General features: G+C 42.1%; 2 long non-coding RNA genes across 3 annotated transcripts; one reads left to right on the forward strand and one right to left on the reverse strand.

Annotated features, from left to right (window-relative positions):
• Positions 1-14,585: 14,585 nt before the first annotated feature.
• LOC119846099 lies at positions 14,586-19,782 on the forward strand. 2 transcript variants are annotated; one of them, XR_005289762.2, is made up of 3 exons: positions 14,586-14,691; positions 15,872-16,014; positions 17,652-19,651. It is a non-coding gene; the product is annotated as an uncharacterized LOC119846099 (long non-coding RNA). The 2 variants fall into 2 exon arrangements; XR_005289763.1 differs by lacking the exon at positions 14,586-14,691 and adding an exon at positions 15,211-15,320 and having other exon boundaries at positions 17,652-19,782.
• Positions 15,805-43,997, reverse strand: LOC122456796. Its single transcript, XR_006275868.1, has 3 exons — positions 43,925-43,997; positions 39,614-39,698; positions 15,805-15,988 (listed from the first exon to the last, which is right to left on the reverse strand). It is a non-coding gene; the product is annotated as an uncharacterized LOC122456796 (long non-coding RNA).
• Between the last annotated feature and the right edge of the window lie 28,092 nt (positions 43,998-72,089).

Below are 72,089 nucleotides of genomic sequence, written 5' to 3' on the forward strand. Positions count from 1 at the left end.
TAAACCACATCCCAATGAATCAAATGCAAAATTCCTATTGACTTCAACAGGAACAGAATTGCTCCAGAGTCATAAGAAATCACCCTGAGCTAATTAGTATGATTGATATTTGCATTTTTGTAAGGCCTATCCTTGCCCTTGGTGCTCTAGGTTATATTTACAAATGTTCATTAAGTACCAGGCATTGTAAGTGTCTGCAGTATAATACGTATCTCTGCAACAAAGTTATTAGGTGCACTACTCCAGATTCTGCTATCCACCACACCAATGTAAACACATGATATTTCCACTGAAGACAATTTATATAAGGCAGAGTTGTTGCTTTAGGCCCAAAAGATTCTGTAGTTAGATGTAAGAGCTTGTAGAATTTATTTTATTTTATTGTTTCATATCAAAAAACATTACTTTTAAAAGGATCATTATGATTTAATATTCCCTTATGGGCTCTTGTGATGAAACAGAAAACATAACCATAGATCTGGACAGATGTCATTTGTGGGAAATATTTTAATATCTTTATATTTATTAAAATGAATGTGTGGAATTCTGTGTTTCTGTTTGTGGGTAATAAATAAAAAGGGTGGATGGTGATTTAAAATCTGTACCAACCCTGGAATTTGTGGTAGTCATCCCCTGTGTATACCCTCTATGAAAAACCCAGCAAAGCCATGAAGCTGGGCAGGATACAATAAAAGGAATGTGGGAGAGATTCTCAGCTGGTATAGATCAGGGTAGTGCCATTAAAGCCAATGGAGTTAGACTAATTTACACAGCTGAGCTTCTAGACCCGTATTTATTTGATCAATGACAGAGGTAATTTCCACTAAAACACATAATATGAATCATCTGTTTTTAAAAATCAAATTAATGTATGCTGAAGCCTCTTAGATAACAGTATTTTTGTCATGCATTCAGAGTATTGATTGATTATTCATGCTGAGATATGGGAAGCGATCCTATAACTGTTCCCAGAGCCAGATGACTTCAGGAAGTCTAGTAAAATTCAACTCTTGTGACATTAATTCACGATCTATGCAAATATCATTTTCATCAAAAGTCTTAAATGCATTCAACACTATTTTATAGTTTTAGAAAATTTATTATTTTTCTATTGTACAGTCGATGGTTTTCTTTTGTATGAGTAACCATAGCAATAAAATGACCACTTTTTTAATTCCAAAGATCCTTAAGAGCAAAATAGTATACTTAGCAGTCAGGACACAGTACTCTAGGAGATGTAAGTAAATCAAGTAAAATTTTAATGCTGCAGTTTGCTGCCTATTAGTTTGCTGCTTTCTGATAGTTTATCCCATTCCTGGTTTAAGTTTCTTGTCTGGGATTTCCCTGGCTCTGATTCACCAAGCCCCATTCAGAAATCAATTGACTCTTTTAGAATCTGATATTCTTTTGTTCTGCACTGAGTTTTCCCACAGTTTCAAAGGTGATCCTGGTTATTGCATCATCTTTTAGTGTTTTTCCGCTTCAGAAGTTACTCATTAAATTTTTTCTGGTTCCCCTAGAGCACATCAGTGATGGAGGAGTGACATTCTCCAGGACCTTGCTCTTTCTGGGGAATCTAGCCCACCACTTACTTATGCAGTTCAAGAGTCAGTCTCACTGCTTGTATACAATGAGTTTGCAGTATGTTGGTGTATCTGTGTTGATAGGAGATAACGATATAGTCACATTTAGAAAATCTGAATCTGATAGGCCTTCCTGAATCTACTTGACACTTTCAGTCTTCTTCTCCAGAATTAAGGCCCTTCTTGTTGCACTCACAAACACTAATTTTGAGAGCAAACCACTTCTACTCTCCCTTCTGCGCAATTGCAATCAGAGTCTATAGCAATAGTGCTTCCCCCCTTTAGGATTTCACAGCAGACAAACATCTCAGTTGATAGCTATTGGCTCCTCTATAGCACTCCCAACACCGTTAATTTCCACCCTAACCCCTGCACCATATACATTTTTATGACTATGTTTACCTTAGAGTGACTCCCCTGCTCATTTTCTGCCTCTAGGCTCAGCTTCTTCACCTTCCCTCTCCATCTAGTTAAGTTTAGCAACAATTTTTCTCAGTCTGTTCCAGCACAGGGACATAGGACTTCGCATTCTAGAGTTCTGTTTCCTGCATATGTACATTAAAGTGAGTCAGTGCTCATTTTTCTACCCCTCTGTCGTAATCAGCTCCTTTTTTGGCCCTCAACGCTATTGAGGAATGAGTGCTCCTACCAAATCATTCCCGGACTTGGGCCCAATTCAGGAAAGCATTTAAGCATCTGATTTAAGCACATGCTTAAGTCCCATAGTTGTCAGTGGGAATTAAGCAAATGCCTTAATGCTGTCCAAAATGGAGATAGGGTCCTCAACCACATCCTGAAACAGAATCACTCCTTTATTCCAGATGTGGTAAACACCAATTCTATTCAAATGAACATAATGAATTAAAATGAACTATTTGGTAAACTGATTATTTTCCTGGGAGATAAATAGTGTTAACTGAACTCAGTACAACATCAAAGTAATAAAGCCCTTTGCAGTCAAATGTTTGGATTGTGTGTATGTGTGTATATATATATACACACACACTGCAGAGATCCCTCAAGCTCCAGTGAAGTCAATGGGAACTAGAGGTGCTCAGCACTACAAAAGATTGGGTCCTTAGGCAAAGGCAGTTGGAATGTGCAACAGATGCAATCATATATATAACTGCACTTATTATATTAGTATATAAGTGTTGTGTCTGAGGATCTCAAAACACTTTACCAATTTGAAACCTCATATCACGCCTGTGGGGGTAGGAAGATATGTCAGGTGAAATCAATTCAGCTATCATTGGGCTACCTCTGGAGTGGAAAACAGCTGTTTAACTGCACACAGCACCACTAAGCCATTTATGGCAGGGAGTGAATAAATGCTACTGTATACACAGGTGAAACTGCTGGATTATGTGCAAAAAGAAAAGGAGTACTTGTGGCACCTTAAAGACTAACAAATTTATTTGAGCATAAGCTTTCGTGAGCTACAGCTCACTTCATTATGTTGTTAGCCCAGAACATGGCCTGACAAATTCGAACACCCCTAACACTTGGGAAAAATGGCATGAGATCTTTAACAGTCACAGGTGACAAGACCCAGAATCTTACTTCTTTTTTTATTAAGCCTGTGACTTAAAGACAACACATCCTGCATTGTGGATGTCTTAACAGTATGCAGCCCCATTAGCTCCATAGACAGACTGAACATTGTCTCAGTATCCGATGAAGTGGGCTGTAGCCCACGAAAGCTTATGCTCTAATAAATGTGTTAGTCTCTAAGGTACAACAAGTACTCCTGTTCTTTTTTCAGTATACAGACTGAACCACCAGTAAAACTTCCTGCAGCACCTAGGTATTCCGTTAACAGTTTCCTTTCCAATTAGTAATCCAGTTTGGCTGGTGAAAACTGACAGGATTACAGTCTGGTCTTGTATGGCTGCAGGCTATTAATATTTTCCCTGTCACTAATGTACAGCATCCCCCATTTAGACAGTTCTTACAATTTTATCAGGCAATCTTTCAGGAACTTAGAAATGAAGGGGAAATTAGTCACATGTCTAAGGAGAAGCCAAATTTATTATGAAATAAATGTCAAAGACATAGGTGGCTCTGACTTAATTTCCAGGCTACATCGGAGCTTGGGTCTAGTTTCAGACGGAGTTTGTACTTTCTAATGCTCTTGGAAAAAATAGACAGCAAGTTCCAGATATCTTCATATTTTCCAGCACTGGAAATTATTGACTTGCAAAGCCTTGGAACACAAACATTGTCTCAACTCAATTTAAACTACACTTCTGTTTTAATACAGCAATTATTAAATCAGCACCAGTTTAACCACTGGTTAGTTCAAAATAAATTAATATAATTTCATTCTCTCTCAGAAAGTGTTTGCCTTCACAGTTACTTTTACATACCCAAAATAATAGTTCATATAGGGGGATATTAAGAGAAAAAAGAGAGAACATCCCCTGTATTATGTGCCCTGAAATACAAGTCGCATTTCTGCAGCTCTGAGTTCCAGCTCCTGCCAGGTGCTGAGCTTACTAGCTGACACTAAAGCTGATGGATATTGAGGACATTCAGAAACTTACAGGAAGAAACTATACACTTGTGTGTTCTGTAGCCGAAAAGTGGCTAGATCCTGCATGCTGCAGAGATCCTTCAATCTTCAGTGAAATCAACGGGTGCTCAGCACTACAAAAGATTGTGTCCATAGGCAAAGGCAGTGGGAATGTACAACAGATGTAATCACAGCTAGCCTGTTCGTTAATACTAGAAGATCCTGGTCCAAATTAATTTAGTAGTAAGTGGGATAGATAAAATTTTTCAAATTAATGGAAATGCTCAGTGGTGGCTTACAGCCAGATTTTTCAGGAGAGACTCCACAAAGTGCGTAACTTGGGAATCTACTCTAAATGCCTGATTATACCCAGAGTTCAGGTAGACATACAAGTGATGTAAAATGCTGGTAGAAATAACAGTGCAAAACTTGCATATATATTTGCACCACCAAACTGCAGACATATGAGAGACCTGGTTATCTGAATGACTGCAACTCAGATAACAAGCAAGCATTTGCAGAGGTATAGTTTACGTAACAAAGTACACAGTTCTACAGCAAGATATCAAACAATGTCCCTTTTAATCTATCCATCTGTCGGTCCCTTTTAATAGCCGCCATTACAGTAGTATCTGATAACCTCAAAGTCTTTACTCCTCACAGCACCCCTGGGGATAAGGATGTGCTATTATCCCCACTTAACCAATGGGGATCTGAGACACTGTTGCTTTTCCTTCATTACATTTTTCATGGGTATCTTGCAGCAGTCCTCAATGTTGTAGCTATGGCTAAAGCAAATCCATATGAAAGCAATGGGATTAATGGAGTTTCTAACTCCAGTGATGTTCCAGGTAGCTGAGACCTGAGGACTCCTAAAGAATTGAGGGAAATTTGAGTTAAGGCTGGACAACCGGAAGAAAAGAGAAAAGACTGAGATAGGAACTTTGGAAATCTAAATGCAATAGATCAGAGCACATCTCTGGAACTTGATTTGAACATCCTGACACTATGACAGGTTGGGTGGAGGAGAATACTTCAGCATGGCTAAGGTCAAGGTTGTGTGTCAACTCCACTAGGCAGAGTTGCAGAAAGCATACAGCTTTCTTCAGCAGACACATTCCAGTCAGCTCTGTTTCATGCAGTTTCTGGTATAACAGAGTGGTGATTATATTGGAATTTCAAAAATGCCTTGTAGGGCTCTCAAAACTCAGGGAGGAGTATCTCCTAGGGTTGGAATACTAAGCTGGCTGGGATACTTAATGGTTTCCCAAGACAGTCAGGGCCATATACTGACTTAAGTCTTAGACAAGTGCCAGAAGAAAAAATCACGACAGAGCTCGATAGGGGTGAACCCACCTATATCACCCATAAATAGAGTTGATTTAGTGGGACAGCCCTTAGATTCATGTTTGAAGGTGCCAGACATTGAGCAATAAGTGTGATTTTGACCTCCACTGAATTGCATTTTTGAGAGGAATACTTTGGCAGTTTGTGGGTGTATGAGCTGTGGTTTTCTAGTGGTGACAAGCACATTACATATCACTATGTGCACTATAATTGCGGTTATCAATTTTTGCATCTGCTTTTTAAAAATAAAGTTCTTTTGAAAGCTATTGTTGTCCAAACATTTTACTGAACATTCTTAAAAAATTTAAAGATACAAAGAATTCCTACAATCAGTCTAATAAAGTGTACTAATCTGTACCTAGTGTATAGTTTGATCCAATTGTTAAATCCCTGACCTATAGCCACAGTTCTGAATTTTTAATGAAAAGCTTCAGTCTTTGTGGGAAAAAAGACTCAAGACTTCTGCTGTCATTTATATGCCTCTAATCATGTGCCTTTAGATATGGACTTTATCCCTTCACAGCTCTGTGTTATTAAGTAATTTCTATATATTATGACAGTTGTCCCATGTTGTGTCCATTCACTTACATTCTCCTATAAGCTCCCAAAGAAGTCCAGGTTTAAATTTAAAAAAAAGCACAGTTTAAGGAAGAAAATTCTAACACTGGTTATTGCAATGTAGAGAAGCCTTTAACTACTAAGGTCCCAACTTTCAAAAGAGACCAGATTCTCAAGAGATCTCAGTCCCCAGGTAGGCACAAAATTGAAGTGATCAGCACCTAACAGTCCCTACTGAGAACGAGAGCTGATGGTTGCTGAACATTTGGAAATCTGCAGTTAGGAACTGGCCTTTTAGAAAATCTGGCCACTGATTTAGGAGTCTAAATGGAAGCTATTGGGTGCCAAAGACAGCTGATTTTAAAATATGTTATTTGTTGTGTTTTGTTTTCTGAAAGGAAAAAACAACAACAACAACCTACAACATTTTCATCTGTTAACTTTTTGTGGCCTTTTTCAGGTCTGACAAACCCCCAAGTGGAAATATTTTATAGTCTTTGGATCTCAAGAACCAAAACATTTTTAACGTGAGTACAAAAAACAATCTCAAAAAAGTTTCCATTCTAAAAACATTTTGTCAGAAAAAAGTAGACTAAAATTTTCCATCCAGCTCTACAACCAAGCTTTTTTAAAAGTCCAGTTCCAAGTAGCTTGTTTGCTCTTAAATGATCGCTTTGGGCATAGTGTGGGCATCTGGTGGGTGAGTTTATGCTTCAGTAACTTTATTCCTCACCTATCCTTGTGCCCATCTAAAAGTGTGCAACTCTAAGGATATGTCCAGGCTATGTGAAGGTATAGTAGCATCTGTGCTAGATTTAATCTAGCTAGCAGAGGTAACAATAATGAAAGTGTTGCAGCGTATGCCAGCAACCAAAATATATACCTAAGACTCCTGGTGGGCTTGTAATCGGGGAACCAGCCCATGTTTCCATGTCTTCATCACTATTGTTATTAAATTTAGCACAGGTATGCCTACCCATGCTACAATCACACCTTCATTGGCAGCGTAGACATACCAGTAGGTACAGGTGTGAACAGACTCCCATTGAGGTCAATGCCAAAGTTCTTGTTGTCTTCAGTGGAAACAGGACCTGACTCACATTATCTTCCTAACACAACCCAACTTCACCTCAGCAGAACGTTGGCCTTGTTTTTTGTTAATTATATGTTTTCAGTGTTTTTGTTTGTTTCTTTTTGTTGAGGCTCATGGAGCCCTTTGGGCATAGGTACATATATATTAAAGTTACTATGACGTATAAGGCTTATGCTTTCTAACTTGAAAAAAAACACACACCTGGTTTTACTGTCAGACCTTTAACACTCTCTTCCTACCCCACTGTACAAAAATGGATTGGTTATCACTTCGAAAATATATTGCTTTTCTTGAGGCATATGAGTGGCTGATTTCACAGATTCTTGAAAGCAGATACCTCTGCTTTGCCCCCGATGCCAGCCTTCATCAACCACTTGTTAGGTTTTCAAACAACAATCACACTTTCTCCCATGCCCCTCCCTGCAAGAGTCATAGACTCATAGAACTGGAAGGGACCTCAAGAGGCCGTCTAGTCCAGTCCCCTGAACTCATGGCAGGACTAATTATTGGAACCATTCCTGAAAGGTGTCTGTCTAACCTGCTCTTAAAAGTCTCTAATGATGGAGATTCCACAACTGCCCTAGGCAATTTATTCCAGTGCTTAATCACGCTGACACTCTGAAAGTTTTTCCCAATGTCCAATCTAAACCACACTTGCTGCAATTTAAGCCCATTGCTTCTTATCCTATCTTCAGGGGTTAAGAAAAACAATGTTTTTCCTCCTCCTTGTAACAACCTTTTACATACTTGAATATGGTTATCAGGTCCCCTCTCAGTCTTCTCTTTTCAAGATTAAACAAACCCAATTTTTTCAATCTTCCTTCATAGGTCATGTTTTCTAGACCTTTAATCATTTTTATTGCTCTTCTCTGGAATCTCTCCAATTTGTCCACATCCTTCCTGAAATGTGGTGCCCAGAACTGGATCCAATAATCCAGTTGAGGCCTAATCAGAGAGGAGAAGAGCAGAAGAATTACTTCTTGTGTCTTGCTTACAACACGCCTGCTAATACATCCATATACATCCTTATTCTTTCCCTATTTTAGCCTCTTCTGATCCTATCTCATTTTCACTGGTATTCACTATGTTAGACATCCAACCACTGCCAACCTCCTTTGTGAAAACTGAAACAAAGTCATTAAGCACCTCTGCTATTTCCACATTTTCTCTTATTATTCCCCCCCGCCACCTCCGCCCATTGAGTAACAGGCCTACCCTGTTCTTGGTCTTCCTCTTGCTTCTAATGTATTTGTAGAATGTTTTCTTGTTACCCTTTATGTCTTTAGCTAGTTTGATCTCGTTTTGTGCCTTGGCCTTTCTAATTTTGTCCCTACATACTTGTGTTATTTGTTTATATTCATCCTTTGTAATTTGACCTAGTGTCCACCTTTGTAGGACTCTTTTTTAATTTTTAGATCATTGAAGATCTCCTGGTTAAGCCAGGGTGGTCTCTTGCCATACTTCCTATCTTTCCTATGCAGTGGGATAGTTTCCTCTTGTGCCCTTAATAATGTCTCTTTGAAAAACTGACAACTGTCTTCTATTTTTTCCCCTTAGACTTGCTTCCCATGGGCTCTTATCTACCAGTTCCCTGAGTTTGCTGATGACTACATTCTTGAAATCCATTGTCTATGTTTTGCTGTTCTCCTTCTTACCATTTCTTAGAATCATGAACTCTTATCATGTCATGATCACTTTCACCTAAGCTTCCTTCCACTTTCAAATTCTCAACCAGTTCCTCCCTCTTTGTCAAAATCAAATCTAGAACCGCCTCTCCCCTGGTAGCTGTCTCTACCTTCTGAAATAATTGTCTCCAATACATTCCAAGAACTTGTTGTATAATCTGTGCCCTGCTGTGTTATTTTCCCAACAGCTGTCTGGGTAGCTGAAGTCTCCCATCACCACCATGTCCTGCGCTTTGGATGATGATGTTAGCTGTTTAAAAAAAGCCTCATCCACCTCTTCTTCCTGGTTGGGTGGTCTGTAGTAGACCCCTACCATGACATCACCCTTGTTTTTACCCCTATTATCCTTACACAGAGACTTTCAACAAGTCTCTCAATCTCAGTCTAAGTGTGTACATTTTTAATATATAAGGCACCACCTCCTCCCCTTTTTCCCTGCCAGTCCTTTCTGAGCAAGCTGTACCCTTCTATACCAATATTCCAGTCATGTGTATTATTCCAACAAGTCTCCGTGATGCCAACTATGTCATAGTTGTGTTTATTGACTAGCATTTCGAGTTCTTCCTGCATATTCCCCACACTTCTTGCATTAGTATACAGACATCTAAGATACTGATTTGATTCTCTCCCCCACACCCCAGTTCTGTCTTCTCTCTCCTTTATCCCTGCTGTAACAGCCCATGCTACCCCCAAATTCTGACCCTTCTCACAGGTCTCCATGTTCTTGACTTGACTGTGGGCTTTGGTCACCTGCCCCCTTCAAATCTAGTTTAAAGCCCTCCTCACTAGGTTAGCCAGTCTGTATCCAAATATGCTCTTCCCCTTCCTCAATAGGTGGACCCCATCTCTGCTTAGTAGTCCTTCTTCCTGGAACAGCATCCCGTGGTCAAGGAAGCTGAAGCCTTCCTGGCGACCCCATCTTTGCAGCCAGGCATTCACCTCGAAGATGCATCTTTCTCTGCCTGGGCCCCTACCCTTGACTGGAAGGATCAAAGAGACCACCTGCACTCCTTCACCCATTCTCCCAGAGCCGTGTAGTCACTTCTGATCTGCTGAGATCTTCTGATCTGCAGTATCATTAGTGCCCACATGGATGAGTAGCATGGGGTAGTAGGGGAGCATGGGGATGATCCTCAACAATCCCTCTGTAACGTCTCAAATATAAGACCATGGCAGGCAGCATACCTCCTGGGATGTCATGTCAGAGCAACAGATGGGTGCCTCTGTCCCCCTTAGAAGAGAGTCACCAACCACCAATATCCTACATTTCCTCCTGGGAATGGGGGCTGTGATCCTCCCAGCCTTGGGGGTACATGGCTTCTGCTCTTCCTCTGGGGGCGATTCCTGATTGCTCATTGCCAGAGCAGCATATCAGTTTTCCATTACCATGGTGGGTGGGTTGGGAGTAGGGGTGGAGCACTTCCTGCTGCCAGAAGTAACCAGCAGCCAGTGTCCTCCTTGTGACAGAGCCATGTCCTCCTCCCCCGTAGTGTGACAGTAATCCTCTGGGGCTGGATAGCTTCCTCAGCCTTGGATGTCTCCATGTGAATACTCTTGAGGATGCTCAGATGCTCCTCAGTCTAGCCACTTCCTCCTGTAGCTCTCCCACCTGCTTCCTGAGAGATTCCACCAGCAGGCACCTTTTGCTAGTTTGGTTTTCTTAGAGTGGGAAGTGCAGGCCACAGTCTCTTCAAATCCATGTCAGGATCTGGGTAGAGGCATCCATGGTCAGGTTGTCTGTCTGGATACAGGCACAGGTGGAGGAGTCAGAAGCAACGTTGGCACTGGTGATGTGGCCCTTCCTAACCATAGCGGCTCTATTCCAACTCCCTCCTACAAACTCCCTTTCAAACTTGGCTGTTTGTGGCCCCATATTTGTGGTCCCCTGTTTACTAGCTCCCCTTGGTCGTTTAACCTCTGGCTTTTAAGGCCTTCTCTCCTAGGTCAGCCCTACCCCCTTGTTAATCACACAGCGGGAGGGTGATCACAAGGTTGATTGAGGCTGATCAAAGTTGATCAAGGATGATCAAGGGAACAAAGTTTCAAACAGTCCCAGACACATAATCCCAACTGATCCAGTAACTTAAATAACTGAAAATAACTGAATTAACCTGAAAGAGAAAGAAAAACACAAAGAGCCAAACAAACTCACTCACCCCAATGTTAGTACTCGCAACTTGTTCATTCAGTGGGGGATCTCCTTCTCCACGTCTCAAAACTCCCGTTTCCTACCTCCATGGGAGGAGCCTGTCATAAACATCTGTGGAGCCACCTCATTGCCCTCCTTAAAAGTCTCCTTTGCAATGATATCTGCAAAATCTCTACAATGTTTAGGCCAGCTGATGTGCTATGAGCACTGTATTTCCTGCTGAGCATTCTCACCTCCGACTCGCTGTCTCATTGTTTCTTTGCAGTCCTCCTGTTTGTTGTATCCATCTATTGTTTATTATCTCATTGTTTAGCCTGAATCTCCTTGGGACCATGATGGACTATATATAGACCCTAGCACAGTGAAGTCTTAGGCTATTAGGTGGTAGCACCTAGGTGCTAATGCAATACAAATAAGTAATATATTTTCTTGTATTTCGACAGTCCTAGAAAGATTAGAGTCATATTCTACCTGCCGTCTGCACAGAGAACTCTCATCGTTCAAAGTTCTCTGTGAGGATCAAGTATATAACTCTTAGGTAACACCCTACTTTTCTAACACAGGGCTAGAATATGATATTTTTACTTATACCTTACTCCACAAGGAGTCCCTATTAATTGTGAGTAAGGATATCAGCCTGGCCCACAGTAGGTTATTTTACATCTCCAGATATGAAATAAATAAAACTATGAACCCTGTCACCATTAGCTGGACAGATTCTAGGGTAGAGACCTCAGGTATGCTCCTTGGATCATGCTAGCTCCAAGTTCAAATAACTAATCACACTTGGCAGTGAAATTATAACACACTTGTTATCAGTACCAATGCCAATTTCAAATTCACTTTGTTAAAAGACATTTGCACATTGCATACAGACACAGCATCTTGTGAATTAGATGCAGCACCGCTAATGTTTCTAGTTCATGTTAGTCTTCTAGGACAGTTAAGTTTAAGGTCAAGGCATAAAAATTTTACTGCATGTAAATATATACAAATAATAAATAGTAAGTAAAATGAAGACACAGCTAGGTCCAGGGTCCAATGTTTGGGCTAAGCATGTCAGACTGTCACCCCTAGTTATGTGGAAGGATTCTGAGTTTTCTACATGAGTAATGTCCCTGGATCTTGTTCAGATGGTCCATTGCACCATTCTCCCATTAACATCTGATGAAACTGGAGTCTCATTCCACCTGTTTGACGAGAGAAAAGTTTTCTCTCCCCATCACATTCTCCATTTCCACGTGGAAGGTTTTCTTCCAAACTATATTGGCTAGAATATTGTATATTATTTTAATGACTGCAAAAATGGATGGGTTAACTAAATACTCCCCACTCTCCCTTGCCAGGGAAACTTCCCTGCTGTCTATGAGCAAGTGGATTCGTAATGCCTGGAACAAATGTTTATAAGGATAGAAGACTTTACAGTTATTTGGTAGGCTGGGTACATACAAACGCCATCTATTTGGTTTGAGAAATCAAACCAGAAATAGTGTGTGAGATTATATGGAAAACAGAGTGATGTTTAATGCCTGTTTCCCAGAGTTGAAGCAAAAATACAAAATGGATGACTGCAAGAGAAGAGCTGCTTTATTTGATTTTTTCTTTTTGATTGCACATTTTTTAATGAACATTTTCACGATAGTTTACATTATGTCAGGACTGTTTACCTCCAGGCAGGCAAAATGTATCACTTTATTTATTTTACTAAGTTTTTAAAAAGGTTATATTTGTACAGCTTCATTTAAAATAAACCCAAAAGTGCTAGATGGGATCTAATGATTATCATGGCTCATTAACCAAAGGTCAAAACACTTACCGAGCCAGCAAATTCTCACTTTGTCAAAAATCTGTTGGCAAGTGTCTCATGATTAATTAGACTTCCAGGATAGTCATGTTCTTTCCAGACACATTTGTCTTTTTGATTTATTGAAAGTGAGTTTACGTGGTCCGGTTCCTCCAGCAAAGCCTTTAGCCTGTCTATGGGGCATAGGATATGTCTACACTGCAATTAAAATCCTGAGGCTGGCTGGTGCCAGCTGATTTGGCCTGGCCGGGGCTCAGGCTAAGGAGCTGTTTAATTGCTGTGTAGACATTCTGGCTCAGGCTGCAGACCAGGCTCTAGGACCCTCCCACCTAGCAGGGTCCTAAAGCCTGAGCTCCAGCACGAGCCCAAACATCTACACCATAATTAAACAGCCCCTTAGCCTAAGCCCTGAGAACCTGAGTCAGCTGGCACAGGTTTTTAATTGCAGTGCAGACAGACCCTTAGGGCAGTGATACTTAGACTGTGGCTGGCGAGCCGCTAGTGGCTCTTTAATGTGTCTCCTGCAGCTCTTTGCAGCACCTGATATTGAAACAAGGTTGTGATTAAATTTTTAACCTGGCTAAGTTATTAAGCAGTCAGGATGCTTTTACTATGTTATTAACCAATTAAGTTATCAACTTGCACTAAGTTATTAACTTATTTGCTGTGAGAGTAATTATATATATATATATATATATATATATATATACACACTTAATCTATATATACATACACTAAATATTTCTCCTGTCATACTGTTTAAATATGAATAGTAAATGAAACAACGAATTCACAGGACTGTGGCTCTTTTGGGTAATGTTGATAGTTAATTTGGCCCCTGAAGCACCAAAGTCTGACTGCCTTAGGGTATGTCTATACTTCAATCAAAGATGTGATTGCAGTATGACTAGATGTGCCCAAGCTAGCTTAGATCTAGCCAGCTTGAACAGCAGTAAAACCATGGTAGCGTGGACTACAATTGGTCAAATCTAAATGGATTTTCACCAGATGATTGAAAGGCACATGTATAATATAGAGATAATCTCTCAAATAAATTTCAAGTTTCTACCACAAACTGTTGCAGCATTTGTGCCATTCAAAAAACAGTTAAATAAAAAAACTTTCCTTGAAGATAAGAAATTTATTTTACATTTTTTTGTACTAAAACAGCTGAAACATTTCTGATTAAACTTTCTCCCTCACCCCACGTCCCTCCCCAAGAATCCCCCCACCAAGGGACAGATCTCATATGTGGTAAATTTCAGCATGAAAGATGAAGATTTGAGAAAGCTATAAATGGCTTTTAAAAAAGCTTTTTAGAATGGAATCCTTTGGCCATCTTTAACTGAGTGTAAGTACGTGCTCCACCCACAATATTTGTTCAAGTGCCCAGTCCTGCATATATTCACTACCAAGCATTATGCTTATTGCTGTGAATAGTCCTGTGAATTTCAACTTGTTGACTCATATGAGTAAAATTAAACCTTGTCTCCACTAGAAGAGTTGCATTGCTTTAACTAAATAGGTTTAAAAATCTATCTGGTTAAACCAGTGAAAATACCTCCTGTAGACTTACTTAAACCAGTTTAACTCTTCTGTTTAGCTTGCATTAGTAAATAACAGATTTCAACTAAACTGACTTATGCATCTACCTTAAGCCTTTAATTAGATCAGTTTTAAAATCTACTTAAATCAGTGCAACTCTTCTAATGTAAACCAGTGTTTAATTACATTCAGAAGTGTTGGCAGAATTGGGCTATGATGCAATCAGAAGTGTGTAGACATACCTGAGAGACAAGGGGGGTGAGGTAATATCTTTTATTGGGCCAACTTCTGTTGGTGAGAGAGATAAGCTGACATACCTGAGGTTTGGTCTAACTAGCTCGAATAACAAAAGCAGTGAAATTGCAGCAGCCTGGGTGGCAGCAGGGACTTAACAAGCCCCCCTGGGACACTGGTACCAGTTTTTGTTATAACTTCAATACTGATGATTTTTGTTCTGTTGATACTATGGATGCATGCGTATTTAAATGGAGTGGAATTTCCCATTCCTTGCAAGGTTCATGTTGAACATGTTTCAATAAGGTTGGGTATGGAGGCTGGCCAGGTTCCTAATCAATAGGAGCTGCAGGTGATCAGCACATTATTTGGGAGTCTGAATATGGAGCTAGGTGCCTAACTTTAGGCAGGCAGATTTAAAGTTTTGACCAAGTGAATTCCACCCCTAACCCCACTAAAAAGGAAATCATTTCCCCTACCCCCTCACAGTCTCTGAACTGAGTAAGAATCTTTTACTCAAAACTGGGGCATCTGGAATCAGTAATTTCATATCAAGCAGCGAGCCCAGGGTGGATAGCTGTTGACAGCTGGTAATGCCAGCAGATTTTTCTTCTCTGTGCAAGAATGATCAGCAATCCCTCCCCAAATGAGGGTTAATTGGCCAGCTATTATATCACAAGCTGAAATCTAGTTTTACATTTTATATGAGACCAATTTTAGATGTTCCATTACTGATCCATCTACACGGTGTGAGAAGACTGCTTTACTTGCAGTGAGATGATGGGAAATCCATTAAAGACTACATTTGTGAGAGATAATGTTTTTTCCCTTAATCTTTTCAATGATACTTATTTGCCTCCCAGGTCTGATAGCTTTTCCTGCTTTCAGTTTCTTATACATCCTGATTATATTTAATCAGCTACTACAGTGATTTGCATTTTTGATTAATTGCTGATAGAATTGTTTAAGTTCTATATAGTAGGTGGGACAGAATAAGGTATAAAAGAGAGTATTCATTTAAGAAAGTGACTTTACTGGCTTTGTAAGAGCCATAGGTGGGGTTCTTAGTATGTGCCAAGTTTAACTATAATTTTTCTTGCTTTTAGTATGGATCTGTCAAGACAGAGTAAAAATAAACCCTGCATTAAGGAGTTTTTGAAAACTCCTGTGTTTTACACCTTTTATAACATTTCCATCTAAAGCCAGACATTCCATTGGGCTCTGCCAGGATGTAATTCGCTTAAAAATAAAAGGCCAGTTTAAGTGATGGTTTCATTTTAGAGAAATTGTCTTTTTTATATACTGTAGTTGGAATGATTTTAATTTTCACACTAAACCCACTCTAGTCTTAATTACAGGAAAAGACTAGAAGATTTATAAACAAAAGCTGCATCTGCTTTTTAGCAGTTTGTCATGTCTTTTAAACAGCTCTAGGCTTTCTTCTTCACAACATCTGTAAAGTCCTTCTTGAAAGCCTGTTGGAGAAGCAAGGGAATCAAAGGTATTCTTTAGAGCCATTGTTTATTCACTGACTGTCCAGTGCAACCGTGTGCAATATTTATATAGATACACCATACTGATTATATACCCATCCAAGAAAATGTGATTGTTGACAAAAAGTTTATGTCATGATCAGTTTATCGCACTTTGAGGGATGTTTTTTGTCTTAGCATCAATGAGAAATTGGTAGCTCATGAAGTTTAACATATCCCATAATAACAATATGTTTTGCATGTGTGTGACTTTAAGCAGGAATGCATTTCTTTTTGGTTTTTAATACTGACTAAGCGAAGAGAAGACTTCATTCAGCTTGATGGCATTTTTTCATCTGTAAGCAATCAGATAACTTCGGAACATTTCATTAATTAATACCAAAATTTCAGAGGTTGTTCTAGACACCATTGAAGGTCATAACTCTATTGATTCTGGTGAAAATCTGGAAAACTAGAGTTACAGGGAAATCAGTCCCACTGCCTGGTGCCCACTGCTATTACCTACACATATCGTGGGCAACAGCTCAATGTCTCTCTCATTGGGTGCAAAGATAAGCCTATAGAAGCAACACAGTGTGCAACCCTCCAACTTAAACAAAAACCCACTAAACGCAAAAAATTTGGGGGTCCTGCTTGCCTACTGTAGCATGTCTTGCCCCTTCTTCAAGCATCTTGTGCTGGTCACTGCCCGCAATGGGATACTGGACTACGTGGACCATTGGTCTGATCCAGCATTGCAATTTCTATGTAGAATTCTTCTGTCCTAATTGAGTGAGCAACAGGATTTCAGTTAGCTTTAAAATCATTCCACCTGCCAAAGGCTAACTGATTGGTTTCAAGGCAGTGGAGTACACGGTGGTTGGGGAGGTGAAGTTACCCCCTTCAGCCCAGGGCCAGGGCAAGATGCTGAAATTGCTGCCACAGCTCTGCCATACCAGCCTATCCAGGAACAGAGACCCTTCCCACACTGCATAAGCACATTCCCCACACATATATTCTTTATATAGTGCAGGGGCACCTTGAACTGGTGCATTCAGTGGGGTGCATTTCACTCTTAATGAGGAACATTAGTAGCTCTACAATGTGGATGGCATAGATCAGAGATTGGCAACCTTTGGCACGCAGCCCATCAGGAAAATCCGCTGGAGGACTGGGACATTTTGTTTACTTGCAGCATCCTCAGATTCGGATGATTGCGGCTCCCACTGGCTGTGGTTCGCCATTCCAGGCCAATGGGGACTGTGCGAAGTGGCGTGGGCCAAAGCATGTGCTGGCCACCACTTCCCACAGCCCTCATTGGCCTGGAACGGTGAACTGTGGTCAGTGGGAGCTGTGATCAGCCGAACCTGCAGATGCTGCAGGTAAACAAACCGGCCTGGCCCGGCAGCGGATTTCCCTGATGGGCTGTGTGCCAAAGTTTGCCAATCCCTGGCATAGACAGACTTTAGCCATACTTCAATGTCAGAGTCATCCCATTACAGATAGCCTGCCCAATCCTTATTCTCCTTCACCTGGGTTTAAATGAGGCTTTGTACAGGGCCCCTGCATTGGGTGAATGGTATTCAAAGTGCACAACAAAGCTAAGCCTGAAGGATGAATAGATGATTGTCTCAGTTCTAATATTATCCTTTTCTTTTGTTCATAGTAGGGCAGAAGAGGACTCCACCCCCTGAAGGATTCTACAGCCACGCCTTGTAGTAAGAAGCATGGTTCTTGGAGCCAAAATGCTAACATTTACAAGCTGGGCTTTGAAGCTGAGGCTTTATTAAGTTTCTGAAGAGACAATGTCCCCTTTTGCAACTAAAAGAAATATGAATGAACTTTTTATATGTTTCCTGGTGATTAAGCCAATATCCTGGGCTGCACAACAGTCAAGTGTATCCACCATCTTAGTCAAAACTCATTCAGGAAGCCAACAACGTTTTACCCCATAGTCCAAATCAGTTGGGCAGGAGTATCTATGTGCCCTTTATCAGGAAAGCATTGGGTGAGGACCTCTTATGAAATAGTGTAGTGACAATGACCCCGATTGTCTGGCTCATATTTGGTTCCTGGCAGAGTCAAGTTGGTGGAGGGAACAAAGATAACTTTAAGTCACTCTTTCATTTACCAGATTCTTGGCCCTGCCTGAGACTTGCCTAGTTCACAGTGTAAATTAAAGAAGCCAGGGAGCAGAGTGTGGGTTCAAGTATTGATAACCAAGATGTCAGGTGTAGAGCTGCTGAACAATTTTCAACCAAAATTTACTTTTGAGTCATAAAAATGCTGTTGGCAAATTCCAAACAACTTTTGCAAAACATTTTGATTTAAAGTAAACTTTCAGATTTTTTGTAGTGAGAAAATTCAAACCTTAAAAACAAAACAAAACTGTTTCCATGAAAACATTTTCAGCAAAGTTCTTTTGTTCCAGTTTTGTTTCCATGAAAAGTCAATTTTTCAGCCAGCTCTAGACAGTTCATCAGGTGTATATTCTGTCTGACCCAAAAATTCCTGGACAAGGTATCTAAATGGATTAGGTAACCAGAGCCTAATAGTGCTATTTCATTGAAGCATAGCCTTGAAGTAATTTTTGTTTTTAACACACATTTTTAGAAGCCTAAATCTGAGTTTCCCTTCTGGGATTTTTGGATATCAGTCGCTCTAAGGATCCACTGAGGAAAGCAGGACAGGAACAAAGGACAAAGAATTATATCAGAGCTCTAAAGGTCATGGGAATGAAATAGGAGAGGATGCAATGGAGCTTTAGAAGGGGATCCAAAATCCTGATTAGATTCAGTCCAAAGATAACCCCCAAGTTAAGATGGTCACTTCTTAGTATCCACTACTGATGGCTACAGAAGAAGTCAAAATGTTTTACTGCTTGATGGTCTCAGGCTGAATTAATCAGCAGGTTTTTGGTACACTATTCTAACTTTTGCTCCCTGACTGAATATAGAACACATTCATAAGGCCAGCTTGAGTGTCCAACAGTGATTTAAGAACCAAGAACAATTCTCAAGTAAGCCAGGGATTATATAGCAGCCCATTACCTTATTTAAAAAGCAAAATAAGGAAGCAATAAAAACCTAGTATACAGATAAATTGTAAATTACTTTTTACTAGTGGTTACACTCAGAGCTGTTCCGTGGAGCTCAGATCTGATCTTCACAATGGTTATTGTAATCCACTGAGCTTTGCTCCATTGCTCAGGCCTCACCTGACACAGATGGATTCCCTCCCTTTATCAGTCTGCCTGGAGCCGAGCAGATTGTGAAAACCACAGCTTGAAATCATACAGATAAAGTATTAGCTGAAGAGGCTGGAACGATAAGAAAAGTCTTTGCCAGCAGAGGCAATCCAAGATTTATTTGAAACTATAAACGTTTCACAAAGATACAACATACATAAATGGAGAGTCCTTAAATGTCTGAATCAATGTCAGTTTTCTGCAGAGAACAAAGACTAAGACTCCCAAAGTGCTTTATACACTTAGCTACACAGACAAGTGATATTTAAAATTGTCAAATTGGTGCATTTAGATTCTCAACTTTAGTGTTTTGTTGACCTTTTAGGGACTGAATTCTAACACTGGTAATGAGACCCAAATATTATGTATTTGAAGCTTTTAAGCTGTGTTCAACTGCCCTAGAATAATTGAGCCGCAGAACTCACTAGTTATTACATTCATTTCAAAAGATCAAAACAAGAAATAAATAATAATAAATAAATATCCACTCTCTACAATGTCTACTCTACTCTTGATGAGTGACCATAACTTTTGTCAAATATTACAGAGCTTTAAGCTTGCATCAAGTGAGAAAAACTATTACAACATCCTCACCATGGTAAGTGTAAGCAGGGGAATAGACCCGCTATTGTGGGGAACTTTCCTGACTTCTGCACTACCCCATTGAAGTGGGCTAACGAAAGGATCTTAGTCCTCGCTCCCACTTCCTTTACCCAGAGGCCTCCCTGCCCTTGAGGACTCCCCTTCCACTCTCCTGTCTGGCAGAGTCCTTGTAACCCCAACAAGGCTGGGCCCAGGATTCCTGCGGGGCTCGACCCCCCAACCCTGCTGCGGTCACCTAGGACAGGGGCTAGGGTGTCCCCACTCCGGGGTACTCTCTCTGCACTGGGCAGTTCTCTGACCCACTGACCATGACATACAATTTGAAGCACATACAAGTTATTTAATCAACAATTAATTTTAAAAAGAATAAGGGGAAATGGGAAAGGTTAAAGGAAACACATCACCCCGCTCTGTAGCAGGGAACATCACAAACAGTGTTTCTGGAATGTCCGGGCAGTTCACAGTCTGTTCCTTGTAAGTCCCCGGCCTTCTTCTCCGGCCCTGGCTGTGCTGCAGGGATGCTGTGGGTTGGACACTCGCTCTGGTGGTGGCCACAGGCTCTAGGTGGCAGGGTCCTTCTTCCCAGTGTTGCCCCTGCCCTGTCGGGGTTACCAATCCCCCTCCGAGTCTGGCCCGCAGAGCCTTCTGCCTGAGGCATCTCACTGTGTTGGGCCCACTGCCCAGGGTCCCCCCTCGCTCTCCCCAGCTGCTCACGACACCCGGCTCCGGACTGTTCCAGCCCCAGCTCCAGCTCCAGCTCCAGCTCCACTCTGTCTTAGCTCCAGCTCCACTCTATCTCAGCACGGCTACTGCTCTGCCTCCAGCTCCCTGGGCTGCTTCTCTGGCCCCTCTGGCTCTGCTTGCTGCAGCTCTGCTCCCAGGACAGGTCTGCTCAACAGGCTGCTTCTGTGACTCTCCTCCCAGCACTGACCTGCTTCGTGGGCTGCTTTTCTGTCCCCTCTGGCTCTGGCACAGCTCTGCTCCTCAGCTCAGCTTGGGGCCCTGCTTTCCTCTTTAGCTCGGCCCCACTCTGTCTGACCCAGACAATTCCAGCTCACACAGAGGACGGGACCTCCCTGGCCTTCTGACTCCCTGATTAGCCTGCCCGCCCTGTCATTCAGGCTGACCTGGAGCATTGGCCTCTCCCCATTGTTCCTGGGGACTATCAGTCTCAGGGTCCTGATTTCCCATAGACCCTTCCCCTTTGAGTACTGGGAGCTAGCCAACTAAAACACCCCCACTGAATGTTAGTAAAGGGGCAACAAATAAGCAAATGTATTGTGTCTGCATTTGAAAAAGAATTATTGGCTAGCTTTGTTATAAAAAACATAAGTGTCACTGGAAGTGGATTGACTTAAGCTAAAAATTTTAATAAGCCACTAATTTTGGGTACTAAACTTGATACATGGAAGGCATGACTTTCAAAGGTATAAAAACACCTACATCTTCAGATGAAGTCAATGGGAACTGAGGATGTTCAGTATATTTAAGGCTGTGTCTACACTACAAAATTAAGTCGACCTAACTTAGGTTGGCATATAGCATCTGCAGTTATTACATCGCTTCTGCATGTCTACACTTTGCTCCTTGTGTTGGCGGTACACGTCTTTACCAGGAGCGCTTGTATGGATTGTACTGTTAGCGTGGAACCTTGTGGGACAGCTCCTGAAAGCGAGTAACAGTTGACATAAGCAACGCAGTGTCCACACTGACACTGCATCGACCTAACTACATCAACATTGACTCTACACCGCTCCTGGAGGTAGAGTAAGTAAGTTGGCATAGCAGGGCTGTTACATTGGCAGGAGTGAAATTTAACTGTAGACATTTCCATAGTTAAGTAACGTAAATTGCCTTACATCGACCTAACTCTGTAGCATAGACCAAACCTAAGAGTAAGGCTTGAAGTACTTCAAATTGATCACCTAAGAACTGAGGCACCCCAAAATTAGTGGTAACTTTTAACAAAGAGTGTCTAGGGGTAGATTAAGGGCATGTCTACACAGAGCAGCAATGCACACTACCGGGATGTGATTTTAAAAGCATGCTAACACACTGCACGTGAATTGGTCTGTATAATGCTGCTGGAGCACAGTAAAGGTTCCTTAATGCACTTTAGCATAGTGGTGCACCACATTAAAGTGCACTAAGGAACCTTTAATCAGGTCTACATGGACCAACTGGTGTGCAGCATGTTATTGAATTTTAGAAATCATGCCCATGCAGGGCACATTTTCCCACCATTTAGACAAGCCCTATGACAAGGACTCCTTGACTTGGAGTGGGACACAACAGACTCCTTCACTATCCCCTGAGCAGCAAGGGCAAAGCAATGATGAGTCTAGACAAAGATCTGGATTTCCTGGTACCTTCAGTTCAGGCAGATATGTCCTCCTGGCAAAGGCCCAGATTTCTGTGTGTGTTCCTCCTGCAAGCCTATAGCAAGAGCAGAGCAACATGAGATCAAAAGGGATGGTTTCTGCTCTTCAGGCAGAGCTCTGTTTTTATGGGCTGCCTCTACAATCTCCTACAGAAAGAGTAGAATAATCTTAAATCAGACAGGTGTCCCTCTCTAAGCATAAGAGGCCAGAGTTTTATAGGCTGCCCATGAAACAGGCTAATTTCTAGATCTTACGGGTGATGCTCTGTGTTTAAACACTATTGTAATAATTTTTGTAAAAGCCATGTCTTGTAAAGTATCATCTGAAAATTCATAATTATGAGGTCAGTATTGTCTTCATAAAATATGTGTGGCAACATTGTATGTGAAGTTATAAGATTTCCCTGTATGATGTTATTAACACATGTTTCAAATCTCAAAAGCCCTGCCCAAACTGAGGTTGGCAAATAGGTCTGTCCTCCAGAGAATGTGCGCTCTGCTTCATTGGAGTAATAGTAATAGGATGAAATTTAATAATGACCAACCAAATTTAACCAAAAATTTGTTATAAGCTGGGGATGCATCACTTGGAAGTAACAGAGGAGAAGAAGGACCTTGGAGTATTTGTTGATCACAGGATGACTATGAGCTGCCAATGTGATATGGCTGTGAAAAAAGCTAATGCAGTCTTGGGATGCATCAGGCGAGGTATCTTCAGTAGAGATAAAGAAGTGTTAGTACCATTATACAAGGCACTGGTGAGACCTCATCTGGAATATTGTGTGTAGTTCTGATCTCCCATGTTTAAGAAGGATGAATTCAAACTGGAACAGGTACATAGAAGGGCTACCGGGATGATCCGAGGAATGGAAAACCTGTCTTATGAAAGGAGACTCAAAGAGCTTGGTTTGTTTAGCCTAACCAAAAGAAGGCTGAGAGGAGATATGATTACTCTCTATAAATATATCAGAGGGATAAATACCAGGGAGGGAGAGGAACTATTTAAACTCAGTACTAATGTGGACACAAGAACAAATGGATATTAACTGGCCATCAGGAAGTTTAGACTTGAAATTAGAAGAAGGTTTCTAACCATCAGAGGAGTGAAGTTCTGGAACAGCCTTCCAAGAGGAGCATTGGGGACAAAAGACATATCTGGCTTCAAGACTAAGCTTGATAAGTTTCTGGAGGAGATGGTATGATGGGATAGCCTAATTTTGTCAAGTAATTGATCTTTGACTATTCGTGGTAAATATGCCCAATGACCTGTGATGGGATGGTAGATGGGGTGGGATCTGAGTTACAAAAGGGAATTATTTCCTGGGTGTCTGGCTGGTGAGTCTTGCCCACATGCTCAGGGTTTAGCTGATTGCCATATTTGGGGTCGGGAAGGAATTTTCCTCCAGGGCAGATTGTCAGAGGCCCTGGGGGTTTTTCACCTCCTCCGCAGTGTGGGGCACGGGTCACTTGCTGGAGGATTCTCTGCAACTTGAAGTCTTTAAATCACGATTTGAGGCCTTCAGTAGCTCAGACATAGGTTAGGGGTTTGTTACAGGAGTGGGTGGGTGAGATTCTGTGGCCTGCATTGTGCAGGAGGTCAGACTAGATGATGGTCCCTTCTGACCTTACAGTATATGATTCTGTGATTTGCATTTAAGCAGTAAACAGAGTCATCAAGCAGGAAGGGAGACACAGATGCTCAAACAGGTGAGAAAAAGCCAGTAGGGACCATCTTTCCACATAGACTATGTCTCCTAGTGCCCAGCTGGAAATATTTTTCAAGAGAAGGACTGAAATGATAACATGGAGGGACAAACACGCCCAGGTACCCTCTCTCTTGCCATAGTATTCATGGCACCTAAAAGGATAAAGGAAGCAGTCCTTGGACTCTGGGGAAGGGGTCCTGACCTAAGAGTTTGATCAGTAATCTGATGGAGCATGTGGTGAGAAACTTTGCCTGAATCTAATATAGTTTGCTAAATTAGGCATTTGTAAACATCTTATCTTTATTTTCTTGTAACTATTTCTGACTTTTATGCTTCATTACTTATACTCACTTAAAATCTCTCTTTGTCACTAATGCATTTGTTTTACTGTTTTATCTAATCCAGTATGTTGAAGCTACAGTGTCTGAATAACTATTTGAGATGATAAACTGGCATATTAATCCCGTAAGGAATAACCAGGACCGGCTCTAGGCACTAGCAAGGCACGTACGTACTTGGGGGGGGGCACAATTCCAGGGGCAGCATTCCGGCCACCCATTTTTTATTTTATGTTTTTTGCTTGGATATTTTGCTTGGGGCAGCAAAAAACCTCAAACTGACCCTGGGAATAACAGATTTAAAATATTTGTACTGTCTAGGAGAGGGCTGGGCAGTACAAGACATACACTTCTAGGGGAAGTCTGAGACTGGGGAAGTGTTGGGGTCACCCTGCAGTATAACAAAAGCTGGTGAGAGCCAGGGTGTAACCCAAGTGTGGCTGGCAGGCTGCAGTTACATACAGACACTCAGGGTGTGGCTTGCATGCTGGAAGACTGTTTGTGAGCAATCCAGGTGGGAGCTACTTCTGCAAGGCATTGTAAGGCACCCAAGGTGGCAGGACAGGGTGACACAGCCCCTCCATTGGTCTGGACTACATCTTGGTATGTCACACACACCACTTAAGCCTAAAAAAATGTTCTGGCTCTCTGCATAGGGCTGAGTTTCATCCTATATGTCTTCCTGTTGAATATCACCATGAACAAAACTTTGCAGGCCTTATGAACATGTGACTCATTCACCTCACAGGAAGCAGGCACCTAGCATGTATAAGAAGAGAGGTACTGTAATACAAATTTACAAATCAATGTCAGTTCCAGACACCAAACAAGTAACGATTCCTGCCAATGCAACAGTACATTCCAGCAATTAATAGCTGAGACACAAGTCTGACTGGGCTTGCCATGCCTTGTATGTGAACTCAAGTCATTGGTTTCTTTACTCATTACTGTCTTACCAGAAAACAACTGTTCTTGCCTTTTGATCAAAAGCAATACAATTAGAACAGTCATAAAGGCAGACCGAGAAATTCCAGTGGCTAAGTCAGCAATGGGGAGGGATGGGAGAGAATTAGAGTCTGAAGGGATAAACCAACAGTGAGCCCAGTTCAAGTCCTGAAGAGAATGGGAACATTTCTATTCTAACGGCATGTCAAAACTCTGGAGCAGACTCACAGCTGGTGAGAAGTCTCATAGCACCACTGATGTCAAGATAGCTATGTCTATTGACACAGCTGAGCACCAGACCCAGAATCCTTGTGTAAAATTGTGAAATAAATTGGGTTTATAGACACCCCCCCCCCATTCCCTTGGAAAACCTAGCTGTATGCTCTTGCAAATAGATCAGCCCTGTGGCCCGTGCCACCTGGCAAGATTGGTAGGGGAAAGGACTCATGAGGAAGTTAGTCCAGGGGGCAGATTTAGCAGTGGCATCAGCATATACAGAGTAGACTCTGTGCTGGCCCATCTGAAGCCTTTGCTCACCTTTAAGAGACTCAGTCTTATCTCTGCTTCTCTCTTCTTTTTCTAGAAGCAGCTGTCACTGTTGTCTCAGTCCTTACCTTCTGCAACTGTCTGAACTGACACCCTCTTCTCTAGCCACTCAGGCTGCTCCAGCTCTCCCTTACCCCATTCTGCCACTATGTCCATCTTTCCCTGCTACTGCTCCACATCCCTGCCCCTTTCATTCTGGCTGCTGCTCTAGCCCCCCTTCATCCTGAACCACATTGGCCCTTCCCATTAGGGGGACCCTAGCTTAGGGTGAACAGATAGCAAGTGTGAAAAAATTGGGATACTTTTCTTTGGGGGCGGAATTGAGGGGGAAATAGTGGCTTATATAAGACAAAATCCTTAATATCAGGATGATCCTGATAATATCGGGACATCTGGTCACCCTACCCCAGTTCATTTACCAGCTGAGCCTCTATCCTTAAGTGGGTCACAGTAGAATACTTTATCCGATGATCCTGCCACAGTATAAGCTAAGGGGTTTTTTGCTTATGGGGAGGAATACATGTTCTTTCTTGTTGTAACTCTGGGGCAAACAGATGGTATCTGGAGTAACCGGAGATTTAATAACTGATAAACTTTGGCAATAACATATTTACCCTGAGACATAGTTAAAAACACAATGTATTGGCTTTTTACTTTGCAATATTAAGAGTGCCCAGTTTTACTGGCAGTGACTAAGTTGTGGAATATTAAACTTGGAATGTGGAAACAAAAACATACAGGAGATAAACACTCATAGTCAAAAATCTCTGTATTTAGCTCTGTCACTCCGCAGAGAGAAATCTTAAAGGTGTCCCCAGGGATAGTTCAGTAAACATGGTTAATTAGGACTTTTTTGGAGCCAAGGATGACAACTATGCCAATTTGTAGTGATATTTATGATACCAGCTTCCCTTCAGGGATGTTAGCTGGTTTTGCTTTAGCAGAGTTGTTTGATTCACCTAGCCAAAATGTATGCTCCAAAAGGAGGGAGTTGAGTATATCCTGAGGGCTAAAAAGGAAAGAGAGAAAGAGCCCCTTTTAGGACCACAGCACCCTGGAAATAGACATGTAAAAAAGAACACTGGAGAAACAGATGAAGCAAGCATTATCAGAGAATAATTGGATTTGGCTTGTACTTCAGTACTTTCATTCAAACTACTCAGTATTTTATAAACAATCAACCTCACAGTGTACTATGATGTCCTGACTACATGTTCATGATCAGAGAATCAGAAATGTAGGTCTGGAAAGGACCTAAGGTCACCTAGTGCATCTCCTCATACTGAGGGAAGATTAAAAACACCTAGCCTAAACCATCTCCAACATGTGTTTGTCTACCCCGTTCTTAAACCCCCCCAAAGACAGGGATCATACAATCTCTCCAGGTCATAGGCAGTGAATTATATGGCTCGTGATGCCCATGCTCCACCAATATTAAGGAAGGTGGGCCTGGCTCCACCAATATTTGGGCTTAGATTTTCAGTGCATTCCTGTCTGTAGGACGGACCGGGACAACAGCTCCAGGCCCTGTGCTTTGGGAGGCCCTGCACTTCAGGGGGATGTGGGATCCAGGGTGGCCTGGTGCCGGCAGCAGCGAGCGACCCAGCCCCAGCCCACTCCTGCCCTGCCCTGCCCTCACTCCACCCCTTCCCCCGAGCACCCACGCTGCCCCACCTCTTCTCACCCCTGCTCTGCTCCCTCTCCACCCCCGTTCCACCCCTTCCCCCAAGTCCCAGCCCTGCCTCTTCCCAGCTTCTGCCTCCTCCCTCAAGACTGTGGGGCGGGGCAGGGCGGGCTGGGGCTGGGTCGCTTGCTGTGGCTGGCACCAGGACCCCCACTAACTCCTCAAGCCGCCCTGGACCCCATATCCCCCTGAAGCACAGGGCCCCACAAAGCACAGGGCCTTGGGTGGTTGCCCCAGTCTGTCCTATGGACAGCATGGCTCTGCTTGGACCTTTTCTCGGCTCCACCAAAAATTATACAAACCAGGCGCTCGTGCTCCAGGTAACCTGTTCCAGTGCTTACCTATCCTTAGTTAGCTACTGTCCTTAACATCAAAACTACGCCTCCCTTGCTAAAAAGTAAGAAGATTACTTCTTGTGCTATACTCAGTGGACATGGAGAACAGCTAGTCGTCATACTCTTTATAACAACCCGTTATATATTTGAAGATTGCAATTATGTCCCCTCTCAGTCTTCTCTGCTCTAGATGACACATGTCCAATTTTTTCAACCTTTCCTCATCTATTTTTGTTGCTCTCCTCTGGACTCTATCCGATTTGTCCACAGCTTCTTGGTGTGTGGTGCCCCAAACTGGACATGATACTCCAATTGAGAACTCACCAGTGCCAAGTGGAGTAGAACAGTTACCTCACAGTACTCTGCAGTTGGTGGACCACCGAAGATAACAGCCCTACTGCTAATGACTGTTAACAGAGATTTTCCCTTTGCTCAAGAGGTGGAGGCATGTGTTTTTCTAACCAGAAGTCCTGACTCTACTGAAATCAATGGCAAACTTCCATTTATTTGAATGGGGCCAGGGTTTCTTTCCCGGGTGCAGCAAGCCCTTCTTGTAGTCTGTATGAAACATGGGTTTCAGAGTAGCAGCCGTGTTAGTCTGTATTCACAAAAAGAAAAGGAGTACTTGTGGCACCTTAGAGACTAACAAATGTGTTTGAGCATCAGCTTTTGAAGTGAGCTGTAGCTCACGAAAGCTTATGCTCAAATAAATTTGTTAGTCTCTAAGGTGCCACAAGTACTCCTTTTCTTTTTGTATGAAACATGTCTATTACAGGAAAGCTCCTGGGAGGTAATGTGATATAGTTTATAGGGCATAGGGCCTACAGTTAGTAAGTGTGGGCTCTAATTTTTGTCTGATTTGGGGTATATCTACACAGCAATTAAACACCCAGGGCTGGCCCAAGTCAATTGACTTAGCTTTCATGACTCAGGCTGTGGAACTGTAAAATTGCTGTGTAGACATTCGGTCTTGGGCTGGAGGCCGAGCTCTGTGACCATCCCACCTTGCAGGGTCCTAGAGCTCGTGCTCCAGCCAGAGCCCGGAAGTCCCCACAGGAATGAAACAGGCCGGGAGCCCAAGCCCCGCAAACCCAAGCTGTCTGGCACAGGCCAGCCGTGGGTGTCTAGTTGCTATGTAGACAGACTCTTAGTGACCTGAAGCAGATCACTTCACCTCTCTGTGCTTATGTCTACACAGAAGATAGGAGGTGTCTTTCCCAGCTTGAGTAGGCATACATCCACTAGCTCTGCTCAAGGTAGGACCCTCTAAATAGCGGGATGGCCAAGGCAACCCAGGATAAGGTTTAGACTCACTTCCTGAGTAGCACCCAAAGGGTTGGGTGATCAATAATGGAAGCAAGTTGGGATTTTATTAAAGCAGAAGTCTGACCAGCTATGGATAACATTGGTAATGATTTTAGCTAAGGAAACAGCCATTTTATCTAGGCTTCCAACACAGCTATATCAAATATGTTTTTGCAAATGTATTTGGCCCTCTGGTCATCCTAAAAATACTCAGTAGATGAAATGAAGACCCAAGGCAAAGCATGAACTGAAGACAGGAATTCTTATTACACTGAGAAGTTCTGTAAGAGTTGCTTTATGTATCGGAATACTGTATATTTCCTCAGGCTCTGAGGGGAAAAAGAACCAAACAGCTTTGTTCTTTTCAGTTATTTTGAAACAAATATCATGCTCTGGCTAAACACATCAATTGCTGGTTTAGAAAGATTAGATAGGGTCTGGGCAGCAAGAAGAGGCAGGTTCAGATCCAGATTTTGGATCCTACTACCTGGAGTTCAGGGTGCATGGATTAGGGATTCTCACTGTGATAACGCTTTCACCCCTCAGTAGAATATTATCTTGCACTTATAACATACAGAACCTTTCACCCTAAACATTTTCATACAGGAATAATTTCCTGCACCACCAAAATGCAGCCATCTCTGCACAGCAATATCACACAGCAGTTTAGGATAGGAAGTGGCAATGTAAAGCATACTGGGGACATTAAGTAGACCTGAGGAATCCCGTCAAATTCCAATTCAGACAATTAGGTTGCCTTTTAGGTAGGCAGGAGGTAAAGTTTTGTTTGGAATTGGGGCACAAATCCCACTCTAGTGTGGTGTCTTTAATGATCTCTTGTAACCAGGCCTTGGTTATAAGGGAAAGAGAGCACCTCTGGAAGAACAATGGTCCTGAGTACCCTGCTGTGCTATATATGTGGCACTGATTCAGAGGGAAGAGTTGGGGTGTGGGCCTGTAAGCAAAGGAAAATGTTATATTGAGATAAGAGCTTCTCTGGACTCGGGGTGTGTTATGTGCCCAATCTGCATGTACTAGGGCAACAATTTCATGTTCTTAAAGTGTTGCACAGGCCTCAGCACATTGTCAGCTATCAGATAACCATGAGTAGAGCCAGAGGTTCCTAGACTGGCTGTTGTCCAGTTTCAGGACTGACATGACCAGTTAGCCAGTCTATGCTGCTGTAGTACTGGCTTCTCATGTAGCATGGAGCTAATGCTGGAGGGAGCTGCCAGGGGGCCAGAAAGCAGAAGGGGTGATTACAGATACCGGAGAAGAGGAAGCAAGCAGAAGTAAGTCACTGCGGGGTATGAAATGCAGAGACGATCTAAATAGATCTAAGGATCAGGGAACAGGACCATATTGGGGCTCCTACTTCTATTTTTTCCCAGAGCTTTGCAAAATCTTCTGCAACACTCAACAGCTAAATATTTCCTGAAGGAACTAGGTGTTGCTGGAGGTCTTCCAAGCTATGAGCCAAACCATCCCTGATTACCTTGTGAGATCTGAAAGGGTAACAGTTCAAAAAGGTATGAAATACTATTCCATGTCCATTCAAACACATACTTTCACTAATACAGAAGTTGCTGTAGAAGACTAGGCAGGAGATATGAGTGCCTTCTTGTTAGTCAGGCAATGGTACCTTGAAAATACATTTTACTGAGCTAGACCTATGTATCAGGAAGAGAGATCAGATGTTTGCTACAAAACAGCATCTTTGGCAAAAAGAAAGCATGAAATACATCTTTTATTTTATTTTATTTATTTAATATGCAATTGCTGCGAGATGAGTTAACAGGAAACAGAATAGAGCTAGAAAATGAGGAAACAGATTTTTAACCTCTGGCTATTGCTTCCAGAAGTTAACACTTTTTTTTAATTAAAAACTCTTTTTAATCTGTGGTTTGTCACTGAACCTGTTTTCTCCCCTCTACAACAGATCTTGGTTGCGGATGCGACAATCACTGTTCTGTGCTAACCATGCTAATGTTCTCTTAAATAGGGCTGGTTGGAAAACAACAATTCTGTTTTGCCAAAAAATTGGGCTTTCAAAGTTTGTTTTTGTCCTGGTGCAGAATGAATATAGATTTTTTAAAAATGTTTGTGAAAAAGGAAAATACTCTGGTGATGAGGGTATTCAACAGGGATGTAGGAGATGCTGGTTCAAGTCCCTGCTCTGATTCAGAGAGTCAATCTCAATTTCTCCTGTTGGGATTTTTCCATTTTTATAAATCATCATTGGCTAAAGACACAGAGACTGACTCGATAGCCCTGTGGTTAGGACATCTGCCTGATTTTCAGTCAGAACTTGAACCCAAGTCTCCTTCTGTGCTAATCTGGTTTTAATCTCTCTCTAAATTACGTCATGGACCCGAGAAACCTTCCTGAGGAAAGTTTAATCAAAAGAGATACATTTTTGCCAGTACTCAGAGTAGCAGCCGTGTTAGTCTGTATCTGCAAAAAGAAAAGGAGTACTTGTGGCACCTTAGAGACTAACAAATTTATTTGAGCATAAGTTTTCGTGAGCTACAGCTCACTTCATCAGATCATTTTTGCCAGTAGTTTGTTTCAACGTTTTCTGACAAAAAAAAGTCAAAAATTCCCCAACTAGCTTTACTCCTGGCAGACCAATGCTGTTCACTGATACAACTGCCACTTTTGCTCCAATCTCTGTTCCAGGCCTTGCTCAGATTCAAAATCCTAACCGTGTTCAGAGAAAGAGAATTCGGTAGCACATGCCTATTTACATTTAAAATCCTACACTCGAGTGAACTGATTAGATCAGTTACTAGAGAGTGACCCAAGCAACTATAACAACCTACCACCTTAACACCTAATTCCTTTAACTACGATGCAATTAGATTTGGGGTTCTGAAGCCATGAAGGTAAAATCCTGCCAACGTTGATGTCAGTGGTATTTTTGCCATTGACTTCAATGGGACCTGGATTTCACTCATGAGATTCAGTCTCTACCATGGTATCAGTGCATATACATCAATAATTCACTAAGCATATATCAGGTTACACTGGCTGCAGCAGACAATGCACGGCACCACCTGAAGTTAAAGTTGGACTAATGCCTATGGGATCCTTTTCAGTTGCTTGTAACTCTGTCTTACCTTTTCATCAGAAATTTAGCAGGTTTGTTCTCAAGCGAGATGATTTTTTCTAGAAAGCTTAAGCCTGACTTGATTCAGCATTTTTCAAGAACCAAAAGTGACCAAAAAATTACATTTTGCAGGTTGACTATGCAAAAGGGTATTGAGGATTAGTTCATTGTCTGAGACATGTTCTGATAGTACTAGCATGAGCAGCAGTGGGGGGAAAGATATAAAAAAGAAAAAGATTTCTTAGTGCCAAACTGGACTTGTGTGTAGTTAATAAGGTATAAGGTCACACTGGAGGATAACAATTGAAGGAAAGTTTACAGCAGCCTTACTCACTGTGCACTGATCATCTTGTGTATGGAAGGACCGAGGGGATCTGCAGAAAATGAGATCACTTAGTAAAATATTATCACACTGCATGTGCAAAAGGGGAATGTAATGGTAATGAGAGTGTTTTGTTTAAAGCAGATAGCCTGTTCATTTTATTTTCCCCTGATATTTGCTTGTGATGCCTTCTTTCTCCAAGCTACAAAAACATATTAAACTTGAGATGTAACACAAATGTTTATCCAGTGGGTGAGGTTTTAAAACTATATCAATATAGAAGTGATCCAAATTTCCCTTCCTAGTATGAAAGAACAAACAATAAAGTAATGAACATGGATCTCATTTCTACAAATACTAAACACATGGATAGGCACAAGAGATGGCATGGATTTGGAGGCAGCTTTTAACACACGTGTAGCATGTAGGTTGGTACATGCATGACACAGCCTGAGTAAACTTAAGAAGGATAGCTCTCAAGTCTGCACATTCCCTGACATTGGTTGTTCCAAATTCGTTATGGCCACTTTGCTCAAATACTTTGAAAAGCAAAGTTTAAATATCATCTTGCCCCTGTTACACACAATTAGGGCCATATGTTACTTCAGAGTGACATTGTATAGGCACTGATAGCCCTGATGGAAGCTTCCATATCAAATTTAGCCTCTGTGGTGCTCTATGGTATGCCCCACCCCTACCACAACAAGCAGGTCTCTATCTCTGCAAGTTGTGAGCAGGTGCCTTAGATGGTCTCTGAAAAAGGCCACGGAGTGTGATCGCTACCACAGAACAGTGTAAGATGCACTGGAACTGCAGACCTGAACCCTCAAAATGAGCACAAGTTAATGCTGGAATGATGACAAACCCTGTCCTCTTTGGCATCTGCACACAGTTCTTCAAGACTCTGGATACCATGGATCAAACTCACCGTTAGAAAATCCACTGAATGGTGCCCACTTCAGTCTGCAGTAAAATTGCCCCTCCCCATGGTCTAAGGTCACACTACACGCAGCCTGCCTCTCTTTTCCCCCTCTTCAGGACCTTAAGAACTCTTACTCCAAAGGTAATTAAATTACTCCCCTTTGGGGCCCCAATGTATTTAGTCCTCTGGGTACACTAGTCCTCCAGACCCCTACCCTCATTCACTGTCTCTCTCCCCTTAGGCAGAGAGTTCCCAGCCCTTCTTCCCAGAGCTAGGTCCTATTACAATCACTCCCAGAGTTGCCTGGCTGGAGTTCAGCCTCCTGGGTCTGACTACTCAACTCACCCAGTCTCAGGTCTTTCCTTCAGGAACCTCTCACTCCCTGCAGGTTCCTGAGCTTCCCCATTCCTGCTGCCCTTTATAAGGGAATCCTCTGTCCTCCATCAGGCCCCATCCAGGCTGTTAACAGGGCACAGGTAGGCTGGAGCAGTTCTTTCAGTAAGCAGGTTGGCTGGCCCCAGGCCTCCAACCCCTAAGGGGCAAACCACTGTGCTATAACTCTACTGTGTTACCAACACACAAATGTACTATGTGCAGGTTTAACTACAACAGAAACCAAGATATCTGCAGAAACACGGTTCTCTCAATATTGGGCTCATAGTTTAACTTGGGGGTTCCCTATGGGTGTGTCAAGACCACAGCTGGGAGGTGTAATATAGACATACATGTCACATGGACAGCAGCCTGGCTCAGCCACCCATGTACATATCTAGGATCAGATGGGATTATACTCAAGTGGCTAGCCTGACCCGCTACCACCACACTGCTATTTTACTTAGCGTGCTTGCTCAAGCAGAGCTACTATGTGTGCGTCTACCCGAACTGCAAATTACACCTCCCAGCTGCTGTATAGACATAACCTCCATTTATAGTAGGGGTGGGTATATCTTCCCATGCAGAATGAAGCATTACACACCTCTAACTTTATCACCAGGGCATCTAAGCACATGTCCATTATAGATGACTTAGATATGGGGCCATTCATTGTACCCAATCACTCATTTATTTCAATGGCAGTTTTAGGTGCTCAAGTAAACCAAGAGCCTGATCTTTTATTCCATATTGAATGAAATTGTCATATTGGTATGAGTATGACAGGCAAACAAGGCTGGTTTTGATGCAGCCTGGTATTTTGCTGACTGACTTTCTTTGAGTCAGTTGACAACATAGACAGAATGCTACACCTACTAGGAAAGATAAGTCAGATTTCCACCTCTTTGGAATATCAAGAGAACATTGCAAATTAGGGAAAGTTTTCTGAGAAAGAAATTCCTGGACTCAGTCAGCAGACTCTGCTAGTTTCCATGCATTCATCATATGTGCCTCAGTTTCCCCATCCGTAGTATGGGGAAAACAACAGTATCCACCTTTGTAAAGTGCTTCAAGATTTACTGATGAAGAGGGCTATATAAGAGATGGGTACAATTATTATTAGTCTACTTGTCAATATTAATTGTTTTATTTCACATGTCCATAAAAGGAACAATCACATTACTGGTTGGTTAAATTAATAGCTTGAGTAAGAATATAAATGTATGACCCCCCAGACTGATCAGAGCTGGGCTTAGTTTTCAGCTATAGTGTACTAAGATTATTTATTCAGGCACAATTTTACCAAAGATGACTTTTTTCTAAACAGTGGTTCATGGTAAGAATAATAGATCTAAAGCTATAAGACTATATGGCTCCATGCGTACTGGATAATTAGTCTCTTTCAGTCTGCATGTGTAACTCTCACCAATGATCAAATTTAAGATTTTTTTGAGAAAAACTAAAGACATTTGTTTTGTTCTCCCATCTCACCCACTCCATTTTAAAACTGGTAAGGTGCGGGAGGCAACAGGACACATAAGATGATTGCAAAGTGAGTATTTTAAAGGTGTGGGGGGTTAAGTTTGTGAAGATATTTTTCACATAATATTTTGGAAAAACATTTTCAAAATTTCAAACAGTCTAAAAAAAATGTCCATTAAAAACCAAAAACAAAAACTCACCACCATTTTCCAAGCAGCTCTATTTTCAGCACAATGGGAAAGGAGAGGCTGACAGCCAGGTTACATTCATATTTGAATTCAAGTCTAAATATTGTCCCAAAATCCAAAATAAATACAACTATTAATAGCTTCTGTTTAGTGGGGAGAGAAAAGCAATTTATATATTGATACCTCATTAAGTATGTGTATTTCTGTCATGCTACTTATCTCTGGTATGTCCAAAATACACCATGAGTGCTTTAAGACGTGACGTATGATGTGTATATTTTCCCTTCAAAGGGCATTAGTGAGAGTTACAGCACCGGTGGGGACATATGATCTTTATAGACTTTGATCTAGTTCAGTACAATCATTTTCTATAGCAAGAATACTTCACCTTTCAAAGGCAATCTGTACAAATGGAAAAGGCTAAAATTGCAAATCAGCTGTAAAAAAACAATAGCTTCAACACAGAAATAACCCTATTCCATAGCAATGTTTTAAACTGTTAATATGTTTATACTCAAATATGACACAGATTAATCGGTTCTCAAACTTCATTGCATTGTGATTCCTTTCTAACAACAAAAATTACTACATGACCCCAAGGCAAGGAACCGCTCGAGCCCAACCACCCAAGGTGGGGGGGCCAAAACAGAAGGCAAAGGAATTCAGCCCCGGGCAGGGTGCCTGTAACCTGAGCCCCACTGCCCAGGGCTGAAGCTCAAGCCCAAGCCCCACTGGCTGGGGCTGAAGCCGTTCGGCGGTGGAGCTCAGGCTTCAGCTGTGGGCCCCAGCAAGTCTAATGCCAGCCCTGCCGACCCCATTAAAATAGAGTCGCGACCCACTTCGGGGTCCCACCACACAGTTTAAGAATCGCTGGTCTACAATGACAGGTTTAAATATAGGTCGAACTCAAAGACCTTATATATATAAGGGCAGTCTGGAATAGAGGATAATATGAGGTAGGAGGTATGCAGTCATGTCCTGGGGATATCCCCTGCAGATTCCTGAGCAGTTTAGTTGGTGCTGTGAGAATATTCATGCAGTTCAATAAAGCCCACAGTTATGTACTTTGTAAGAGTATCTTGATTTAAGGAGCAGTCAGCAATTGGGGTTACAACATTCACCTGATATTTGCATTTAAGACAACCAATTAAAAATAATGAATGTATGCTAAAACCACAAAGGAAATCTGCAAGAGCAGTTCTATCTTCAATCAAATAAACATGAAAGCATTGAAAATTAATCTGCTATCATGAAAGATGAAATATGCTAGAAATCAGTTTGTGACTCTAAAAAGTTTTAAAACAGATCGCTGTAGCCAATGTCTGTACTATTTTTAGTGAACATAAAGAACATATTTTAAGAGAAAAGAAATTAGCAAATCTGGGGGATGAGATGGGTTTAGGGTATTAGTAATGGGATGTGTAGCCAGTCACTATTGGTCATTAGAACATAGGAATGGCCATATTGTGTTAGATCAATGGTCCATTTAGCCAGTATCCTGTTTTCCAACAGTGGCTGGGTCAATGCTTCAAAGGGACTGAATTGTTGAGTGATCCATCCCTGGTGATCCAATCACAGCTTCTGGTAGTCAGAGGTTTAGGGACACCCAGGGTTTGTGTCCCTGACCATTTTGGCTAATAGCCATTGATGGACCTATCCTCCATGAATTTATCTAATTCTTTTTTGAACCATTTATACTTTTGGCCTTCACGATATCCCCTGGCAACGAGTTCCACAGTCTGACAGTGTGCTGTGTGAAGAAGTACTTATGTTTGTTTTAAACTTGTTACCTATTAATTTTATTGGGTGACCCCTGGTTCTTGTGTTATGTGAAAGGAGGGGCATACACAATAGGGGCCAAGTAGGGACACGCCCCCACCCGCAGTAATCAGAGAATCACAGAAGATTAGGTTTGGAAGAGACCTCAGGAGGACATCTAGTCCAACCCCCTGCTCAAAGCAGGACCAACCCCAACTAAATCATCCCAGCCAGGGCTTTGTCAAGCTGGGTCTTAAAAACCTCTAAGGGTAGAGATTCCACTACCTCCCTAGGTAACCCATTCCAGTGCTTCACCCACCCTCCTAGTGAAATAGTTTTTCCTAATATGTAACCTAGACCTCCCACACTGCAACTTGAGACCGTTGCTTCTTGTTCTGTCATTTGCCACCACTGAGAACAGCCTAGCTCTAACCTCTTTGGAACCCCTCTTCAGGTAGTTGAAGGCTGCTATCAGCCCCCCTCATTCTTCTCTTCTGAAGACTAAATAAGCCCACCTCCCTCAGCCTCTCCTCGTAAGTCATAGAATCATAGAATATCAGGGTTGGAAGAGACCTCAGGAGGTCATCTAGTCCAACCCCCTGCTCAAAGCAGGATCAATCCCCAATTTTTGCTCCAGATCCCTAAATGGCCCCCTCAAGGATTGAACTCACAACCCTGGGTTTAGCAGGCCAATGCTCAAACCGTAAGTCATGTGCCCCAGCCCTCTAATAATTCCCGTTGCCCTCCTCTGGACTCTCTCCAATTTGCCCACATCCTTTCTGTAGTGGGGGTCCCAAAACTGGATGCAGTACTCCAAATGTGGCCTCACCAGTGCTGAATAGAGGGGAATAATCACTTCCCTCGATCTTCTGGCAATTTTCCTACTAATTCAGCCCAATATACTTTTAGCCTTCTTGGCAACAAAAGACACATTGTTGACTCATATCCACCTTGTCATCCACTGTAATCCCCAGGTCCTTTTCTTCAGAACTGCCGCTTAGCCAGTCAGTCCTCAGCCTGTAGCAGTACATGGGATTCTTCCATCCTAAGTTCAGGACTCTGCACTTGTCCTTGTTGAACATCATCAGATTTCTTTTGGCACAATCCTCCAATTAGTCTACGTCACTCTGGAGCTTATCCCTACCCTCCAGCCTATCTACCTCTCCCTGCAGCTTAGTATCATCCACGAACTTGCTGAGAGTGCAATCCATCCCATCATTCAGATCATTAATGAAGATGTTGAACAAAACCAGCCCCGGGACCGACCCCTGGGGCACCCCACTTGATACGGCTGCCAACTAGACATGGAGCCAATGATCACTACCCATTTAGCCAGACGATATAACCAGCTTTCTATCCACCTTATAGTCCATTCATGCAACCCATACTTCTTTAACTTGCCGGCAAGAATACTGTGGGAGACTGAATCAAAAGTTTTGCTAAAGTCAAGGTATATCATGACCACAGCTTTCCCTATATCCACAGAGCCAGTGATCTCATCATAAAAGGCAATCAGGTTGGTCAGGCATGACTTGCTCTTGGTGAATCCATGTTGACTGTTCCTGATCACCTTTCTCTCCTCCAAGTGCTTCAAAATGGATTTTTTGAGGACCTGCTCCATGATTTTTCCAGGGACTGAGGTGAGGCTGCCCGGTCTGTAGTTCCCTGGATTCATCTTCTTCCCTTTTTTAAAGATGGGCACTACATTTGCCTTTTTCCAGTCATCCGGGACCTCCCCCAATAGCCATGAGTTTTCAAAGATAATGGCCAATAGCTCTGCAATCACATCAGCCATCTCCCTCAGCACCCTCAGACGCATTGGATCCAGCCCTGTGGACTTGTGCATGTCCAGCTTTTCTAAATAGTCCTTAACCTGTTATTTCACCACTGAGAGCTGCTCACCTCCTCCCCATACTGTGCTGCCCAGTGCAGCAGTCTGGGAGCTGACCTTGTCTGAGAAGACTGAGGTAAAAAAAGCATTGAGTACTTCAACTTTTTCCACATCACCAGCAGGAGTGCAGAACTCCTCTGGCCCCAGCTTTGTTTTTGTGATCGGGGTACCAGAACTACATGCAGTATTCAAGGTGTGGGCATACCACAGGTCACCTGTTCAAATCCAGCCCTGGTCAACAATCACCAGAACTCATGATGAATGTGGTCAGTGCAAAAGGAGATGATGGATTTACCTCAGTTCCCAATGAGCAATTGCTGAACACAGACAATATATAAATGGGGATCTGCTTAAGGAAACAAGCCAGCACTACAGTTAGTTAGCACTTGCCCGTCTTAGTAGGAAGGCCATACTGAATAGACATAAAGATACCCTCTCTCACCTCATAGGTGGTCAATCTAGATTATAAAATGGAGGTTGTGTGAGAAAACTTACACTATTGCTGCTATGCTATATCTTGTCTGTGGAGAAATGAAGATTTCCATCTCCAGGCCCATCTTTGCACCCATTTCCAGGAGCACTGCATTCACTAGAAATAATTTTCAAATAATAGGTTTCAAAAACTGAGATCTATAAACATTTACGTCTAAGTCACAACCACAGAAAACCAAATAAATAAACACAAGAAACCACTATGCTGGCTGGCAGAGCCTGAGATGGCCATAATGTGGAATTAAAAGTGTTCAGCACAGCAACTAGGGTTTTGCAATAGGAAATGGTGATGCAAAAGAGTTATAATGAGCAATGAAAAAATCCAAGGCTTTGTCACGCCCTACAAGCTTTCATCATTTTATTCCACTTAGAGGTGGGGAGGGAGACGCAGCACTCAGGACCCGCAGAACTCCTGAGGTCCATGTAGACCAAGAGGACAAAAAGTGCTTGGCTTGTGCACCCGCACTAACCACCCTGCCCCCCAACAGTGCTGTTGCTACAGGAGCCAATCTGTCATTAACTCTCCTGCTGCCCTTCAAACCTTTATGAGGCGGAATTTCCACAGTGCAAAGAGAGACAGCAGATAAATGAATGCTGACCCTCAAAAGGCTACTCTGTTTCACACCACCAGGGCTCTTCATGATGGCCTTTATGTCTGGACCAGTATTGGTGCAGAACTGGAAATCTGACCCTGCAATCAGATCTGCACAGGGAGATCTCTACTGAATTCAATAGGACTCTGCAGGCAAGAAGGTTTGCAGCTGCATGAATTAGATTGAAGGATCGGGGTCTTTAACAATATAGGAGGAGTGATGCACAATGATTTCCATGGAATTATAAGTGCTTATTATCATGCAAGTTTGCGTCTCTAAAAATTAAGTTCTAGAGAATATGTTAAGTTACTCAGGGACCACAGAAGAAAGCTTTGAATTTCAGGAATGTGGCCACAGAGCAGCTTGACCCTAGTTGAATAATTAAAAGAGAGAAGGCAGTTTTCAGTGTCTGCTATGAGACTGATGACTATCTGCACTTCCAGGCCTCATGTATTTAAAGATCATTATAGAGGAAAATGAGAAAAATATGATTTTTCATTGCCAAGCTGTTCACCACTCAAGATTCCTACCAATTAAACAGTAGCAACATCATGTGCTTGTGTACACAGTAACTGAAAGATTAAAGCTTCCATTACTAAAATGTAGTAGGGGTGGTTTTCTTGGGCAGACCCACTGTGCAGAGATATTATTATAGTGACCAACCAGACAACTGTAGGTATTGAGCAAATGGCAGCTGAATGCAATTTATGAAATCATGTGGATGGAAGAAGCTGGCTGTGCTTTTGAGCTCTCTTCAGTAGAGACATTATTAGAATTGTCCTAAAGCTTAAGGAAATGCAAGCCGTATTTGTAGGTAATAATGGCTGTGAATAAGTGGAAAGGCATCAGGGGAGAAAATGTTCTCATGGGGATTTTTATATAGCCAGATGGGGGCAAATCCATATGATATTTCACTTACTGTCAACCAAAAAAACACAGAAGCTGGTTTTAAAATTCCTAAATGTATTCAGATTAGAAAATACTTAACCGGTCTCTTATCTGCATCAGCAACTTTGTTCAACATAATGGCGCCTGTTATCATTCTTGTAAGCCTGTGTCTGGAAGCCTGTCCTTTATAAACCTGTTTTTCAGGTGTTTATAACCCTGCTGTTAAGAGTCTGTTGTGGGCTCAGATGTAGTTTAAGGCATTTTAGCTTAGGAAAGCATTAGAAAGAGTTATATGCTCCCAATGCTTTAATTTCATTATAGCGACATTAAATAGCACTGAATCCTACTGGTTTGGGAATCGTTTTCAGGCTATTAACTAAAAAATGAAGCAATTTTTAAAAGCAAAGATTCATAGGCTGTTAGAGCCTGGTGCAAAGAGGTACTAGCTCCTTCATAACCATTGACGTCAGCAGGAGGTAAGAAAGTTCAGCTGCCGCAGGGCAGATTTCCAGTGTACTGAGCTCTTTTGAAAATCTGGCCCTGATTGTAGGCATAGAACACTTGAAGATCTAGCTCTATTGGTGTTTCCAAAGCCAAGGCACAAGTGCCTGAAATTGACTGTCTTAACTTGGGTTTTGCTAATTACTTTTAAGGGATTAGTTAAGATCCCCCAACATTCAGTATCCTAAATATCTGGTGTACTAGTTCAGACATTCATGTCTAATGCACAGTGGGTGACAGATACCTCTCATAGACTCATAGACTTCAAGGTCAGAAGGGACCATTGTGATAATCTAGTCTGACCTCCTGCACATCACAGACCACAGAGCCTCACCCACGCACTCCTGTAATAGACCCCTAACCGCTTGCTGAGTTACTGAAGTCCTCAACTTCTGCATAAAGCCAGAGTGATCAGCCTTTGTGACCATCACTAAGCAAGGGTTCAAAAGGGATGCAAAGAAACTCCTCAACTTGCAGACTACAGACAGGGCTGCAGTGGATGCTTACCATAACTCCAGCTAGTAGGCTTGAATAGCGTCTCTGAATCTCATATGCAAATTATGAGGGACAATGGATTTTCAGTCTCCTATCCCCCATATCCTGGCCTTCCCCCAAACCTCCCTCACAGCCTGGCTGGCTTGAGGCAAGCACAGAGCTCCTTGTGTAACTCTCTTTCATAGCTAGTTCCCTTGAATTGCCCTTCTCAAACAACTGATAACTGGATTAAGCAGTGCAAAAGGTCTTCTGGGAGCACTCCACATCTGGGTGAATTTCACCCATCATGACCCAAGAATCATCATGAGAGCAGGCTAACTAGAGTGGAAGTTACACAAGTTAGCTTCCTACAGGAGTAGGTAAACAGAACGGATCCCATTCTCTTGTTGGTATAAGCCGCCACAAGCTTCACCCAGTGCATAGCCAATAGGGAGCTGTAAATTTTATTTTTCAGCTAAATCAGAGATTAAAATAAAGAACCCGGTGCCAAGGGGCACCACAAGGATTTGTGACACTGTTGAAGATACTGGAGTCATAAACCTCCTTTGTCTTCTAACTTCAGCTCCTTATGTCTAATGTGTCATCTTCTCCCAATATCTGCTCTATTATCTATCCTGAACTCCTATGCTATGCCAGTTGATGGGATACAGGGAAGTTTCAATTGCATAGGTAGGTGCAGAAAAACTAGCTAACTGGTCTGGAACTGGTTCAGAGAGTAGCTAATTTCAGATACCAACTTTTAAACAAGGTTACCATCTGTAATGTGCGTACTTATGGTGTGTGGACATTTTATCCACCAAGGACCGGACGCAGACGAAAAATTTGCTGTACATAAAAATGCTATTCTAATCCACACAGAGCTGCAAACAAAAAGTCTTATGTTTCCACTAATCTATAGAGAGACTGAACATAGCTTTTGCCAGATATGTGTGCACATCTCCAGTATGATGATGCAAACAACCTGAAAATAGCCATTTTTATTTGTATGTTGGTTTAGAAAAGATTGATGGTATAAACAACTGCACATTTATTTTAAGAAGAAAGATTGGTTTACATTCCAGTTCTTAAGTCACAGACTATAAGAACTTCTCAGTAGTTATCAGTGGGGTTACTTCCTTCTCTGGCTGTTTAAATATATGCTGTGTGTGTAATGCTGGAGCAATCCATTTTTTATTTATTTATTTTTGACAAAAAACCGAAATTAGCCTTTAGAATTCAGGTCTTTAATTACAATGTTTTCTACTCAGACAGGGAGGAACCAATGACCAATGAAAAGGGGAGAAGCCTTTGAAAAAAAATTTCAATCAAAAGGAATGTTCCTGACTCACCTACATAAATGTATGATAATGGGCAGGGCATAGTTAATATATGCTAAAATCTTTTCCACCTGTGATGACAGAATTGTTCACCTTTTATGTGCACTGCAAATACACTTTCAATTCTGCATTTTACCTGATGGAAAGATAAAATTTCAGATTTTTAATACTATAGCCAAAGAATGCATAGGATGGAACTGGGAGGGGGAAATGTGTTTCTGCTTTGCATGCTTTGAGTTCTTCTATCTCCCACGGAAATTAGTCAGTCATTCCATTGACTTCAGTCTAATTTGGATCATATCTTTTAAAATAAAGTGACTGTGATAACTTTTTGTAAGGGAATTTTGGATTACCACTAGTGAATTAATCATGGAATAATACTTGATGTGACTGAAAGATAAAATCAGTGTTACACTATTTCACAGATGGCATGCAGTGCTATTGTTGATTGAAATATGATTCAAGAAGCTACAACATTTTGTCACTGTAATTAACTGAGTCATACCGAATCTAAAACTCACCTGTAATTTGTCAGTATCCAAAATATGCTGTTCAGGTAAGAGAAGACTATTACTCATCATCCATTTAACTGAAAAACAATCAATGAAAATTTGAGAACAGTTACTTTTAGCATTCAGCAGTTATTAAAGGCATATTTAAGGATACAATACTGAAAAAATTTGATTCTACATTCCATGTTCATGATGGCACAGCTATTGTAGACATTCCACTCAATATACTATCACAATACTAGGTTTCTATAATGAGAAGGAATGCACAATTGTCTAAACAAGGCACACAGTACTGATGAAATAATACTAAAGGATTGAAGACTGTTGACCAAATGGTGTGTTTTAGGAGGGAGTTTACATTTCCCCTTGATGTTTACTAATAGAATCATAGGATATCAGGGTTGGAAGGGACCTCAGGAGGTCATCTAGTCCAACCCCCTGCTTGAAGCAGGACCAATCCCAATTTTTGCCCCAGATCCCTAAATGGCCCCCTCAAGTATTGAACTCACAACCCTGGGTTTAGCAGGCCAATGCTCAAACCACTGAGCTATCCCTCCCCCGATATAATAATTCTATCCATTAGCACATCTCAAATAAACATTCTCTCAAGACTGTAGTTTTTAATAAAAATGTTAATACATGTTTGTTTGTAATTATTTCCAGTATTAGATTATTACATTTCATAATTTGATAAAATAAGAGAAATGATATGTGATCTGAAAATTTTAACACATGAAGAAAGGCAAATTAGAAAATGGTGGAAGCATATTAATATGTGATACCTAGACACGGTTAGCTGGTATAGTTCCATGAGACAGAGTCCAAGCTAACTTGATAGCTCTCCCCAGCTTTGGAGGAGGACTAAGCAACCTTAATTTTGTCTTCTTATGAGCTTGATCATTTGGTTTGAGTCAATTAGGCCTAAAATAGCCATAGATTCTGTATAGGAGGGATATAATTCTCCATTAAATTCCATAGGGTGATTAAAGAAAAGAGCTGTAAGAAAACTATTTTCTATTAAGTTCTACAGGATATATATGAGAACTAGATTCTCAAATGGGTGAATAAAGGAGGCAAAGTACAAGTACACCTCTGCCACAGCCCTTTAGCATCTGCTGCTGAGTGTGTAGCCAGAACCTAGGCCCTTACACTTTCTGAATACAGCCAGTGCACAGGCCAGCACTTTCCTTGGTGGGGAAAGGCAGGGGAAGGGAGGAAAGCACATAGCACCTCCAAAAAAGGATTATAGGAGCCCCTTCTCAGCATGCTTTCCCAATTCCCTTAGGTGCATTCTACCTGATACAGTTCCCTATGAGGACAGTGCCTCAGAAGACTGCAGTTACCACCCCTCTGCATATTCTGAATATAGCAATGGCTTTAAATGCCAGATCAAAGACCTGAATATGTATTGTCAGTCATCACAGAAATAAATAAACTGTAGGTTAATAATTAAATCATTAGAGGTCTCCTCTCCCTCCACAATTAAAATAGTCTCCCATTGTTCACCCATTGTTCTTTAGCATATCTGATGAAGGAAAGAATCAAGCAAAAGCCCAGAAGTTGGAATGTGTAAGCAATATTCCATTTCTGGTCATATGTCATAGGTAACTTGACAGACAGTAATGGATGTGATTGAGTTGGTCTCTAAATTACACTTCTACATTCCATAACCATTGGCTTGTGAGGAGCTGAAAGTTGAGAAAGTCCAGATCAGCTAATGACAATTTCCTGCTTTTGACACTATTTGACTCTGAGTCAACAAAGGTTTTCTTCTATATGGTGGAAGTCTACAATTAGCTTGACAATATTAATTGAACACTTCCCCCTCAGAAGCTGAACCTTTGACACAGAAAATGTAATTGTGCATTGGCTTCCAGTGAGCAAAGGTTAATTAGCATGCAACAGATCTGCATTAGCATCTAGTTACATATGGACAAGAGCTAAAACTCAACCTTTTTTCGAAATCCACTTTAACATTAATTTCAGAAAATAACAAGTTTCAGAGTAGCAGCCGTGTTAGTCTGTATTCGCAAAAAGAAAAGGAGTACTTGTGGCACCTTAGAGACTAACAAATTTATTAGAGCATAAGCTTTCGTGAGCTACAGCTCACTTCCCCTCTAAGGTGCCACGGGTACTCCTTTTCTTTTTTTAGAAAATAACAAGATGCCATGCATTAGACCAGGGTATCATTACCACTAAGGTCAGGTTTCTTTGCTAGGAGATCAAGCTTAAATCTTAGTTGTCTGGCTAGGCCAGTGTCTGCTGTGTTTATTAGTAAACTGTGCAAACAGCAAAGCAAGCAGACTCAGAGACACTGTGGCTAGACTGTTTCCACAGCACTGGCACAAAATAAGAAACCCATTCATAAAGCTGTATTTATGAAAGATAATAGCAAATGAAAAGGAGGATAATGAATTCAGGAAGAGGAGCAAGACAAATCAAGAAATGATGGTAAACTAACGGTACAGCCCAAACATTAAAGCGTTCTTTATCCTATACAACTGTGAATTACTTTAATACACATACAGATAACACTAGGAAGCATGCAGTCTTCCCTGCATGCACTTCAGCTCTGACCTGCTACACTCATTGTAGCCTTAGCTCCCTAACAGAGGACCATGCCGTGCCATGCCACATGGTGGTTTTGGGATGTGAACAAATGATTACTCTGAGGAGATCAACAGCTCATTTTGGTTTATGACCTAAAACTGGTTGAATGCTGCTCTCCAGAGATGAAAGGCTGATGTTCTAATCTCTGCACTATCAAGCGCCTTAAAGTCTCTTTTAATGAAAAGCCATGTAACGGAATTTAGCGGAAAATATTTGCTCATCAAGCTTGAAGGTAGAATTGAAAGGATAGCTCTTTCTCCCCCCCCCCCAACACACTTGTCACAATTAATACTTTATAAATGAAGGTTTAATTAAAGCAGAACTCCTCCTTAGGGCAATGAAAGCTCACAAGGAATGATTGTGATAGAAGCCAAAGAGCTAAACAGAAGAAGGCTGATGTATGAAACTCCTGAAACAATGACCTCTAAGTTAGTTTTTTATGTCCTGCCAATTAGGGAGAAGGCTTCAGGCTTAGTGTATATTTTTGCCACATTGGAAGGAGAATTTAAATTCAGGGCTGGCAATTTTGGAAAGTTTCTCTTCTGCTTACTAAGCCCCATAAATAGAGAATTGTTTTGCTGATGGGATAAACATTAGTCTAGGAGAAAAATCAGTGAATGGGTGAAATCTACTAATACCTGTATTATATATCCTCCCTCACATATCATTAGACCTACATAGATCAGTATGATGCAGTGAATACATAGTGATATCCCCAAAAACAAACTGAATATTTCTGGTAAAAATTCTTCAACACAACCGTTGGGATTAGTTAAGGCGGGGTAACCAGGTCATCAAAGTAATGTCCATAAATATTTGTATCTGTTTCCTCCACATGGTCTTTTTTCTGCCTCAAAGGCCCATTTTTGGGTCATAGGAAACAGGATATCCTCTCTTCCTGAAGCCTTTCTATTATCCTGGGACTGAAATAGTGAGGAAGGGTTCGTTTGGCCCCACAAGATACACTGAAAAAAAGCTACATCTGTAGTGAACCCTGGAAAAGTGACAGTTATATTAATCAAGATGCAAGAAAACCAAGGTGTGGCAATGATTTTAACAGCTGGATAGTGAGGAAAGTGTGAATTTTAATAATATTGAGGATGGAGATTATAGGTTTTCGTTGAAGACTGGAAATGTGGGAAAGAAGAAGAGATAATAGTCAATGATCACTCTAAGACCACCAGTTGAGGGAAAGAGAAGAGTGGTGCTATCCACCGATGTGGAGAAAGGAGGTAAGAGAGGCATCAAGAGGAAAGTATAGAAAGGGTTCAGTAAGTTTGAAGTGACATTGGGACATCCAAGAAGAGACGGCAGAGAAGCAGCTTGAGCTCTGAGACTGGAGAGAATGGGAATAGTCAGGTGGAGATAGGCAGACTTCTTAACATTTGAGGAGATAGTCTTTCAAACCATTGAGGTCAGAGGGAGAGAGAAGAACAAAAGAAGGAGGAAGACAGTATGGAATATAGAGACATCAAGATATAGAAGGAGAGGGAAAGATGAGCAGCCAAAGGAGACACAGTAGCCAGTAAGATGGAAGAAGAACCAGCCAGCAGATTCACAAAAGCAAAGATGAGAGAAGGCAAAGGGGTGATTGAAGTGAGAGATTGTGTTAAAGGCATTGAAAGTGGGGATAAGAATTATAAAATTAACATGAAGAAGTTCTTTAGGGATCTTAGTCAAGGCAGTTTTTGGCAGAGTGAAGAGTCCAGAACTTGGGCTGCAGAGGATGAAAAACAGTGAGAGGACTGTTCACACTAAGCACTGAGTGTTTGGAGACAAAAGGGACAGTGTGGCTTGAGAGGTGGGTCACGCTAAGGAAAGGCTGTCAAGGGAGGTTAGAAAAGCATGAGTGTAGACAGAGGGAAAGGAAGCAAATATTAAAAGTAAGGGGTAGGAGAGAATGACAGAAGAAGTGAGTGAGCCTAAGCTTTGAGGGTCACATCAACCCTAACAGTATGTCTTAGTCCAGCCCTGATTCCCAGTCCTTTGCATTGACCCCTAGAGAGTACTGTCTGCCCATTGCTATAGAAAAAACTTTTATCCACATCATCTCTCTTTGGTTCACATAATAGAAACCAAGTGAACAGTAACACTGACACTTTCTACAGCTTGCTGCCTGACAATTATAGTTGGTAGGTGTGGTGTTCCCCTCTGGTGTTGTCTGGACCAATGATCTGCTAGGCCATTCCAATCCTCGACTCTGGTAGCCAGTCTCATCCTGCTCTGCTGTGAGAACCCCCACTCCTGGGCTGTTCATGCACAGCCTCTGGCATGTAAGCTGCTCCTTGGTTTGTGTAACCAAATGACACCAGCCAATACCTCCAATCCCAGACACAACCCTAAGAACCCCTGTCTTGCAGTGTCCAGTTATGCCCACTGGATGCTGCAAGCTGATATGAATTCATCAATTTAACAAATAAATTGATATGTACCAGGATTGTTATCCCAAGGGAAGTCTCTGACATGTTGCAAACCAAACACACTGCTTCAGGTAGAATAAACAGATTTCTTAACTATAAAGATAGATTTTAAGTGATTATAAATCAAAACATAAGTCAGATTTGGTCAAATGAAATAAAAGCAAAACACATTCTAAGCTGATCTTATCACTTTCAGTGCCCTTGCAGACTTAGATGCTTCTCACCACAGGATGGCTGGTTGCTCTTCACCCAGGCTCTCCCCTTTGATCAGTGCTTCAGTCACTTGGAGTGGTGTCTGTAGATGTAGGTGGAAGAGAGAGAAAGAGCATGGCAAATGTCTCTCCCTTTTATCATGTCCTTTCTTCCCTCTTGGCTTTGCCCCCACCTTCAGAGTCAGGTGAGCATTACCTCCTCCTAGTCCCAAACTGGCCAAAGGAAATGGGGTAATTCACTCAAGAGTCCAATAGATTCTTTTGTTGCTGCCTAGGCCAGCATCCTTTGTTCCTGTGAGGCTGGCCTGGGTTTGTCCCATACCTCCCCTGATGAGGTGTGAACTGCCTCTCTCGTCTTGGAGAGTTTTTGTCTGGGCTTATTTTAAGCCATGAGGATACATTTTCAGCCTCATAACTACATAAGTGAAATTATAACCTATAACATTACTGTACCAATTACTATAACATCACTATAACAACAATGCATCATGAGCCTTCCGAAGACACCCAACATGACAAACTTTGCATTGAATACCCCACAATAATTTTACAAGGATGAAGATGGGGCTGCTGGGCGTTGTCCCGAGGTACAAAGCATCACAGTGGGTAGTGTAATATGATGGGCAAAACAATTGTCCTTGCTCTGGTTACAGAAAACTAGCTGCAATTCCTCTCACAGCTAAAGACATTCTGTGGGAATCCAGGCAGTGCAATCAGCCTTGGGACTGGTTGGGCGGACAACTCTGGATATTTTCAGTGCAGTACAACAGCAGGAGCTTTTTAAAGCCACAACCAGGATTTCTTTATTTAGATTTGTTTACCCCTGCGACCAGTGTTTTGGTTTGGTTTAGATGTAAGAAGTGTTTCATGTACTAAACCTGTAACATATTTAACAGAGCAGTGAGGTAATGGCTGAGTTGCATGGTTAACCAGAAATGTTAACCCATTAACATTCTGTTGACGTTTAAAGTTTTTGGAAGGCAAAACATCTCTTTGAAGAATTTTAATATCCATGAAACTAGCTTTTTTCTTTCCCAAGGAGTACAAACATTATGAGCATCCACTTCTTTAGCAAAAACCTCAGATCTAATACTGTAGGTGGAATCCTGACTCCACTGATGTCAATGGTAAAATGTCCATCAGTGTCATTGGGGCCAGTTTTTCACCTTCCGTATATGCATCTACTACCAGTCCTTGCTCAGGAAACTCGCATTGAAATCCCACCTCAAATCTGAAGTCTCACCTTAGGTCTCAGGCCTCCCAGCTCAGGAATTTGCCCAATGAAATTTGACAATGATCAAAATTCTTCTTATTTAAGCAGTTGCCTTAGTAATGAATGATTAAATACCCGAGGACTTCAAGATTTGTCCCAGTGAGAACATTCAACTGCCATTGAGCATGGAGTAGGCATGGGTCTTTAGTTTTTAAGCTCTTTAATTGTAAGCTTTCTAGGGCATCATTACAAGGAGCTCCTCCCATGTTTTGTGTGATTATTTTTCTTTTCCATTTTGCAGAGGTTAGTAGGGGGCAGTGTGCTGAGAGAGAAGAGCCTTTGATCACAGCAGAGCCCTAATTAGTGGGCGGACCTTCCCTGATTAGAGTGCCTATAATGGCAGCAAAGCAGTCAGCCAGCAGTACAGGAGCCAGTAAACAGAACTGAAAAAGGGGAGTTTGAAAGGGTGTTTGGGGGAAGGAGTATGTGGTGTTCAGTTATTGTTTTAGTGCTTGTTTTTTTTAATTTTTGTTTTCCTTGACTGGAGCTTAGGTGCAAAAGCTCTGACAGATGAAGAGGCGTCAGTGGTAGTGACCCAAGGAATGAAATAGACGATGAAGATGGAAGGATGGGGAAGCTAAAGGATGTACATTATCGTGGAGCGGGTACCTGAAAAGAACTTTGTATGAAGTGACACCTGAAAGAGCTGATGGAAGAGAAGATTCAAGCTCTGGAGTTGCAGGTGGAAATTATTACTGAGTTTTGAAGGAGATTTGAGCAATGATGGAGGGAAGGCAAGAAGAGTCTGAAGGGAAAAATTAAGACTCGCAGATGCAAGCTGGACTGGAGAACTGTGAGGGTAGACTACTGTGTGAGAAAAGTGGCCTGTGGAAGCATGTGATTATGAGAACCAGGCAGAGTAAAAGACCTGCTGGTGAAGGAGAAATAGACAGAGCCAGAAGAGTACCCAGAAGTTACCTACTACAGGACAGGCCCAACAAAGAAAACAACAGAACACCACTAGCCGTCACCTTCAGCCCCCAAATAAAACCTCTCCAACGCATCATCAGGGATCTACAACCTATCCTGAAGGACGATCCCTCACTCTCACAGATCTTGGGAGACAGGCCAGTCCTTGCTTACAGACAGCCCCCCAACCTGAAGCAAATACTCACCAGCAATCACACACAACATGACAAAAACACTAACCCAAGAACCTATCCTTACAACAAAGCCTGTTGCCAACTATGTCCACATATCTATTCAGGGGATACCATCATAGGGCCTAATCACATCAGCCACACTATCAGAGGCTCGTTCACCTGCACATCTACCAATGTGATATATGCCATCATGTGCCAGCAATGCCCCTCTGCCATGTACATTGGCCAAACTGGACAGTCTCTACATAAAAGAATAAATGGACACAAATCAGATGTCAAGAATTATAACATTCAAAAACCAGTCGGAAAACACTTCAATCTCTTTGGTCACTCAATTACAGACCTAGAAGTGGCAATTCTTCAACAAAAAAACTTAAAAAACAGACTCCAAGGAGAGACTGCTGAATTGGAATTAATTTGCAAACTGGACACCATTAATTTAGACTTGAATAAAGACTGGGAGTGGATGTGTCCTTACACAAAGTAAAACTATTTCCCCATGTTTATTCCCCCCCCCCCCCCGCCATTGTTCCTCACACTTTCTTGGCAACTGCTGGAAATGGCCCACCTTGATTATCACTACAAAAGGTTTTTTTTCTCTCCTGCTAGTAATAGCTCACCTTACCTGATCACTCTCGTTACAGTGTGTATGTTAACACCCTTTGTTTCATGTTCTCTGTGTATATAAAATCTCCCCACTGTATTTTTCACTACATGCATCCGATGAAGTGAGCTGTAGCTCACAAAAGCTTATGTTCAAATAAATGTGTTAGTCTCTAGGGTGCCACAAGTACTCCTTTTCTTTTTGCGTATACAGACTAACACGGCTGCTACTCTGAAACCTGTCTTTATGAGAGGACGCTCAAAGAGCTTGGATTGTTTAGTCCAACCAAACAAAGGTTGAGGGGAGATATGATTGCTCTCTACAAATACATCAGAGGGATAAATAGCAGAGAGGGAGTAGAGTTATTTAAGTTAGGGACCAATGTAGACATAAAAACAAATGGATATAAACTGGCCATCAACAAATTTAGGCTTGAAATTAGACAAAGGTTTCTAACCATCAGAGCAGTGAAGTTCTGGAACAGCCTTCCAAGGGGAACAATGGGGGGCAAAAAACCTAATTGGCTTCAAGACTGAGCTTGATAAGTTTATGGAGGGGATGGTACGATGAGACTGCCTACAATGACATGTAGCCGATCTGCGACTGCTAGTAGCAAATATCCCTAATGGCCTGTGATGGGACACAAGAAGGGGATGTCTCTGAGTTACTACGGAGAATTCTTTCTCAGGTGTCTGGCTTTTGGTTTTGCTGAAGTGCTCAGGGTCCAACTTACTGCCATATTTAGGGTGAGGATGGAATTTCCCCCCAGGTCAGATTGGCAGAGACCTTAGGGGTTTTTTTTGTCTTCATCTGCAGAATGGGGCAGTGGTCATTTGCAGGTATAAACTAGTGTAAATGGTGAATACTCTGTAATCTGACATTTTTAAACCATGATCTGAGGACTTCAGTAACTCAGCCAGAGGTTATGGGTCTATTACAGGAGTGAATGGGAGAAGTCCAGTGGCCTGCAATGTGCAGGAGGTCAGACTAGATGATCATGATGGTCTCTTCTGGTCCTCAAGTCTATGAGTCTGCATATATATATATATATATATATATATATATATATATATATATATATATATTTCAGAGTAGCAGCCGTGTTAGTCTGTATTCGCAAAAAGAAAAGGAGTACTTGTGGCACCTTAGAGACTAACAAATTTATTAGAGCATAAGCTTTCGTGAGCTACAGCTCACTTCATCGGATGCATTTGGTGGAAAAAACAGAGGAGAGATTTATATACACACACACATAGAACATGAAACAATGGGTTTATCATACACACTGTAAGGAGAGTGATCACTTAAGATAAGCCATCACCAACAGCAGGGGGGGGAAAGGAGGAAAACCTTTCATGGTGACAAGCAGGTAGGCTAATTCCAGCAGTTAACAAGAATATCAGAGGAACAGTGGGGGGTGGGGTGGGAGGGAGAAATACCATGGGGAAATAGTTTTACTTTGTGTAATGACTCATCCATTCCCAGTCTCTATTCAAGCCTAAATTAATTGTATCCAGTTTGCAAATTAATTCCAATTCAGCAGTCTCTCGTTGGAGTCTGTTTTTGAAGCTTTTTTGTTGAAGTATAGCCACTCTTAGGTCTGTGATCGAGTGACCAGAGAGATTGAAGTGTTCTCCAACTGGTTTTTGAATGTTATAATTCTTGACGTCTGATTTGTGTCCATTCATTCTTTTACGTAGAGACTGTCCAGTTTGGCCAATGTACATGGCAGAGGGGCATTGCTGGCACATGATGGCATATATCACATTGGTAGATGCGCAGGTGAACGAGCCTCTGATAGTGTGGCTGATGTGATTAGGCCCTATGATGGTATCCCCTGAATAGATATGTGGACAGAGTTGGCAACGGGCTTTGTTGCAAGGATAGGTTCCTGGGTTAGTGGTTCTGTTGTGCGGTGTGTGGTTGCTGGTGAGTATTTGCTTCAGATTGGGGGGCTGTCTGTAAGCAAGGACTGGTCTGTCTCCCAAGATCTGAGAGAGCGATGGCTCGTCCTTCAGGATAGGTTGTAGATCCTTGATGATGCGTTGGAGAGGTTTTAGTTGGGGGCTGAAGGTGATGGCTAGTGGCGTTCTGTTGTTTTCTTTGTTGGGCCTGTCCTGTAGTAGGTGACTTCTGGGTACTCTTCTGGCTCTGTCAATCTGTTTCTTCACTTCAGCAGGTGGGTATTGTACTTGTAGGAATGCATGATAGAGATCTTGTAGGTGTTTGTCTCTGTCTGAGGGGTTGGAGCAAATGCGGTTATATCGTAGCGCTTGGCTGTAAACAATGGATCGAGTGGTATGATCTGGATGAAAGCTAGAGGCATGTAGGTAGGAATAGCGGTCAGTAGGTTTCCGATATAGGGTGGTGTTTATGTGACCATCGCTTATTAGCACCGTAGTGTCCAGGAAGTGGATCTCTTGTGTGGACTGGTCCAGGCTGAGGTTGATGGTGGGATGGAAATTGTTGAAATCATGGTGGAATTCCTCAAGAGCTTCTTTTCCATGGGTCCAGATGATGAAGATGTCATCAATGTAGCGCAAGTAGAGTAGGGGCATTAGGGGACGAGAGCTGAGGAAGCGTTGTTCTAAGTCAGCCATAAAAATGTTGGCATACTGTGGGGCCATGCGGGTACCCATCGCAGTGCCGCTGATTTGAAGGTATACATTGTCACCAAATGTGAAATAGTTATGGGTCAGGACAAAGTCACAAAGTTCTGCCACCAGGTTAGCCGTGACAGTATCGGGGATACTGTTCCTGACGGCTTGTAGTCCATCTTTGTGTGGAATGTTGGTGTAGAGGGCTTCTACATCCATAGTGGCTAGGATGGTGTTTTCAGGAAGATCACCAATGGACTGTAGTTTCCTCAGGAAATCGGTGGTGTCTCGAAGATAGCTGGAAGAGTGGCTATACTTCAACAAAAAAGCTTCAAAAACAGACTCCAACGAGAGACTGCTGAATTGGAATTAATTTGCAAACTGGATACAATTAATTTAGGCTTGAATAGAGACTGGGAATGAATGAGTCATTACACAAAGTAAAACTATTTCCCCATGGTATTTCTCCCTCCCACCCCACCCCCCACTGTTCCTCTGATATTCTTGTTAACTGCTGGAATTAGCCTACCTGCTTGTCACCATGAAAGGTTTTCCTCCTTTCCCCCCCCTGCTGTTGGTGATGGCTTATCTTAAGTGATCACTCTCCTTACAGTGTGTATGATAAACCCATTGTTTCATGTTCTATGTGTGTGTGTATATAAATCTCTCCTCTGTTTTTTCCACCAAATGCATCCGATGAAGTGAGCTGTAGCTCACGAAAGCTTATGCTCTAATAAATTTGTTAGTCTCTAAGGTGCCACAAGTACTCCTTTTCTTTTTATATATATATATGAATGAATGAGAGAAAGTGAACATACGGAGACAGTCAAAGACAGACACAGTCTGAACAACCATCATGTGGGACCCTGACCTGGGATAAGCCAAGTCAGGTCTTCTGGGTCTGGAAAAGTAGGCAAAAGAGCTAAAAGCAAAGAAATTATCTCGTGTTTGGTACCTCCTATGATATGGGAAACAGGACTTTGTACATTCTTGTAAACAAACAAGATTGCATCAGAGGTGCCAGACTCCTTCAATTTCCTTTCCCATCTGTAGAACAACCCACAAGGCCCCAGACTTTGCAATCACCAAGGCCCAGTGGTAAGGGCGTAGCTTAGGCCTTGCAAACTCTATTCCCTCCTCTGCTATAGATTTCCTGTGTTATGTTCCTCATCTCTGAAAATGGGGACAACAGCAGTTCCCTACCTCACAGAGGTGTTGGGAGGATAACTGCATCAAAGATTGTGAAGTGCTTTGAGATCTACTGATCATAAACACTCATATTACATATAAAATATTTATTTATGATATGTGTTCATATATTTTATTCTACTGTCTCTCTTTAAAGTTCCATGCATGTTTATGGTGCTGTATATATAAATTGCATGCAAGTATCATTCTAAGGGGACACACTAGACAGCAAAGAGTCTCAAATATCATTGCTTTGTCTCCAGCTTTTTCTGATAAAAATGAGAAGCTAGAAAACATTCATTGAAACAGAGATGAGCTACTGTTGTTTGTTTTTAAATATTAAGAGAGACATTCTGACTATCATCTCACCAGATAAACATTTGGACTTCATCCCTATTATTAGAGCTGCTTCTCTGATGCAAAAGCAGAGCATGTGGCATGAGTCAGAGGCCCTGGAGGTGATAATGGCTCAAAGTATCAGCCATAAACAATCACTTAAGCCACTGCTAGAGGTGCAGAAAGTGTCAGATTCCATCCTGGCAGGGGATGGGACTGCCATAACATCCTGTATTCCATAGTGTCTCCCTGTGAACACGCCATTAAATCAGTCAAGCAAGCAGAGTTGTGCTGTCCACCTTTGGCAAAGCTTTCATAAATCAGAGCTTCAAAGAGCTACTTGACGGACTTTTAAAAGTCTGAGTATTACAGCTGGGTTTTTCCCATCCCGCAAGATATTAGGTGTTCTTTTTAAAGTGTCATCACAAATTGGGATGAAAAGTCAAAATCTCAACAACAAAAAAACTGTGAACCAAAAATGCAAAGAAGCTTCTGAAAGGGTTTGTTAGAGAGCTTATTCCTTCACCCTCTCACTTCCCTGGTCCTTCTCGCATGAACAGAGAGCAACAATACCCAAAATCCAAATGTTTATTGGGGTGAACTTCCAGCAAGCTTAAATCCAAGTTCCTTTTCCTTATTTTCGAATCCCAACTTACTTCCTGTTTGCCCCTAATTTAAATAGTAATATTCTTAGCTAAACCTTAACCAATCATTCTCCTAAAATTTACCTAACCAATCCTAACATATTGTAACATGATTAGCTAACCTATTATATCCCACCACCTTAATTAGTTTATACCCAGGAAAATTAATTATACAACAGACAGAAATCATGTTTCAGAGTAGCAGCCGCGTTAGTCTGTATTCGCAAAAAAGAAAAGGAGTACTTGTGGCACCTTAGAGACAAATTTGTTAGTCTCTAAGGTGCCACAAGTACTCCTTTTCTTTTTTGTGAACAGACAGAAACAATCACAGAACCAGAGAGAGACCATGCAAATAAACAATAGCAAAGGGGGAACTATAATGACAGAACAATATAGAAGTGAGGATTTCACAACTACATCTATCAAAACATAAGGAAAAAGAAAAGGAGTACTTGTGGCACCTTAGAGACTAACAAATTTATTAGAGCATAAGCTTTCGTGAGCTACAGCTCACTTCATCGGATGCATTTGGTGGAAAAAACAGAGGAGAGATTTATATACACACACACAGAGAACATGAAACAATGGGTTTATCATACACACTGTAAGGAGAGTGATCACTTAAGATAAGCCATCACCAGCAGCAGGGGGGGGAAAGGAGGAAAACCTTTCATGGTGACAAGCAAGGTAGGCTAATTCCAGCAGTTAACAAGAATATCAGAGGAACAGTGGGGGGTGGGGTGGGAGGGAGAAATACCATGGGGAAATAGTTTTACTTTGTGTAATGACTCATCCATTCCCAGTCTCTATTCAAGCCTAAGTTAATTGTATCCAGTTTGCAAATTAATTCCAATTCAGCAGTCTCTCGTTGGAGTCTGTTTTTGAAGCTTTTTTCTTGAAGTATAGCCACTCTTAGGTCTGTGATCGAGTGACCAGAGAGATTGAAGTGTTCTTCAACTGGTTTTTGAATGTTATAATTCTTGACGTCTGATTTGTGTCCATTCATTCTTTTACGTAGAGACTGTCCAGTTTGGCCAATGTACATGGCAGAGGGGCATTGCTGGCACATGGGTTTCCCAGCTGTGTCTATTGATAAGTGAGTTCTACCAAACAGAAAACTATCAAATTAAATTTCCTTTTACAACTGCTAGGCTCTTCCCTTTCTCTGGAGGTGATAGATTAGATCACCTTTCTAACAGCCCCAGATTGCCTTATTTCAATGTGACTGGTCTGGAATGTGAGGATGTGCCCATAGGCATCCCAGCTTATGGCTGCCTCTGCTGCTTGGCCAAGGCCTTAGCCTAAGAACAGGGCCTCAGACTGTCACAGTGAGAGAAGGCCCTTACACAGATTCTTTCTTTTATACCTCTATAACTAGCTAAATGATAAACATATACCTAAATTCTTAAAGTATAGGCCTTTACAGACAGGCCTGAATATCTGTATCCTAACAGGGCTCAATTAAAATGTTTCATTTCAATTTTTGGGGCGGTTTGCTATTAAAAAAACACCTTACCTTTTGAAAGAAAAAGTTGTTTTGAACTCCCAGATTGAACTTGTTTCAAAAATGTCAAAATATCCCATTTCAATTTTTTTTAAATAGGAAATTCTTCAAAACTGATTTTTTTTTCTGCAAATGCGGTTGGTTTTGATTAATCAATATTTTCCAACAGAAAACATTTCACTGAAAAATTCCCAACTAGCTCTACTGAGTTTGCCCCTCTGTATTTGTAGCATTGTGAATCAATCAACCTGTTCTTGTCCTGCTGCTTTTGGGCTATCTCAATCAGCTGGTTTATGATGATGAAGCAGTATGCAGTAGAAGGCTTGAACAGGAGAGTTTTAATTCTTTATACTTCTGTGAAACATAGCTTGGAGGGAGGGCAAGGAAAGTTAATATTTATATGATCCATAGATTATGTTACTTGATTATGGTTAGAATGTTTTATTTAGTTAATTAAAACTTGACTAGGTGTATTCAATGCATCCAATGAAGTGAGCTGTAGCTCACGAAAGCTTATGCTCAAATAAATTTGTTAGTCTCTAAGGTGCCACAAGTAATCCTTTTTTTTTTTTTTTTGCGAATACAGACTAACAGGGCTGCTACTCTGAAACCTGTCATTATGCAAGTCAATGGGGACTGTGCCCTTGGGAGCAATTCTCCAGTTGCAGAAGAATAGACTAGGTGAGTGTAATGGGGTCTACTCACAAAAGAATCATAGAATATCAGGGTTGGAAGGGACCTCAGGAAGTCATCTTGTCCAACCCTCTGCTCAAAGCTGGACCAATCCCCAATTTTTGTCCCAGATACCTAAATGACCCCCTCAAGGATTGAACTTACAAACCCTGGGTTTAGCAGGCCAATGCTCAAACTGCTGAGCTATCCCTCTCCCCAAAAGAGGTAACCTCTGCTGGCCATCTTGGGGATTAGTTCTCTCAGCCAGTGCATCCTGTCTTGGTGGTGCCTCTCCCACTCCCTTCTTTGCCTGCAGATGTGTATCAGCCCAGGAACTGCAGTGTCTTTTTCATGACTCGGCCTTCCAGTTGTGCCACTCTGTGTTTTCTCCATTCCATCCACAACTCGGGGTTACAGCCCAGGGAGCCTGTAGATAGCAGTCTCCTGCTGCCTCTCCTTAACTTCTCCACCAGTGCTGCTTCAGTTCCCTGGGCCATTTTCTTGCATCCCCAGCATCTTCTTCACCCCCTTCTCAGGGCCTTCAGCCAGCATGACCCAACAGCCAGCTAGGAGCTCCCTCTTTCTGCCCCAGTCCCTGCTGGAAACTGCTCTGTCCAAGGTGCTACTGTCTGGTAGTCCACTGGGAATTCCTCCCTCCTTGGGCTCCCTGCAGCAACTGCCTGTCTCGGATCCTGCAGCTCCTTTTAGGTTAGCCCACTGGGCCCTGATTGGCTTTTCCATGCAGCCTCTCTCCAATTGGCTACTCCCTGTGCAACATCCCTAGGCTGCTTTTTAACTCCTTCCTTTCTGGTGTGGGGTGAACACACCCTCACAGTGAGGTAATGGATTATTCTCTATTAGCTATGTTAGCCTCCATTGCATGGCACCAAGGAAAGCAAGACTGAATAGGTTCCATAGAAATGGGGTAGGGAGGACCTTAGTGAATGCAGATACATGGTAGCACCTTCAGCCATTGCATAGTCATGTCTCTATTGTCTTTGGGAATATGTGAGCCTAGCAATATGCAACCAAGAGAGAGTTATTGCCTTCCAAAGTTGGGGAAAGGGTACTGCATACAAAGTTCCTCTTTGGACTTATCACAGCTTATTGTATGATACAATATCTGCATGGTAGTAAATTCTCTCTTCATGTCCTGTAAGGGTCAGAGGTGAAACCAATGATTATACTGTACCTATGTCAGTCAGGCCAACCAGTATCCTGAAAGGAGGGGGAAGGGGGTTCCTTAGAAATGAGATGTTTAGATTCTTACAAGTTAGTTTTCTTCCTCAGCTGAAAAGATTATATAAATAAATTCCATATTTCCACTGGCATCAGGACGGGAAAGCCATAATCAAGATTTGAAGGCTAGAAAGAACCACTATCATCCTGACCTCCTCCAATACTTTGTACTCTCAGCTGTAGCATTTAGATGACATTGGGGTCACCTTGGCACATTCCATATGAGCCATTTCCAGTGACTGTCGAGTGTAAATGGTGTGCATTGGTGGACCTCAGTCTTCTTCTATTGTATTTCTATATCCTGCAATACTTCAAAGTAGAACTCAGCATGAGCTGCTTGAATTACTCAGGATCAGGACTCTGAATAGATTCATTCAGTTACAGCCAGTTTTGTCTTCTTGCTTCCTTGTACTCCCCATCTGCCCATATCCATCTGCTGCCTTTTGTCTTATGCTTAGATTGTAAGCTCTTTGGGGCAGGGTCTGTCTTTTATTCTGTGAATGTACAACATCTAGCACAACAGTAGCTGTAGTCATGGACCAGGTCTGCAGGTGCTACCGTAATACAAATAATGAGAAGTGTTTTGAGGGCTCTAATCCCAGTTTACTGCTCAGTCAGTGGCTTTCATGGACCTTGTGCAAGTCACTTGAACCTCTCTTGTGCATCTCAGTTTACCCACCTATAAAATAGGGATAATTACCTATCTTGCCAGGGTATTAATTACTCAGGCCAGAATTGTCCCAACTTGAGTGCCTATCATTAAGCAACTATAACCACATTTTAGGCACCTCTTTAAAAGTGGGTTGTACATAGATGCTGAGCACCTGCAGCTCCCATTGTTAACAATGAAAATTGTGGATGCTCAGCAGGTCTGAACATCTATTTATTTGGTGCCCATAATATGGTGTTAGCTACCTAAGATTAGGTACCCAGGTTGAAAACTATGGCTTTATGATAATATGCTTTGACATCCTCAAGTGAAAAGTTATCATTCAAGTGTAAATTATTATTATTTATTAACTGGTAATATTCTGCTAGTTCTGATATCTTTATGTCTTTCTCTTTGATAAGAACAGTACAGGGCTCACCAATTCCATAGCCTAGGAACCTGTCTTTCAAATATGTGTGGCACTCACCCCTAGGGACAGTCATAAACAGTCCCCTTTTCCTGAACTAAAAGGGAACTTGATCTTTTATTTCCGTAAGTACTGCCTCAAGGGCCTGGGGAGCAGAGAAAGAATTCAAACACCTCCATATTTGCTTCCATCAGCACCTGGTCTATTCTTTTAGGCATACCTGCTAAGCAAAACAAGTTACACATATCTGATTTCTTTCATGATTGCAGGGCAGATCCTCAGCTGGTGTAAATCAGTTAGCTCCACCACGGCTCTAAACTTATTCCCCCCCTCCCCCCCATTTTTCTGTTCTACTGATTTATTGGACTAGACTGTTAGATTTTATGAAGTGAGACTTAAATCAGTTTCTTGTGATTCCTTTCTGCTGTCATTCCATTCCGTGTAAGCAATCAGAGCCACAACTGTTGCTTCTGATCAGATATTGCATTTATTAACTTCCTGGAAGTTAATGGTGCTTACTGCCTTTGAAAATCAGAGATTCAGGTGGGTATATTTGGTGTCCAGCTTTGGATACTTTGGTCTAAGGGCCAAAGCCTAGGATTGTTGAAATCAATGGAAAAATCCTCCGACTTTGACAGGGCAAAGATTTGTTCTTGTTCTTTCACTCGAGAGAGTTGTGTCTCACATTGTGCCCTCAGTTACACCAATGCAAGCCCAGTGGCTGCAAGTGATGCGTCGGTGAAAGATAAGTGGGAGTGAGACACCAGGCCAAATCTCATAGACAGTTGTGTCCTCTTCACAAAGCAATGAGTACAGTAAACATCATCCAGAGAAAGGGAGTGGTGTAGAGACCAAATATCTCTCCCACACCCCAGAGTGTTCCTTCTGTATTCTGGCTGAAGCTCATTGGTGAGTGAGGAACTTGAACTATTTCTACCGTTTGGTTTTCATCTGGTTCTAGGGTAAGAGGCCTGAATCTTTCATAAGCACTACATTGGTTAAAAGTCACTTTTAAACCACACTGCACTGCACAATTGGCAGGACTGAAGCTCTGCTCAAGGAAAGCTCAAGATTGCACTATGGGTGTAGTTGTGAGCTACACTTGAGGTGCAGTGGTAGGGCTATGTGGAAAAGCTTTAATAGCCCTGCCTGCTAGGGTGGTGTTCTCCACACTAAAGCCAAAGGCTTCAATTAAAAAAAAAAAGCAGCTCTTATCCATATTTCACATACTTCCATACTTCACATAACACCACTCAAACCAGCACCTGTCTCTGGCTGCAGCATACACCTCTTTCCTCTGCACCCCAGAGATCTCCTTTCCAGTACAGACAGGGAATTTCTGACCTCATTCTGCTGAGCAATAACAGCTGCTCCAGACAGCTAATTCCTTCCTTTCATGAGCAATACATGCTGACCAAAAAAAAAAAGGAAAGCCATAATTATGCTATTCAGTATTCTGCCTTCTACAAATTTAGCCTGCCTCTAAAGAAAGTTTCCAGATATTTGAAGGATAAGAAAATTATGCCTCTCCAAAAGAAGGTGGCAAAAGCAAGAAAGGAAGGAGAATTAACCCAAAGAGGCAAACTAAATGCAGTGTCTCCTGCAAGATTGTGTATCTAGGAAAGCAGCCCTTTTTGAGCCCCTTGCAATCATTCTGGTGATCTTTCCAGGTCAGGCAGGTTTCCTGGATCTTTTCTCATGCTCACTTTTAGGTTCATTTATATTCTGGTAGCACTGTAGTGCCCGATGCTGTACATACACATAGTAGGAGAGCTTTCCTATAGAGCTTACAGTGTAAATAGACCAATGGAGGGAAAACAGAGTCACAGAGCAGTGAAGCTATTTGGTCAAGGTCAGATAATAGGTCAATGAGAGCCAGGAATAGAGCCCAAGTCCAGCACGCAAGCCACTAGATTGCCTCTCTAGTCTGTTAAAATAGCAGTGCCATCGGACAAGTGAGAAGCAATCATAACTACTACAACTTCAGTTCCCTTTTTGGTAGTGTGGTGAGACTGATTAGTTTCCATTGCAAATTCCCCCCTGAGGGTCCAGTTTATGACTAACAGTCCAGAACTCTGCGCAATGGCACCATCAGAGATGCAATAACTTCCCAGGCACCAGAAGTGCCAGCACCAGGATCGTCATGGATTAGACTGAAGCACTGTGTAAGAATTCAAACAGTTGCTCTGTAGTCTGAACAGATGGAAACAGTCATGTTGTGGGAAAACATTACACAAAGTGTGCAGAGTGCAGTTAGAATTATTGAGAACCTTTAAAAAGCTAGACAGTTAGGGCTCTGAGACCAAGCCCCACTGACTCCTCCTTACCCCCACTCCCCAGAAGCCCCACCTCTTTGGTGAAGTGTGGCTACCTACGATTCCTCACTAAGTGGGTGTGGCCACCAGGAACAGCACCAGTAGGCAGCAGAGAGAGGTTAACTGCAGGTAATATAATTAACACCAATCAACATGGGTTCATGGAAAACAGATCATGTCAAACTAACTTGAGTTTTTTTTCTAATGGGAATATAAGTTTGGCTGATAAAGATAACAGTGTTGATGTAATATACTTAGAATTCTGTAAGGCATTTGACTTGGTGTCACACGGCATTTTGATTAAAAAACTACAATAGTATAAAATTATCATGGCACACATTAAATGGATAAAAGCTGGCTAACTGAGATGTCTCAACATTCAGTTGTATATGGGGAATCACCATTGACCAGGCGTGTTTCTAGTGGATTCTGCAAGGATTCATTCATGGCCCTATGCTATTTAACATTTTTATTAATGACCTGGAAGGAAACATTAAAATCATCACTGATAAAGTTTGCAGATGAGAAAAAAAAATTGGTGTAGTGGTACATAATGCAGCAGACACTTAACTGTTTCTTGGTAAGCAAACCCAAACAAACATATTCATTTTAATATGACTAAATGTAAATGTATGCATCTAGGAATAAAGAATGTAGGCCATACATACGTGACTCTGAAAAAGATTTGTGGGAAATGGTGGATAATCAGCTGAACATGAGCTCCTAGTGCAACACTGTGGCCAAAAGTGATACTTGTGATACTAGGATGCATAAACAGGAGAATCTTGAGTAGAAGTTAAGAAGTTATTTTACCTCTTTATTTGGCACTGGTGTGACCACTGCTGGAATACTGAGTCAAATTCTGGTGTCCACTGTTCAAGAAGGATGTTGATAAATTGGAGAGGATTCAGAGAAGAGCCATGAGAATGATTAAAGGATTGGAAAACATGCTTGTCATAAATATAAAGGGAAGGGTAAACACCTTTAAATCCCTCCTGGCCAGAGGAAAAACCCATTCACTTGTAAAGGGTTAAGAAGCTAAGATAACCTCACTGGCACCTGACCAAAATGACCAATGAGGAGACAAGATACTTTCAAAAGCTGGGGGTGAGGAGAAACAAAGGTTCTCTCTGTCTGTGTGAAGCTTTTGCTAGGACCAGAGCAGGAATGCAGGTCAGAACTCCGGTAAAAAGTCAGTGAGCAATCTTGTTAGATATGCATTAGATTCTGTTTTGTTTAAATGGCTGATAAAATAAGTTGTGCTGAATGGAATGTATATTCCTGTTTTTGTGTCTTTTTGTAACTTAAGGTTTTGCCTAGATGGATTCTCTAGGTTTTGAATCTGATTACCCTGTAAGGTATTTACCATCCTCATTTTACAGAGATGATTCTTTTACTTTTTCTTTAATTAAAATTCTCTTTTAAGAACCTGATTGCTTTTTTCATTGTTCTTAAGATCCAAGGGTTTGGGTCTGTGTTCACCTATGCAAATTGGTGAGGATTTTTATCAAGCCTTCCCCAGGAAAGGGGATGTAGTACTTGGGGGGATATTTTGGGGGGGAGACATTTCCAAGTGGGCACTTCCCCTGTTATTCTTTGTGTAACATCCATTGTTTCATGTTCTCTATGTGTGTATATAAATCTCCCCACTGTATTTTCCACTGAATGCATCCAATGAAGTGAGCTGTAGCTCACGAAAGCTTATGCTCAAATAAATTTGTTAGTCTCTAAGGTGCCACAAGTACTCCTTTTTTTTTTTTTGCAAATACAGACTAACACGGCTGCTACTCTGAAACTTTGGTGGTTGCAGATTTTAACCTAAGCTGGTAAGAATAAGCTTAGGGGGTCTTTCATGCACGTCCCCACATCTGTACCTTAGAGTTCAGAGTGGGGAAGGAACCTTTACAATGCCTTATTGTGATGGACTCAAGAAGCTCCATCAATTTAGTTTAACAGTGAGACGGTTGAGGTGTGACTTGATTACAGGGAACAAATATTTAGTAATGGGCTCTTCAATCTAGCAAAGAAAGATGTAACATAATCCAACGACTGAAAGTTGAAGCTAGACAAATTCAGACTAGAAATAAGGCACACATTTTTAAGAGCGAGAGTTAGCCACTAGAACAATTTACCAAGGACCATAGTGGACAATCACTGACAAGACTGGATGTTGTTCTAAAAGATTAGGAATTACTCTCGGGACATTCTCTGGCCTGTGTTATACAGGAGGGCATACTAGAATCTCTGAGTAGCCCCATACTGGAGGTCATTGGAATCAATGAGATATAATAATACAATATCTGCTGCTTCATAGAAGAAAGCTATGGGAGGGAGCAATGCTTCAGTTCTATAAAAGAATCTTTAACCTAATGAGGCAGGAAGAAACTATGATGACAGGCCAGAGCTAGCCAGAGAAGGAGGAGAAGAGAAAGTATAAGGAGAATTAGCCATAGACAAAGGGGAAATTTATTGTTATATCAATTGCAATACTATTAAATTATGCCATCTTCTACTGTTTCATTTCTCTAAAGACTCGCACCACCATCTCATTGTTTTCCCAGCTGATCTCTGGCCTTTGTGTCTGTTCTCCAGGTGCAGCAGCAGGCTTGCTGGGAAGAAAAGAGTGCAGCAGTGTAGAGGACCATTCAGCAAGCCATTGCTAAATGAAAACAAATATAAACAAAACCACACAAACAAATTAGGAAACATGTGTTGCCATGTAATCTTCGTGATCTACTTTGAATGGGAATATTGCACAATGGATCTGTAAAATGAAGCAGGTATGGTTTCTAGCGCACCTGGGTCTCTTCTCCATTGACATCAGTGCCCAAAATCCAATTGACTGCAGTGGGAGTAGGATTAGGCCCTTAATAGCCCAACCTGTGGGTATTTTCTGCTCAAACACGATAAGCACAAAAGTTAGGGAAAAAACTGTTAGATCACTTAGACATGCCCTGACAGTGCAGGACTCGACATTTTCAAATTATTTTTCCAGTTTTAAAGCCATTTAAGGTTCTAATTTTAAATCAATGTAAAGCAAGTAAAAATCACAGAACATAATATATACACAAAATAAAAGGGAACAGTAAAGAGCAGAGGCAAGAAAACCTAAGTTTGGGCAATGGAATGGATTGGAGGAGAAAATTCCTAAAATATAGAAATAAAGGAAATGCCTTAGATACAGTCTATTTCAGTTTTCTTAGTATTTTCCATGCTTCTGCTCAGCATTAGTCAACATCCCATCATTCCCCGCCCACATGGTAGACCAGCAGATGAGCTAACTCAGAAAAGGGTGTTTGCTCAAACACTGTCATCTTCTATTAAAAGACAACTTGGCCACACCACGAAAGTGGCATAAATATCACTTGTAAGCAACCTACCCTGTCTGACTAGACTATGGTACAATGTACAGAACACAGTGTGTGTAGTCCAGATAAGTGTGTTATAATACATGTGGAAAGGACAGACTCAATTCAATAATCTTCAGGATCTTCATTGCTGTGTTAATTTTTTATTGAAGCAAGATGTTTTGAAATGAAGCCATTCTATTCACAGAAAAACTCCACTAGGGAAGAACTGATTAAACCCCAGGCAAAATGCTAACAAGGATGTTAAGGGCTTTAGTTGTGCACAGGACCTAAAGCAGACTCTGTATTCAGGTGAATTCTACCCTGTAAACAGATTTTCACTAGAACCACTCTTATCAGCTTCTTTCTGGTCCTATAATAAAGGCATATGCCTGGGAATAAGGAGACCTGTGTGCTCCTTTTGGCTTTGCAACAGAGGCCCTGTGTGACCTTTGGCCAATCAGGTAAATTGTCTGTATCTCAGTTTGCCTATCTGTGAAATGCTGATGTTTACCTACCTCCCAGACATGTTGTAAGACTAAAAGCCTTTCATACTTGTAAAGCTCCAAGATGTTCTGATGGAAGGTGCTGTATGCAGGCAATACAGGTTAGTATTTCTGTTTCATTATAAATCAACATTCTGTATGACTGTGATCCCTCAGATTCCTGCAAAGGTTTGGTGGACAGATGGAAAACTGATTTAATTTTATTGTGGGGAAAATTCACCTCTGCACACGCCCAAAGAGTATTTAATTTAGAACAGACAAGGGCTGGGAGAGGAAACAGCGGCAGAGAGGTGGAGTGGCTTGCTCCAGCTCTCAGAGCCAGTCAGTGAAATAGCAGGGATAATAACCAAGGTCTACTGACTTCAACTCCAGTGTCCTAAACGTTAGGATATAGTGAGTCCGAAGGGCTACTAGCGTGAGTACGGGGTTTGAGGATTTTACCTCTAAAAATATGAAACAGTTTGAGATAGGCCTAACCTGCAAAGTTCAGATAAGAGTCCCAAAGTTTTGTGCGGTTGATACAATGCTACCACCTCAAGTGTTTTACATTACAGGATAGAGATGTCATGCACTGCTTACATATATGGCACTCTTGCAAATATTGTAATGATACATGACATTTACAGGCTTCTGTAAGCTACCTGATATTAGTCTTAGCCTAAACCAAATTCCATCAAACTTGCACTCCATTTTATATATAAACAAATGTAGGGCTGGAAGAGATCTTGAGGAGTCATCAAGTCCAGTCCTCTTCACCAAGGCATGACCAAATAAATCTAGACCATCACTGCCAGGCCCAATCTACTCTTAAAAACCTCCAGTCATGTGACTTAATTACAGTCTGTGCATATCTACATGGGGAACAAATATTTAATAATTATCCCTTCAGTCTAGCAGAAAAAGCTATAACACAATCCAATAGATGGAAATTGAAGCTAGACAAATTCAGACTACAAATAAGGCATACATTTTTAATAGTGAGAATAATTAACCATTAGAACAATTTCATAAAATCATAGCCCTGGTCTACACTAGGAGTTGAGGTTGAATTTAGCAGCATTAAATCTATTTAACCCTGCACCCGTCCACACGACAAAGCACTTTTTTTCGACTTAAAAGGCTCTTAAAATCAATTTCTTTACTCCACCCCCGACAAGGGAATTAGTGCTGAAATTGGCCTTGCCGGGTCGAATTTGGGGTACTGTGGATGCAATTAGATGGTATTGGCCTCCGGGAGCTATCCCAGAGTGCTCCATTGTGACAGCTCTGGACAGCACTCTCAACTCAGATGCACTGGCCAGGTAGACAGGAAAAGGCCCGCGAACTTTTGAATTTCGTTTCCTGTTTGGCCAGTGTGGCAAACTGCAGGTGAGTGCAGAGCTCATCAGCAGAGGTGACCATGATGGAGTCTCAGAATCGCAAAAGAGCTCCAGCATGGACCGAACAGGAGGTATGGGATCTGATCGCTGTACGGGGAGAGGAATCCATGCTATCAGAACTCCGTTCCAGTTATTGAAATGCTAAAACATTTGTCAAAATCATCCAGGGCATGACGGACAGAGGCCATAAGAGGGACTCAAAACAGTGCGGCATGAAACTTAAGGAGCTGAGGAAAGCCTACCAGAAAACCAGAGAGGCAAATGGCCGCTCTGGGTTAGAGCCCCAAACATGCCGCTTCTGTGATGAGCTGCATGCCATTTTAGGGGGTTCAGCCACCACTACCCCAACTGTGTGCTTTGACTCCAATGGAGAGGGAGGCAACACAGAAGCAGGTTTTGGGAACGAGGAAGATGATGATGATGAGGTTGTAGATAACTCACATCAAGCAAGCGGAGAAACCGATTTTCCCGACAGGCAGGAACTGTTTCTCACCCTGGACCTGGAGCCAGTATCCCCCGAACCCACCCAAGGTTGCCTCCTGGACCCACCAGGCGGAGGAGGAGCCTCTGGTGAGTGTACCTTTTTAAATAGTATACATGGTTTAAAAGCAAGCATGTTTAATGATTAATTTGCCCTGGCATTCGTGGCCAGTACAGCTACTGGAAAAGTCTGCTAACGTGTCTGGGGATGGAGAGGAAATCCTCCAGGGACATCTCCATAAAGCTCTCCTGGATGTACTCCCAAAGCCTTTGCAAAAGGTTTCTGGGGGGGGCAGCCTTATTCCGTCCACCATGGTAGGACACTTTATCATGCCAGGCCAGTAACACGTAATCGGGAATCATTGCAGAACAAAGCATTGCAGCGTAAGTTTGCTGGCGTTCAAACAACAACCATTCTTTATCTCTCTGTGTTATCCTCAGGAGAGTGATATCATTCATGGCCACCTGGTTGAAATAGGGTGCTTTTCTTAAGGGGACATTCAGAGGTGCCCATTCCTGCTGGACTGTTTGCCTGTGGCTGAACAGAAATGTTCCTCACCGTTAGCCACGGGGAGGGGGGAGAGGGAGGGGCGATGGGTTAACCAGGTGGTGGGGGGAGGCAAAATGCGACCTTGTAATGAAAGCACATGTGCTATGTATGTAATGTTGACAGCAAGGTTTACCATGAAAAAGTGTACCCATTGTTCTATAAAATGTGTCTTTTTAAAGACCACTGTCCCTTTTTTTTTCTCCACCAGCTGCATGTATTTCAAGGATCACAGGATCTTCTCCTTCCCAGAGGCTAGTGAAGATTAGAAGGCGAAAAAACGCACTTGCGATGAAATGTTCTCTGACCTCATGCTGTCCTCCCACACTGACAGAGCACAGAGGAATGCATGGAGGCAGACAACGTCAGAGTTCAGGAAAGCACAAAATGACCAGGAGGAGAGGTGGAGGGCTGAAGAGAGGGCTGAAGCTGATAAGTGGCAGCAGCATGATGAGAGGAGGCAGAATTCAATGTTGAGGCTGCTGGAGGATCAAACTAATATGCTCCAGTGTATGGTTGAGCTGCAGGAAAGGTAGCTGGAGCACAGACAGCTGCTACAGCCCCTACGTAACCAACAGCCCTCCTCCCAAAGTTCCATAGCCTCCTCACCCAGATGCCCAAGAATGCAGTTAGGGGGCCTCCGGCCACTCACCCACTCCACTCCGGAGGATTGTCCAAGCAACAGAAGGTTGGCATTCAATAAGTTTTAAAGTTTTAAACTTTTAAAGTCCTGTGTGGCCTTGTCCTTCCCTCCTCCACCACCCCACCCAGTGTTTCCCTCCTCCACCACTCCTCCTGGGCTACCTTGGCAGTTATCCCCCTATTTGTGGATGAATTAATAAAGAATGCATGAATATGAAGCAACAATGACTTTATTGCCTCTGCAAGCAGTGATCCAAGGTGGGAGGGTGGTTAGCTTACAGGGACGTAGAGTGAACCAAGCGAGATTGGGGGGTTTCATCAAGGAGAAACAAACAGAACTTTCACACCATAGCCTGGCTAGTCATGAAACTGTTTTTCAAAGCTTCTCTGATGCCCACTGCACCCTCCTGTGCTCTTCTAACTGCCCTGGTGTCTGGCTGCGCATAACAAGTGGCCAGGCGATTTGCCTCAACCTCCCACCCTGCCATAAACATCTCTCCCTTACTCTCACAGAGATTGTGGAGCCCAGAGCAAGCAGTAATAACGATGGGAATATTGGTTTCGCTGAGGTCTAAGCGAATCAGTAAACTATGCCAGCGCGCTTTTAAACGTCCAAATGCACATTCTACCACCGTTCTGCACTTGCTCAGCCTGTAGTTGAACAGCTCCTCACTACTATCCAGGCTGCCTGTGTATGGCTTCATGAACCATGGCACTAAGGGGTAGGCTGGGTCCCCAAGGATAACTATAGGCATTTCAACATCCCCAGTGGTTATTTTCTGGTGTGGGAATAAAGTCCCTTCCTGCAGCTTTTGAAACAGACCAGAGTTCCTGAAGATGTGAGCACCATGTACCTTTCCCGGCCATCTCACATTGATGTTGGTGAAACATCCCTTGTGATCCACCAGTGATTGCAGTACGATTGAAAAGTACCCCTTGCAGTTTATGTACTCGCCAGCTTGGTGCTCCGGTGCCAAGATAGGGATATGGGTTCCGTCTATGGCTCCACCACAGTTAGGGAATCCCATTGCAGCAAAGCCATCCACTATAACTTGCACATTTCCCAGGGTCACTACCCTTGATATCAGCAGATCTTTGATTGTGTTGGCTACTTGCATCACAGCAGCCCCCACAGTAGATTTACCCACTCCAAATTGATTCCCGACTGACCGGTAGCTGTCTGGCGTTTCAAGCTTCCACAGGGCTATTGCCACTCGCTTCTCAATTGTGAGGGCTGCTCTCATCTTGGTGTTCTTGCACCTCAGGGCAGGGGAAAGCAAGTCACAAAGTTCCATGAAAGTGCCCTTTTGCATGCGAAAGTTTCAGAGCCACTGGGAATCATCCCAGACCTGCAACACTTATCAGTCCCACCAGTCTGTGCTTGTTTCCCGGGCCCAGAATCGGCATTCCACCACATGAACCTGCCCCATTAGCACCATGATGCCCACATTGCCGGCGCCCATGGTTTGAGAGAAGTCTG

The sequence above is a fragment of the Dermochelys coriacea genome, chromosome 1 (assembly GCF_009764565.3).
Source record: "Dermochelys coriacea isolate rDerCor1 chromosome 1, rDerCor1.pri.v4, whole genome shotgun sequence".
Taxonomy (NCBI): domain Eukaryota; kingdom Metazoa; phylum Chordata; order Testudines; family Dermochelyidae; genus Dermochelys; species Dermochelys coriacea.